At 46.3% G+C, this 72,089-nt stretch overlaps 1 long non-coding RNA gene across 2 annotated transcripts; it reads right to left on the bottom strand.

Annotated features, from left to right (window-relative positions):
* Positions 1 to 27,570: 27,570 nt before the first annotated feature.
* On the bottom strand, positions 27,571 to 52,330 carry LOC123040400 (uncharacterized). 2 transcript variants are annotated; one of them, XR_006418154.1, is made up of 4 exons: positions 51,672 to 52,330; positions 50,718 to 51,221; positions 50,134 to 50,474; positions 27,571 to 27,756 (listed from the first exon to the last, which is right to left on the bottom strand). It is a non-coding gene; the product is annotated as an uncharacterized lncRNA (long non-coding RNA). The 2 variants fall into 2 exon arrangements; XR_006418155.1 differs by lacking the exon at positions 27,571 to 27,756 and having other exon boundaries at positions 50,015 to 50,474.
* Positions 52,331 to 72,089: the final 19,759 nt, after the last annotated feature.

Below are 72,089 nucleotides of genomic sequence, written 5' to 3'. Positions count from 1 at the left end.
AGTGGTTTTACCAACCATCAACAATTGATGCTCCTGCTCGACTTCTACTTTCACGGTGTCAAACATCGCGAATACTTCAAGAATCATCATATCTATCCCTGATATGTTATAGTTCATCACGAAGCTCTAGTAGCTTGGTGGCAATGACTTTGGAGAAACATCACTATCTCATCTCGAAGATCAACTCCACTCGATTCAAGTGATTGTTGCACTCAGACAATCTGAGCACAAGCTCAACGATTGAGCTTTTCTCCCTTAGTTTGCATGCTAAGAAAATCGTCGGAGGTCTTATACCTCTTGACGTGAGCATGAGCCTGAAATCCCAATTTCAGCCCTTGAAACATCTCATATGTTCTGCGACATTTCGAAAACGTCTTTGGTGCCTCAACTCTAAACCGTTTAACTGAACTATCACGTAGTTATCAAAACGTGTATGTCCGATGTTCGCAACATCCACAGACGACGTTTGGGGTTCAGCACACTGAGCGGTGCATTAAGGACATAAGCTTTCTACTGTCCGCATAATCGCTACTGTCAACTTTCAACTATATTTTTTCTCTAGGAACATATCCAAACAGTGGAACTAAAGCGCGAGCTTACGACATAATTTGCAAAGATCTTGTGACTATGTTCAGGATAATTAAGTTCATCTTATGAACTCCCACTCAGATAGACATCCCTCTAGTCATCTAAGTGATTACATGATCTGAGTCAACTAGGCCGTGTCCGATCATCACGTGAGACGGACTAGTCATCATCGGTGAACATCTTCATGTTGATCGTATCCACCATACGACTCATGCTCGACCTTTCGGTCTCTTGTGTTACGAGGCCATGTCTGTACATGCTAGGCTCGTCAAGTTAACCTAAGTGTTTCGCGTGTGTAAATCTGGCTTACACCCGTTGTATGTGAACGTAAGAATCTATCACACCCGATCATCACGTGGTGCTTCGAAGCGACGGACTTTTGCAACGGTGAACAGTTAGGGGGAACACTTTCTTGAAATTTTAATGAGGGATCATCTTATTTACTACCGTCGTTCTAAGAAAATAAGATGCATAAACATGATAAATACCACATGCAATCAAATAGTGACATGATATGGCCAATAGCATTTTGCTCCTTTTGATCTCCATCTTCGGGGCTCCATGATCATCATCGTCACCGGCATGACAAAATGATCTCCATCATCATGATCTCCATCATCGTGTCTTCATGAAGTTGTCTCGCCAACTATTACTTCTACTACTATGGCTACCGGTTAGCAATAAAGTAAAGTAATTACATGGCGTTGTTTAATGACACACAGGTCATACAATAAATTAAGACAACTCCTATGGCTCCTGCCGGTTGTCATACTCATCGACATGCAAGTCGTGATTCCTATTACAAGAACATGATCAATCTCATACATCACATATCATTCATCGCATTCTTCTTGGCCATATCACATCACATAGCATACCCTGCAAAAACAAGTTAGACGTCCTCTAATTGTTGTTTGCATGTTTTACGTGGCTGCTATGGGTTTCTAGCAAGAACGTTTCTTACCGACGCAAAACCGCAACGTGATATGCCAATTGCTATTTACCCTTCATAAGGACCCTTTTCATCGTATCCATTCCGACTAAAGTGGGAGAGACTGGCACCCGCTAGCCACCTTATGCACCAAGTGCATGTCAGTCGGTGGAACCTGTCTCACGTAAGAGTACGTGTAAGGTCGGTCCGGGCCGCTTCATCCCACAATACCGTCGAAACAAGATTGGACTAGTAACGGTAAGCATATTGAACAAAATCAACGCCCACAACTACTTTGTGTTCTACTCGTGCAAAGAATCTACGCAATAGACCTAGCTCTGATACCACCGTTGGGTAATGTAGTAGAAATTCAAAATTTTCCTACGTGTCACCACTAGTAGAAAAAGGGTCAAATGTGAAGCACAATAGTGCCGGTTTGAATTTCAGCCGGCACTAATGTGTACATCAGTTCCGGTTCGTGGCGGCGATCAATAGCACTAGTTCGTGGCGAACCTTTAGTACCGGTTCATGCCACGAACCGGTACTAAAGAGGCGGTGTCAGCCTGCAGTCAGGCTATGGCCCCACCATCACCATTTAGTGCCGGTTCGTACCACGAACCGGTACTAATGAGGTTATGGCAAGCTGTTTTTAGTCCCACCTCGCTCCCCTAGCAAGCCTTTTACCACCTTAAATATGTTATTTCTCGAACTATCACAAGCACTTGGTCTTCATTGAACTCTATGTGTAGAATTTGTGGCCGCAATATGAGTCTTCATCGGTTTATAAATCGTTGATGACTCATATTGACAATCCAGATTGTACACACAAAGATCATTGATGATCGAAGTAATTTTGATGTTATAAGATCATATTGACAATTTAGACTGTAAAGAAATATAAGATCATGATCTAAATGCTCTTATGATCTTTGCGTTCAGTATGCACCAACTGCTAGGCGGGAGGAGCTGTTTAGTACCGGTTCATGGCGAACCTTTAGCACCGGTTCGTGCCACGAACTGGTACTAATGAGGTTGTGTCAGGTAAGGCTGGGCCCCACGAGCACCTTTAGTACCGGTTCATGGATGAGCCAGTACTACAGTTTCTTAGTAAGCTGTTTTTTAGTCCCTACTCGCGAAGTGAGAGGGACTAGGAGCGGTTTATAAGCCCTGAGTGCAGAGACGATGAAGAAGAGGCTCAATGCTCACGTTGCTTAGCTTCAAGCCTTCAGGAATACGGTAGACTGCACGGAGCTATGCGCAGTGCAGTTTACACTATTCCGAAAGGCTTGAAGCAAATTAACGAGCATTGCACCTCTTTTTTATTTTTAATTACTTATTACAACTCCGGACTTCTTCTGTTATGGCAAAAACTAATTGCACGTCGACATTTCTTTTTTTTAAGTTATAACTCCAGACTTTGACCATCAAGTTTTGCAGAAAAGAAAAAATAGCAGAAAAGAAGAAAAACTATAGCTGAAAAGAAAAAAATTATATAAAAAACTACTCAAAAATAAATAGAAGAAAATAAATATAGCAGAAAAGAAAAAACTACTCAGAAATAAATAGAAGAAAAAATAAAGCAGAAAAGAAAAAAATTATATTTGCTATTTTTCAATCGTTTACAAAATGACCGTGAAATTGAAAATCACTACAAAATGAACTCTGAAAATGTTGAATTTTGGCTAACTAGATGAAAAACTACTCACAAATAAATAGAAGAAAATAAATATGACAAAAAAGAAAAAACTATACAAAAAATTGGGGCGCTGCCCTATGGGCCTGATAGGCCACAGGTGTGTAATTACAGGCCTTAAAGGCCCAGCGGACTGACATGGCAGCGCGCAGAGTTTAGGCCCACCAGCCTGCTATATAGAGGAGTTCGAAGTGGTAGCCGCGGCTGGATTTATAAACCAGTGCGGCTGCCCTTCGCCTGGCGAGGTGGGACTAAACTTTGGGTTGGCAGCGCGAGGCCTTTAGTACCGGGTCGTGGAACAAACCGGCACTAAAGGGGGGCCTTTAGTACCGGTTTGTGCCACCACCCGGTACTAAAGGGGGTCGCCTCCCGCCGCTTGGCCTGGCCAAAACAGGCCTTTAGTACCGGTTGGTGGCTCCAACCGGTACTAAAGGGGGGGGGTCTATATATACAGCACGTCCGAAAAATTCGTTTTCCCTCTCTGTTTGTTCCTCTGTTTCCGTCTCCGTCGCCGTCGCCGCCGCCCTCGATCGTCTTCGTCGCCGCCCCCGTCCCCGTCGCTGCCCCCGTTCCCGTCGCCGCCGTCGTCTACGTCGCCGCCCCGGGCCCGTCCCCGTCCCCGTCGCCGCCCCCGTCCCCGTCGCCGCCCTCGTCTCCGTCGCCGCCCCCGTCCCCATCACCGCCGTCGTCACCGTCGCCTTGCCGTCGCCTCGCCGTCGCCGTCGCCCCGCTGTGAGCTCTCCCCCTCTAACCCCTCTCCCTCGCCCCCGGCGGCCACCATGGGCGCCGCCCCTCCCCGAGCACACAAACACACACACACAAGAGCATGATTAACACACACACACACACACATATGTATGAATTAGTTTAGATTATTTAGATTATTATTCTTTTAGTTATCAAAATTTTTTATATGGAAATTAGTCTTTAATTAGTGTTTAATTACTATGGAATTTTTTTATGTTTAATTAGTATATAATTTAGATTATTATTATTAGTATATAATTAGTGTTTAATGTTTAGTAAATATAATGCTTAGTTGAACTAGTTGAATTAATATATAGAACTAGTTTATTTTTAGTAAATGCTTAGTTGAACTAGTTGAATTAATATATAGAACTAGTTTATTTTTAGTAAATGCTTAGTTGAACTTGTTGAATTAATATATAGAACTAGTTTATTTTTAGTAAATGCTTAGTTGAACTAGTTGAATTAGTATATAGAACTAGTTTATTTTTAGTAAATGCTTAGTTGAACTTGTTGAATTAATATATATAACTAGTTTATTTTTAGTAAATGCTTAGTTGAACTAGTTGAATTAATATATAGAACTAGTTTATTTTTAGTAAATGCTTAGTTGAACTAATTGAATTAATATAACTAGTTTATTTTTAGTAAATGCTTAGTTGAATTAATAGAAGTAGTTGAATTAATTGAATTAGTAAGTGCTTAATATTTCGCCTAATATGAACATAGGAAATGTCATCTGACGACGGAAAAAATTTCGGTATGTGCCAATACTGTGAAGACGAGCGCGGCCAGTGCGACAGAAATTTCCTTGTTGATGGTAGGCGATTCAACATCAAGCTGGATGAGACTTTCGAATTCGATACAACAAGTCTGTTTTCGTAATTAAGCATGACTTATATATGCTTCATTTGCCTGACTTATAATTTTTAATTTTCACTATTCTACTAGCGCATCCCATTCCATGCAAGAATTTTTGTCTTGGATAAGATAGGTTTCAAAGATATGGAAACTATGGAGGTAAAGAGAGCTTACCTGAAAACTGAGCATGATGGCTATACTTTCAACGTCAAAGTATACAATGCACACACGTACACCTATTTTGAATGCCTGGTATGGTTATCACCTTTGATATTCGTCCGGAAGATGATATTGAAGGTAATAGAGACATATGGGTCAATGTGTAGACGCCTCCAGTTCTACCATTATGTGAGTTCTTCTCAAATATATTTTTGTCTTTGATATTGCTTATTTCAAAAATAACTGACAACTAATTTCTATTGACAGCTTATCTCCATTCAACCAAACATGTCCGACGCTTGGTAGACAGGACCTTCTACTGTCCCGGAGCTGAACTAAACTGCGAGGAGATAAGTCATTATGTTTCATGGCTTGAGGATCTTCATACTGTCAAGACAAAATTTTTTCCGGCACTTGGAAATGTTAGTACTCAAAACGTGCGACCAATAGTGATGGTATTGAACTACGCTCTCATCTATTTAGGAATGATGGTAAGATATTTACTATTTGTCCTCAGTGCATATTTTGCATACATATTTTTTTTGCTAAACTTTCATTGCTAAGTATATTAATTAAGTACTATACGATGTTCTTCAACAGGGACTCCCGATGACAATTGTGCCTCAGGGGATGGAGACTAAAGGTCAGATGTCAATTGTTAGCTTAAGGCCAAGATATCCTGCATTGCACATGAATGCATTCAGGATTTCTAGAAGCGATGAATGCTTAATAGTGAAAGATTGGAGAAAAATTGTTAATGATCGCAGAGAAGTACTAGGGGGCAGCAATGAGAAGCGTAGCCCACGATTAGGAGACAGGTTCATCGGCATGCTCCAGTATGATCAATCAGGAGAGCTATACATGTTCTATGCTATTTTAATAGAGAGAGTAGCTAGCAGGAGTGATTTAGCTAGTTCTTCATGCTGCTCTTAATTAGTACTTTCTTTCATGTCCGTGTTCTTCGTTCTGAACTTAAGTGATTTGCTTTTGTGGTGTTATATATGAACACTTATAATATCATGACAATCATGTTGAACTCGATGATTTGAATAACGTTTACAATGTGTAGTATCGTAAAATACCAGCAAACGAAAAAGAATTAAAATGGAAACACAAAATTAAATGAAAAAGAAATCATAAAACTAAAAACCACCAAACCTTATAGTACCGGTTGGTCTTACCAACCGGTACTAAAGGGCTCCAGGCCCCCGAAGCTGGCTCGTGCCACGTGGTTGCCATTTAGCACCGGTTCATGATGAACCGGTACTAAAGGGGGGGGGCTTTAGTGACCACACTTTAGTGCCGGTTATGGAACCGGCACTAAAGGGCCTTACGAACTGGTGCTATTGCCCGGTTCTGCACCAAGATCTATCTATGGAGAAACCAGCAACGAGCAGAAGGAGAGTGCATCTACATACCCTTGTAGATCGCTAAGCGGAAGCGTTCAAGAGAACGGGGTTGAAGGAGTCGTACTCGTCGTGATCCAAATCACCAGAGATCCTAGTGCCGAACAGACGGCACCTCCACGTTCAACACACGTACAGCCTGATGACGTCTCCCATGCTTTGATCCAGCAAGGAGAGAGGGAGAGGTTGAGGAAGACTCCATCCAGCAGTAGCACAACGGCGTGGTGGTGATGGAGGAGCGTGGCAATCCTGCAGGGCTTCGCCAAGCACCGCGGGAGACGAGGAGGGAGAGAGGTAGGGTTGCGCCTTGAGGGAGAGGTTCTCATGTCTCTGGCAGCCCCAAAACCCCCACTATTTATAGGAGGAGGGGAGGTGGCTGCCCCCCATCTAGGGTTCCCACCCTAGGGGTGCGGCAGCCCTAGATGGGACTTGGAGCGGGCGGCCAAGAGGGGGAGAGAGGGGGCGCGCCCTAGGGTGGGCCTTTAGGCCCATCTGCACCTAGGGTTTCCCCTTTCCCCTCCTAGCCGCGCCTTGGGCCTTGGTGGGAGGCGCACCAGCCCACTCTGGGGCTGGTCCCTTTCCACACTAGGCCCATGCAAGCCTCCGGGGCTGGTGGCCCCTCCCGGTGGACCCCGAAACCCTTCAGGTGGTCCCGATACATTACCGGTGACCCCCGAAACACTTCCGGTGGCCAAAACAGGACTTCCCATATATAAATCTTTACCTCCAGACCATTCTGGAACTCCTCATGACGTTCGGAATCTCATCCGGGACTCCGAACAACATTCGGTAACCACATACAAACTTCCTTTATAACCCTAGCGTCATCGAACCTTAAGTGTGTAGACCCTACGGGTTCGGGAACCATGCAGACATGACCGAGACGTTCTCCGGACAATAACCAACAGCGGGATCTGGATACCCATGTTGGCTCCCACATGTTCCACGATGATCTCATCGGATGAACCACGATGTCAAGGACTCAATCGATCCCGTATACAATTCCCTTTGTCTAGCGGTATTGTACTTGCCCAAGATTCGATCGTCGGTATACCGATACCTTGTTCAATCTCGTTACCGACAAGTCTCTTTACTCGTTCCGTAACACATCATCCCGTGATCAACCCCTTGGTCACATTGTGCACATTATGATGATGTCCTACCGAGTGGGCCCAGAGATACCTCTCCGTCACACAGAGTGACAAATCCCAGTCTCGATTCGTGCCAACCCAACAGACACTTTCGGAGATACCTGTAGTGCACCTTTATAGTCACCCAGTTACGTTGTGACGTTTGGTACACCCAAAGCATTCCTACGGTATCCGGGAGTTGCACAATCTCATGGTCCAAGGAAAAGATACTTGACATTAGAAAAGCTTTAGCATACGAACTACGATCTTTGTGCTAGGCTTAGGATTGGGTCTTGTCCATCACACCATTCTCCTAATGATGTGATCCCATTATCAGTGACATCCAATGTCCATGGTCAGGAAACCGTAACCATCTATTGATCAACGAGCTAGTCAACTAGAGGCTTACTAGGGACATGGTGTTGTCTATGTATCCACACATGTATCTGAGTTTCCTATCAATACAATTATAGCATGGATAATAAACGATTATCATGAACAAGGAAATATAATAATAACTAATTTATTATTGCCTCTAGGGCATATTTCCAACACTTGCTGGCGAGGCAGCGAAGGAGGAGGCTGCTGGCTGCTCGGGAGCACCGGCGCAGGCGGAGAAGGAGGCGGAGTGCCGCCACGCGTGCCCTGATCGTCACTTGCCGGAGGAGGAGGCGGTGGAGGAGGCGGAGTGCCCTGACTCACCGGAGGAGGAGGTGGAGGAGGCGGAGTGCCCTGACTCGCTGGAGGAGGAGGAGGAGGAGGAGGCGGAGGCGTCCAGTTCGGAAGGTTGATGAGCTCCTTCCGCCATAGGCATGGAGTCTTCAGAGCAAAACCCAGCCTAGTCTCCCGTTCACCGGTAGGGTGGTCAAGCGGGAGGTCCTCAAATCCCTCCATTATTTCATCCACCATCACCTTAGCATATCCTTCTAGAATCGGCTGACAGTGATAAGTTGTGCCGGGTCCACTAGGATAAACAGAGCCAACAGCCGCCTTGACCTTCAAATTCATCCATCGCGCCATTATGTGGCAATTTTGAGACTCTGTGATATCATCCACGGGATAGCTGGCAGGAGCCTTCAAGACATGCTCTGGCTGAAGCAGCTCGGTGGAATCCACGCTGCTTCTCCGCTGAGATGGCGGGGTAGCTTCGGGGGAAGCTTCGGCAGGTCGTTTGCTGTGATCTGCTGCTTCTCGTTCCTCTTCTCATTCCTCTAGCCCCATTACCCTTTCATGCAGCGCCTGCAGTTGGCCCTGCTCTAGTTTCTTCCTCCTCTCGTGGGTTTTGTAACCCTTTGCGTCCGGAAAACCAACCTTCTGTGGAATGGAGCCTGGCGTGCCTCGTGTCCGTCCAGGGTGCTCAGGATTCCCAAGGGCCATTGTGAGCTCGTCCTTCTCCCTGTTTGGAATGAACGTCCCTCGCTGCGCTACATCGATATAGTGTCGAAGGTTCTTGACTGGTATTTGCAGTTGCTCGTCCATCCAATGGCACTTCCATGTTACAGGGTCCAAGGTTCCGCCAGCCCCGAAGAACCAAGTCCGGCAACGGTCTGGCCAGTACATTGTCTCTGGTCCGATCCCTTTTTCAAGCAGATCATGCTCAGCCTTGGACCACTTAGGCCGGGCTTTGAGGTAGCCACCTGACACCGTGCGATGGTGAAGCTTCTTCTTCGCAGCATTTTTCTTGTTTGTCGCCGACATCTTCTTACTCTTTTTCGATGTCTTGTGGGCCACAAATGCGGGCCAGTGATCTTTGATATTCTCATATTTGCCGATGAATTCTGGTGTCTTTTTTTTGACAAACTGGTTCAGCTCTTTCCTCCACCTCCTCATTAGGGTTGCCATCTTCTTAAGAGCACAAGACTTGATTAATTGCTCTTTAACTGGCTTCTCCGGATCCTCCTCTAGCGGTAGGGTGAAATTTGCCTTCAGCTGAGTCCAAAGATCTTCTTTCTGCATATCACTGACATAAGACACCTCAGGGTCTTCCTCCTTAGGCTTATACCATTGTTGGATGCTGATCGGGATCTTGTCCCTAACAAGAACCCCACAATGAGCAGAAAATGCCTTCCTTGCCCGGATGGGTTCAATCGGTTCGCCGTCGGGCGCGATTTCTATGATCTCAAGCTTTTCATCCGAGCTCAACTTTTTCTTCGGGCCTCGTCTCCTTACCGAAGTTGTGCTCGATCCGGAGGGCTAGAAATTATAAGGAAGAAAGACGAGAGTAATTAATATGTGTACATATACCAAAACAATGGAAGCATCAATTAACTAGTGAGTACATGCTTAACTAATATATATATATACCTGGCCGGACTCGGTTCGGTCACCGGAGCAGTCAACACGGTCTCCTTCTTGTACCTCCATTGTGTCATCGGAGCCATCATGAACATAGTCCTCTTCTTGTACCGGCATTAATGGGCTGAAGCCATCATGAACATAGCCCTCTTCTTCACCCAGTCCTTCCAGCTGACCATCGGTGTCGAGGAGAAATGATGCAACTTCATCACTTCCATTTGCGATTATGTCCCCCAACATCGCTTCTGTTTCTTTATCTCGCGAGTGCTCCATAGTTTCTACAAATATTTACAACATGTCAATTATTATTCAAACATGATATATATATATATATATATATATATTAGTGGCAAACGTAGAACTAGCTAGCTAATCACAATAAGGAATCATGTTAGTGGCCTCGACGCTGCTTCTCTAGGGTTTGGGATCGCCTCGACACAACGCTTCAAGGGTTTGGGGTGGCCTCGACGACAACGCTCTTTTAACTTGGTAAATTTGGGCGGCCTCGAGAGTTTTGGTCGAGCGAGAGGGCCGAGGGGGGTGCTGCCGTTGTATAGGTTATCACGGTCAAGAGAGGGTATATATATCGACCGCCCCTCATGTCGAAGTTATCTCGAGGGGGCGGCGAGGGCGAAGGCGAGCAGCCTGACGGCGATAGACCCGATAAAACAAAAGAAAACAAAGAAAAAAAAGAGGAGAAGAAGAAAGGAATAGAGGAGAAGATCGAAGAAAAAAAAGAAGAAAAAAAAGAGGAGAAGAAGAAAGGAATAGAGGAGGAGAAGAAAAAATAGAATTTTTTCTATCTTTTCTTCTCCTTCTCTATTCCTTTCTTCTTCTCCTCTTCCTTTTCTTCTTTTTTGTTCTTCTTATTTATTTCTCCTCTATTCCTTTCTTTCTTCTTCTCCTCTTCCTTTTCTTCTTCTCCCTCAAGAAAGGAAAATAATTAAGGAAAAGGAAGAAAAGAGGAAGAAGGAAGAAGGAAGAAGAAGAAGAAAGGAATAGAGGACAAGAAGAAAAAATAGAATTTTTTTCTAGTTTTCTTCTTCTCCTCTATTCCTTTCTTCTTCTCCTCTTCTTTTTCTTCTTTTTTCTTCTTCTTATTTATTTCTCCTCCTCTTTTCCTCTCCTCTTCTTCTCCTTTCTTCCTCTTCTTATTTTCCTTTTTCCTCTCATTCTTTTTCTTCTTCTTCTTCTTCCTTCTTCCTTCTTCCTGTTTTCTTCCTGTTCCTTATTTTACTTTTTCCTCTACACTAACCTAATTAAAATGCACTAACCTAAAATCGATATCTACTAACAACCTAAATAAAAAATTAATACATATATGAAAAAACATATATAAACAGAAAAATGCTATGAACATTATATTCATACATACATAGCCACATCCATTCATCATATAGCTACCACATACATATATACATTAATTATATATATGAAAAAAATGCAATGAACAAAAAATACACATGTATGTATGAAAAAAAGCACTGAACAGAGCCTCGACGGCGGCGGCTCACAACGGGGGTGGCCGGCGAGGGCGACGGTGGCGGCGGCGAGGGCGTCGGCGACGACCACAGCGGGCCGGGGCAGGGGCGTGGCCGGCGACAACGGCGACGGTGACGGCAATGACGGGCACGGGCGACGACGAAGGCATCGGTGGGGGCGCGCGGACGATGTTTGGGCGGCGGGCGGCGTCGGGGCAGCGGACGGCGTCGATCTGGGCAGCCTGGCGGCGTCGATGAGCTCGGCGTCGTCGGGTGGGCCGGGGGCAATTGGCGATGTGTTCGTCAAATTTTCCTAAGTGTTGTATATATAGCAAGAGCATTGGTCCCGGTTCGTGAGTCCAACCGGGACTAATGCCACCTTTAGTCCCGGTTGGTACCGCCAACTGGGACGAAAGGCCTCTTTTCAGCAGCCCAAAGGGCGGGAAGCGGCGACCTTTGGTCCCGGTTGGGGCACCAACCGGGACTAAAGGGTGGGCATTGGTACCGGTTGGTGCCACGAACCGGTACCAAAGGACCCTGTGCTGCCAGCGTGGGGGCCAAAGTTTAGTCCCACCTCGCTAGTTGAGAGGGGCGCGCAGTGGTTTATAAGCCCCACTGCCGCACCCCTCTCGAGCTCCTCTCCACCGTAGGCTTGCGGGCCTATTTGCTACTTCTTTGCCTGATGGGCCTACTGCGGGCCTGAATCCTGGCCCATGGTTGGGTTTCTAGTCGTATTCAGGTCGTGGGCCCAGTAGGAGGCATTTTTTTTGTTTTTTTCTTGCTTTATTTATTTTATTTTGTTTCTACTTATAACAAAATACTTATTGTTGCTATTTTTAATAATTTTCCAGTTTTTTTGTTTTGTTTTCTGCATTATTTATTTTCTTTTGTTTTTTTGCTTTATTTTTTATTTCTTTTTTCTCTTAGTTTTAGAAAAAATATAAACTTTCTGTTAGTGCCATTAGTTTTCAAATTTGAAAACACTTTTTTTTCTTTCTTGCTTTATTTATTTTATTTTGTTTGTACTTACAACAAAATACTTATTGTTGCTATTTTTAATTGTTTTTTTTTGTTTTGTTTTCTGCATTATTTATTTTCTTTTGTTTTTTTGCTTTATTTTTTAATTCTTTTTTGCTTTTAGTTTTAGAAAAATTATAAACTTTCTGTTAGTGCCATTAGTTTTCAAATTTGAAAACACTTTTTTTGTTTTCTTTCTTGCTTTATTTACTTTATTTTGTGTGTACTTACAACAAAATACTTATTGTTGCTATTTTTAATTGTTTTTTTGTTTTGTTTTCTGCATTATTTATTTTCTTTTGTTTTTTGCTTTATTTTTTAATTCTTTTTGCTTTTAGTTTTAGAAAAACTATAAAATTTCTGTTAGTGCCATTAGTTTTCAAATTTGAAAACCCTTTTTTTGTTTTTTTGTTTTCTTTCTTGCTTTATTTATTTTATTTTGTTTCTACTTACAACAAAATACTTATTGTTGCTATTTTTAATTATTATGAGGGCCGAACCATAAGACATTAAAGCATTTCAAATGAACTATGAAAAAGTTGAAAGTTTGCATGGTATCATAAATTCACCCACATAGCATGTGCATGTACAAAACGGATAATGGTATCATACTCGTGTGTTACAAAGTTGGCATGGTATCATCATAATAGTTGCGGGAGAAAGTCTTCACTTTTTCTTCGCTTGTATCATTTGCTTATTGCGCCGTAACCATGGATAATCTTCATCGCTTATCAGGATGCTGGGGTCAGCCTTGACTTTGAAGGGAGGAATTTCATGAAACTTTTCATAATCTTCAGACATGTCTGTCTTGCCCTCCACTCCCACGATGTCCCTTTTTCCTGAAAGAACTATGTGGCGCTTTGGCTCATCATATGATGTATTCGCTTCCTTATCTTTTCTTTTTCTCGGTCTGGTAGACATGTCCTTCACATAGATAACCTGTGCCACATCATTGGCTAGGACGAACGGTTCGTCAGTGTACCCAAGATTTTTCAGATCCACTGTTGTCATTCTGTACTGTGGGTCTACCTGTACCCCGCCTCCTGACAGATTGACCCATTTGCACTTAAACAAAGGGACCTTAAAATCATGTCCGTAGTCAAGTTCCCATATGTCCACTATGTAACCATAATATGTGTCCTTTCCCCTCTCGGTTGTTGCATCAAAGCGGAGACCGCTGTTTTGGTTGGTGCTCTTTTGATCTTGGTCAATCGTGTAAAATGTATTCCCATTTATCTCGTATCCTTTCCAAATCGTAACAGTCGAAGATGGTCCCCTGGACAACAAGTACAGCTCATCACAAACAGTGTTGTCACCTCTGAGACGTGCTTCCAACCAACTGCTGAAAGTCCTGATGTGTTCACATGTAATCCAGTTGTCGCACTGCTCCGGTGTTTGGAGCACAGACTGTTCTTGTGTTCATCGACATACGGGGTCACCAAGGTAGAGTTCTGTAGAACTGTGTAGTGTGCTTGAGACCAAGAATATCCGTCCCTGCATATTATTGAGTCCCTTCCAAGCGTGCCTTTTCCAGTCAGTCTCCCCTCATACCGCGATTGAGGGAGACCTATCTTCTTAAGGCCAGGAATGAAGTCAACACAAAACCCGATGACATCCTCTGTTTGAGGGCCCATGGAGATGCTTCCTTTTGGCCTAGCGCGGTTACGGACATATTTCTTTAGGACTCCCATGAACCTCTCAAAGGGGTACATATTGTGTAGAAATACGGGGCCCAGAATGACAATCTCGTCAACTAGATGAACTAGGACGTGCGTCATGATATCGAAGAAGGATGGTGAGAACACCAGCTCGAAACTGACAAGACATTGCACCACATCACTCCTTAGCCTTGGTATGATTTCTGGATTGATCACCTTTTGAGAGATTGCATTGAGGAATGCACATAGCTTCACAATGGCTAATCGGACATTTTCCGGTAGAAGCCCCCTCAATGCAACCGGAAGCAGTTGCGTCATAATCACGTGGCAGTCATGAGACTTTAGGTTCTGAAACTTTTTATCTGACATATTTATTATTCCTTTTATATTCGACGAGAAGCCACTCGGGACCTTCATACTAAGCAGGCATTCAAAGAATATTTCCTTCTCTTCTTTGGTAAGAGCATAGCTGGCAGGACCTTCATACTGCTTTGGAGGCATGCCATCTTTTTCGTGCAAACGTTGCAGGTCCTCCCGTGCCTCAGTTGTATCTTTTGTCTTCCCATACACGCCCAAGAAGCCTAGCAGGTTCACGCAAAGGTTCTTCGTCATGTGCATCACGTCGATCGAAGAGCGGATCTCTAGGTCTTTCCAGTAGGGTAGGTCCCAAAATATAGATTTCTTCTTCCACATGGGTGCGTGTCCCCCAGCATCACTCGGAACAGCTAGTCCGCCGGGATCCTTTCCAAAGATTACGTGTAAATCATTGACCATAGCAAGTACGTGATCACCGGTACTCATGGCGGGCTTCCTCCGGTGATCTGCCTTGCCTTTGAAATGCTTGCCTTTCTTTCGACATTGATGGTTGGTCGGAAGAAATCGACGATGGCCCAGGTACACATTCTTCCTGCAGCTTCCCAGGTATATACTATCGGTGTCAAGTAAACAGTGCGTGCATGCGTGGTATCCCTTGTTTGTCTGTCCTGAAAGGTTACTGAGAGTGGGCCAATCGTTGATGGTCACGAACAGCAACACCTTTAGGTGAAATTCTTCCTGTTTGTGCTCATCCCACATATGTACACCATTTCCATTCCACAGCTGTAAAAGTTCTTCAACTAATGGCCTTAGGTACACATCAATGTCGTTGCCGGGTTGCTTAGGGCCTTGGATGAGAACTGGCATCATAATGAACTTTTGCCTCATGCACATCCAAGGAGGAAGGTTATACATACATAGAGTCATGGGCCAGGTGCTGTGATTGCTGCTCTGCTCCCCGAAAGGATTAATGCCATCCGCACTTAAAGCAAACAATACGTTCCTTGGGTCACTTGCAAACTCATCCCAGTACTTTCTCTCGATTTTTCTCCACTGCGACCCGTCAGCGGGTGCTCTCAACTTCCCGTCTTTCTTACGGTCCTCACTGTGCCATCGCATCAACTTGGCATGCTCTCCGTTTCTGAACAGATGTTTCAACCGTGGTATTATAGGAGCATACCACATCAGCTTCGCAGGAACCCTCTTCCTGGGGGGCTCGCCGTCAACATCACCAGGGTCATCTCGTCTGATCTTATACCGTAATGCACCGCATACCGGGCATGCGTTCAGATCCTTGTACGCACCACGGTAGAGGATGCAGTCATTAGGGCATGCATGTATCTTCTGCACCTCCAATCCTAGAGGGCATACAACCTTCTTTGCTGCGTATGTACTGTCGGGCAATTCGTTATCCTTTGGTAGCTTCTTCTTCAATATTTTCAGTAGCTTCTCAAATCCTTTGTCAAGCACAGCATTCTCTGCCTTCCACTGCAGCAATTCTAGTACGGTACCGAGCTTTGTGTTGCCATCTTTGCAATTGGGGTACAACCCTTTTTTGTGGTCCTCTAACATGCGATCGAACTTCAGCTTCTCCTTTTGACTTTCGCATTGCGTCCTTGCATCGACAATGACCCGGCGGAGATCATCATCATCGGGCACATCGTCTAGTTCCTCTTGATCTTCAGCAGCTTCGCCTGTTGCAGCATCATCATGCACATCGTCTGGTTCCTCTTGATCTTCAGTAGCATCACCATATTCAATGGGCACATAGTTGTCATCGTACTTTTCTTCTTCGCCATCTTCCATCATAACCCCTATTTCTCCGTGCCTCGTCCAAACATTATAGTGTGGCATGAAACCCTTGTAAAGCAGGTGGGTGTGAAGGATTTTCCGGTCAGAGTAAGACTTCGTATTCCCACATATAGGGCATGGACAACACATAAAACCATTCTGCTTGTTTGCCTCAGCCACTTCGAGAAATTCATGCACGCCCTTAATGTACTCGGAGGTGTGTCTTGAACCGTACATCCATTGCCGGTTCATCTGCGTGCATTATATATAATTAAGTGTGTCAAAAATCATTACAGAACATCATGAATAGATAATTAAGTGACCAAATTAATAGAAGTTCATCATCACATTAAAACCAAAGTACATACATAGTTCTCATCTAACAACATAAAGCTCTGCAGAGGATCTAAATTAATTAAACCATACATTGAAACTATGTTAAACATTTCAATGCGAAAACAAATGCGATCATAATCGCAACCAATGTAACAACTGATCCAACGGCATAATAATACCAAGCCTCGGTATGAATGGCATATTTTCTAATCTTTCTAATCTTCAAGCGCATTGCATCCATCTTGATCTTGTGATCATCCACGACATCCGCAACATGCAACTCCAATATCATCTTCCCCTCCTCAATTTTTCTAATTTTTTCCTTCAAGAAATTGTTTTCTTCTTCAATTAAATTTAACCTCTGGACAATAGGGTCGGTTGGAATTTCCGGTTCAACAACCTCCTGGATAAATAAAATCTATGTCACGTTGGTCGGCATAATTGTCATAAACAATAGATGAACCAATAGTTATGAAAAGATAATATATACCACATCCGAATCATAGACAGGACGAGGGCCGACGGGGGCGGATACCAAAACCATCGCACTATATAAGATGCAATAATAAAAGTAAGAAAATTATACAAGTATCTATATAAACATATAAGTAAGAATATTTTTCCTTTCAGAAAGAAAATAAGAACAAGAGGCTCACCATGGTGGTGCCGGCGACAAGATCGGCGCGGGCGATCGACGGCGGTGAAGACGGGGAAGGGACGTGACGGACCGCTAAACCTAGACAAATATTGAGGAAAATGGAGCTTGGAGGTCGAGCTTGGAGAGAAGAAAGCTTTAGTAGTGTGGCTCAGGCATTCCATCGAACACCTCGTGTGCATAGGAGGTGAGCTAGAGCACCACAAAGCTCTCTCCTTGCCGGCCACAAAAAACAGAGCAGTGAGAGTGCTCTGCGCGCGGGGTATATATATGAAGGAAATATGCCCTAGAGGCAATAATAAAGTTATTATTTATTTCCTTATATCATGATAAATGTTTATTATTCATGCTAGAATTGTATTAACCGGAAACATAATACATGTGTGAATACATAGACAAACATAGTGTCACTAGTATGCCTCTACTTGACTAGCTCGTTAATCAAAGATGGTTAAGTTTCCTAACCATAGACATGAGTTGTCATTTGATTAACGGGATCACATCATTAGAAGAATGATGTGATTGACTTGACTCATTCCGTTAGCCTAGCACTTGATCGTTTAGTATGTTCCTATTGCTTTCTTCATGACTTATACATGTTCCTGTAACTATGAGATTATGCAACTCCCGTTTACCGGAGGAACACTTTGGGTGCTACCAAACGTCACAACGTAACTGGGTGATTATAAAGGAGTACTATAGGTGTCCCCAAAGGTACATGTTGAGTTGGCGTATTTCGAGATTAGGTTTTGTCACTCCGATTGTCGGAGAGGTATCTCTGGGCCCTCTCGGTAATGCACATCACTATAAGCCTTGCAAGCAATGTAGCTAATGAGTTAGTTACGGAATGATGCATTACGTAACGAGTAAAGAGACTTGCCAGTAACGAGATTGAACTAGGTATTGGATACCGATGATCGAATCTCGGGCAAGTAACATACCGATGACAAAGGGAACAACGTATGTTGTTATGCTGTTTGACCGATAAAGATCTTCGCAGAATATGTAGGAGCCAATATGAGCATCCAGGTTCCGCTATTGGTTATTGACCAAGAATAGTTCTATGTCATGTCTACATAGTTCTCGAACCCGTAGGGTCCGCACGCTTAACGTTACGATGTCAGTTTTATTATGAGTTTATAAGTTTTGATGTACCGAAGGTTGTTCAGAGTCCCGGATGTGATCACAGTCCTGACGAGGAGTCTCGAAATGGTCGAGACATAAAGATTGATATATTGGAAGCCTATATTTGGATATCGGAATGGTTCCGGGTGAAATCGGGATTTTACCGGAACACCGGGGGGTTACCGGAACCCTCCCGAGGGTTAATGGGCCTTAGTGGGCCATGAGGGAGAAGAGGAGGGTCGGCCAGGGCAGGCCGCGCGCCCCCTCCCCCCTAGTCCGAATAGGACAAGGAAGGGGGGGCGCCCCCCTTTCCTCTTTCCCCTCCCCCCTTTCCTTCTCCACCAAGGCAAGAGGGGGGAGTCCTACTCCCGGTGGGAGTAGGACTCCTCCAGGCACACCCCTAGGGGGCCGGCCGCACCTTCCCCCTCCCTCCTTTATATACGGGGGCAGGGGGCACCCTAGAACACACAAGTTGATCTTCAAGATCGTTCCTTAGCCGTGTGTGGTGCCCCCCTCCACCATATTCCACCTCGGTCATATCGTCGCGGAATTTAGGCGAAGCCCTGCGCCGGTAGAACATCATCATCGTTACCACACCGTCGTGCTGACGGAACTCATCCCCGACACTTTGCTGGATCGGAGTCCTGGGATCGTCATCGAGCTGAACGTGTGCTGAACACGGAGGTGCCGTACGTTCGGTACTTGGATCGGTCGGATCGTGAAGACATACGACTACATCAACCGTGTTGTCATAACGCTTCCACTTATGGTCTACGAGGGTACGTGGACAATACTCTCCCCTCTCGTTGCTATGCATCACCATGATCTTGCGTGTGTGTAGGAATTTTTTTGAAATTACTACGTTCCCCAACAGTGACATCCGAGCCTAGGTTTTATGCGTAGATGTCATATGCACGAGTAGAACAGAAGTGAGTTGTGGGCGATATAAGTCATACTGCTTACCAGCATGTCATACTTTGGTTCAGCGGCATTGTGAGATGAAGCGGCCCGGACCGACATTACGCGTACGCTTATGCGAGACTGGTTTCACCGCTACGAGCACTCGTTGCTTAAAGGTGACCGGCGGGTGTCTGTCTCTCTCACTTTAGCTGAATCGAGTGTGGCTACGCCCAGTCCTTGCAAAGGTTAAAACAGCACCAACTTGACAAACTATCGTTGTGGTTTTAATGCGTAGGTAAGAACGGTTCTTGCTAAGCCCGTAGCAGCCATGTAAAACTTGCAACAACAAAGTAGAGGACGTCTAACTTGTTTTTGCAGGGCATGTTGTGATGTGATATTGTCAAGACGTGATGCTATATTTTATTGTATGAGATGACCATATTTTGTAACCGAAGTTATCGGCAACTGGTAGGAGCCATATGGTTGTCGCTTTATTGTATGAAATGCAAACGCCCTGTAATTGCTTTACTTTATCACTAAGCGGTAGCGGTAGTCGTAGAAGCAATAGATGGCGTAACGACAATGATGCTATGATGGAGATCAAGGTGTCACGCCGGTGGCCATGGTGATCACGACGGTGCTTCGGAGATGGAGATCACAAGGACAAGATGATGATGGCCATATCATATCACTTATATTGATTGCATGTGATGTTTATCCTTTATGCATCTTATCTTGATTTGATTGACGGTAGCATTTTAAGATGATCTCTCACTAGAATTATCAAGAAGTGTTCTCCCTGAGTATGCACCGTTGCAAAAGTTCTTCGTGCTGAGGCACCACGTGATGATCGGGTGTGATAGGCTCTACGTTCAAATACAACGGGTGCAAAACAGTTGCGCACGCGGAATACTCAGGTTAAACTTGACGAGCCTAGCATATAACAGATATGGCCTCGGAACACGGAGACCGAAAAGTCGAGCGTGAATCATATAGTAGATATGATCAACATATTAATGTTCACCGTTGAAACTACTCCATCTCACGTGACGATCAGACATGGTGTAGTTGATATGGATCATGTAATCATTTAGAAGATTAGAGGGATGTCTATCTAAGTGGGAGTTCTTAAGTAATATGATTAATTGAATTTAAATTTATCATGAACTTAGTACCTGGTAGTATTTTGCAAATTATGTTGTAGATCAATAGCTCGCGTTGTTGCTTTCATATATTTATTTTGATATGTTCCTAAAGAAAATTGTGTTGAAAGATGTTTGTAGCAATGATGCGGATTGGATCCGTGATCTGAGGTTTATCCTCATTGCTGCACAAAAGAATTATGTCCTTAAGGCACCGCTAGGTGACAGACCTATTACAGGAGCAGATGCAGACGTTATGAATGTTTGGCTAAGCTCAATATGATGACTACTTGATAGTTTAGTGCACCATGCTTAACGGCTTAGAATCGGGACTTCAAAGACGTTTTGAACATCATGGACCATATGAGATGTTCCAGGAATTGAAGTTAATATTTCAAGCAAATACCCGAGTTGAGAGATATGAAGTCTCCAACAAGTTCTATAGCTAAAAGATGGAGGAAAATCGCTCAACTAGTGAGAATGTGCTCAGATTGTCTGGGTACTACAATCGCTTGAATCAAGTGGGAGTTCATCTTCCAGATAAGATAGTGATTGACAGAATTCTCTAGTCACCATCACCAAGTTAGTAGAACTTCGTGATGAACTATAATGCAAGGGATGACGAAAATGATTCCCGAGCTCTTCGTGATGCTGAAATCAACGAAGGTAGAAATCAAGAAAAGAGCATCAAGTGTTGATGATTAACAAGATCACTAGTTTCAAGAAAAAGGGCAAAGGGAAAGAAAGGGGAACTTCAAGTAGAATGGCAAGTAAGTTGTCACTCCTGCGAAGAAGCCCAAAGCTGGAACAAAGCCTGAAACTAAGTGATTATACTGCAAAGGAAATGGTTACTAGAAGCGGAAATGCCCTGAATATTTGGTGGATAAGAAGGATGGCAAAGTGAACAAGGGTATATTTGATATACATGTTATTTATGTGTACTTTACTAGTGTTTATAGTAGCCCCTGACTATTTGATACTTGTTCGGTTGCTAAATATTAGTAAGTCGAAACAGGAGTTACGGAATAAACGGAGACTAGTTGAGGGTGAAGTGACGATGTGTGTTGGAAGTAGTTCCAAGATTGATATGATCATCATCACACTCTCCCTACACTTTCGAGATTTGTGTAGAACCTAAATAAATGTTATTTGGCATTTGCGTTGAGCATGAATATGATTTGATCATGTTTATTGCGATACAGTTATTCATTTGAAGTTAAAGAATAATTGTTATTCTGTTTACATGAATAAGACCTTCGATGGTTATACACCCAATGAAAATAGTTTGTTGGATATCGATCGTAGTGATACACATATTCATAATATTGATGCCAAAAGATGCAAAGTTAATAATGATAGTGCAACTTATTTGTGGCACTGCCGTTTGTGTCATATCGGTGTAAAGCGCATGAAGAAACTCCATAAAAATGGATTTTTCGAATCACTTGGTTATGAATCATTTGATGCTTGCGAACCATTCCTTTTGGGCAAGATGACTAAAACTCCGTTCTCCGGAACAATGGAACAAGCTACTGACTTATTGGAAATAATACATACCGATGTATGCGATCCAATGAGTGTTGACGCTCGTGGCAAGTATCGTTATTTTATGACCTTCACAAGATGATTTGAGCAGATATGGGTATATCTACTTGATGAAACATAAGTCTGAAATAGTTGAAAGGTTCAAAGAATTTCAGAGTGAAGTGGAAAAATCATCATAACAAGAAAATAAAGTTTCTGCGATCTGATCGCGGAGACGAATATTTGAGTTATGAGTTTGGTCTTCAATTAAAACAATGTGGAATAGTTTCAAAGCTCACGCCACCTGGAACACCACAACGTTATGGTGTGTCCGAACGTCGTAACCGCACTTTATTGGATATGGTGCCATCTATGATGTCTCTTACTGATTTACCATTATCGTTTTGGGGTTATGCATTAGAGACAGCTGCATTCACGTTAAAAGGGCACCATCTAAATCCATTGAGATGACACCGTATGAACTATGGTTTAGCAGTAAACCTAAGCTGTCGTTTCTTAAAGTTTGGAGTTGTGATGCTTATATGAAAAAGGTTTTTAACCTGATAAGCTCGAACCCAAATCGGAGAAGTGCGTCTTCATAGAATACCCAAAGGTAACTATTGGGTACACCTTCTATCACAGATCCAAAGGCAAGTTATTCGTTGCTAAGATGGATCCTTTTTAGAGAAGGAGTTTCTCTCGAAAGAAGTGAGTGGGAGGAAAGTAGAACTTGATGAGGTAATTGTACCTTCTCCCAAATTGGAAAGTTGTTCATCACAGAAGTCAGTTCCAGTGATTCCTACACCAATTAGTGAGGAAGTTAATGATGATGATCATGAAACTTCAGATCAAGTTACTACCGACCCTCGTAGGTCTTCCTGAGTAAGATCCGCACCAGAGTGGTACAGTAATCGTGTTCTAGAAGTCATGTTACTAGACCATGATGAACCTACGAACTATGAGGAAGCGATGATGAGCCCAGATTCCGCGAAATGGCTTGAGGCCATAAAATCTGAGATATGATCCATGTATGAGAACAAAGTATGGACTTTGATTGACTTGCTCGATGATCAGGAAGCCATGTTAAATAAATGGATCTTCAAGAGGAAGACGGACACTGATAGTATTGTTACTATCTACTAGGCTCAACTTGTTGCGAAAGGTTTTCGACAAGTTCAAGGTGTTGAATACGATGAGATTTTCTCACTCGTATCGATGCTTAAGTCTGTCTGAATCATGTTAGCAATTGCCACATTTTATGAAATCTGGCAAATAGATGTCAAAACTGCATTCCTTAATGGATTTTTTTAAAGAAGAGTTGTATATGATGCAACCAGAAGGTTTTGCTAATCCTAAAGGTGCTAAAAAAATATGCAAGCTCCAGCGATCCATCAATGGACTGGTGCAAGCATCTCGGAGTTGGAATATACACTTTGATGAGTTGATCAAAGCATATAGTTTTATACAGACTTTGGGAAAGGTATGTATTTACAACAAAGTGAGTGGGAGCACTACAACATTTCTGATAAGTATATGTGAATGCCATATTGTTGATCGGAACTAATGTAGAATTATTCTGCAAAGCATAAAGGAGTGTTTGAAAGGAGTTTTTCAAAGAAAGACCTCAGTGAAGCTGCTTACATATTAAGCATCAAGATCTGTTGAGATAGATCAAGACGCTTGATAAGATTTTCAATGAGTACATACCTTGACAAGATTTTGAAATAGTTCAAAATGGAACAGTCAAAGAAAGAGTTCTTGCCTGTGCTGCAAGGTGTGAAATTGAGTAAATACTCAAAGCCCGACCACGGCAGAAGATAGAAAGAGAATGAAAAGTCATTCCCTATGCCTCAGTCATAGGTTCCATAAAGTATGCTATGCTGTGAACCAGACCTATTGTATACCTTGCTCTGTGATTGGCAAAGGAATACAATTTTGATCTAATAGTAGATCACTGGACAGCGGTCAAGAATATCCTTAGTGAGGACTAAGGAGATGTTTCTCGATTATGGAGGTGATAAAAGAGTTCGTCGTAAAGAGTTACATCGATGCAAGCTTTTACACTGATCCAGATGACTCTAAAGTCTCAATCTGGATACATATTGAAAGTGGGAGCAATTAGCTAGAGTAGCTCCGTGCAGAGCATTGTAGACATAGAATATTTGCAAAATACATACGACTCTGAATGTGACAGACCCATTGACTAAACTTCTCTCACGAGCAAAACATGATCATACCTTGGTACTCTTTGGGTGTTAATCACATAGCGACGTGAACTAGATTATTGACTCTAGTAAACCCTTTGGGTGTTGATCACATGACGATGTGAACTATGAGTATTAATCACATACATATGTGAATATTGGTGTTGAATCACATGATGATGTGAACTAGATTATTGACTCTAGTGCAAGTGGGAGACTGAAGGAAATATGCCCTAGAGGCAATAATAAAGTTATTATTTATTTCCTTATATCATGATAAATGTTTATTAATCATGCTAGAATTGTATTAACCGGAAACATAATATATGTGTGAATACATAGACAAACATAGTGTCACTAGTATGCCTCTACTTGACTAGCTCGTTAATCAAAGATGGTTAAGTTTCCTAACCATAGACATGAGTTGTCATTTGATTAACGGGATCACATCATTAGAAGAATGATGTGATTGACTTGACCCATTTCGTTAGCCTAGCACTTGATCGTTTAGTATGTTGCTATTGCTTTCTTCATGACTTATACATGTTCCTGTAACTATGAGATTATGCAACTCCCGTTTACCGGAGGAACACTTTGGGTGCTACCAAATGTCACAACGTAACTGGGTGATTATAAAGGAGTACTAAAGGTGTCTCCAAAGGTATATGTTGGGTTGGCGTATTTCGAGATTAGGTTTTGTCACTCCGATTGTCGGAGAGGTATCTCTGGGCCCTCTCGGTAATGCACATCACTATAAGCCTTGCAAGCAATGTAGCTAATGAGTTAGTTACGGAATGATGCATTACGTAACGAGTAAAGAGACTTGCCAGTAACGAGATTGAACTAGGTATTGGATACCGATGATCGAATCTCGGGCAAGTAACATACCGATGACAAAGGGAACAACATATGTTGTTATGCTGTTTGACCGATAAAGATCTTCGCAGAATATGTAGGAGCCAATATGAGTATCCAGGTTCCGCTATTGGTTATTGACCGACAATAGTTCTATGTCATGTCTACATAGTTCTCGAACCCGTAGGGTCCGCACGCTTAACGTTACGATGTCAGTTTTATTATGAGTTTATAAGTTTTGATGTACCGAAGGTTGTTCGGAGTCCCGGATGTGATCACGAACATGACGAGGAGTCTCGAAATGGTCGAGACATAAAGATTGATATATTGGAAGCCTATATTTGGATATCGGAATGGTTCCGGGTGAAATCGGGATTTTACTGGAACACCGGGGGGTTACCGGAACCCTCCCGAGGGTTAATGGGCCTTAGTGGGCCATGAGGGAGAAGAGGAGGGCCAGCCAGGGCTGGCCACGCGCCCCCTCCCCCCTAGTCCGAATAGGTCAAGGAAGGGGGGGGCGGCGCCCCCCTTTCCCCTTCCCCCTCCCCCCTTTGCTTCTCCACCAAGGCAAGAGGGGGGAGTCCTACTCCCGGTGGGAGTAGGACTCCTCCAGGCGTACCCCTAGGGGGCCGGCCGCACCTTCCCCCTCCCTCCTTTATATACGGGGGCAGGGGGCACCCTAGAACACACAAGTTGATCTTCAAGATCGTTCCTTAGCCGTGTGCGGTGCCCCCCCTCCACCATATTCCACCTCGGTCATATCGTCGCGGAGTTTAGTCGAAGCCCTGCGCCGGTAGAACATCATCATCGTCACCACGCCGTCGTGCTGACGGAACTCATCCCCGACACTTTGCTGGATCGGAGTCCGGGGATCGTCATCGAGCTGAACGTGTGCTGAACTCGGAGGTGCCGTACGTTCGGTACTTGGTTCGGTCGGATCGTGAAGACGTACGACTACATCAACCGCGTTGTCATAACGCTTCCGCTTACGGTCTACGAGGGTACGTGGACAATACTCTCCCCTCTCGTTGCTATGCATCACCATGATCTTGCGTGTGCGTAGGAATTTTTTTGAAATTACTACGTTTCCCAACAATATAGGCAATTAATTGGTCCCGGTTCGTGGCTTGAACCGGGACTAAAGGGAAGCCTTTGGTTCCGGTTCAGGCCAGCAACCGGGACCAATGGTGGTGGGCCAGGAGCAAGGCACATTGGTCCCAGATCGTCCCACCAACCAGGACCAAAAGGTCCAGACGAACCGGGACCAATGGCCCACGTGGCCCGGCCGGCCCCCGGGGCTCACGAACCGGGTCCAATGCCCCCATTGGTCAGGGTTCTGGATTGAACCGGGACTAATGGGCTGACCCGGCCTGGACCATTGCCCCCTTTTCTACTAGTGAGATCTCGTAGCGGATCAATTACAAGCCTTTCAAGCTATTACCTTTTGTAATCAACTCTATAGCTTCTTCATTAGACGTTGGTTCTTTGATCAAGTTTTGAATGAATTCCTAGCTAGTCGAATCATTCTTGCGTTCCAGATATACAGTGTCTCGTTTGAAGCTTTAGACTCGTCACTGCAAATAAGCAAGGAAGAAGTTTATTGAATTGATTTCTGAACTCAACAAGCAGTAGAAGCAAACCCGGGCAAGGGATAGTAAGCAGTTCCATTTATCACTTCTCTAGCTAGTGAAGCCTTTCCAGCGATAAAAGGATAAAATTCACTTCAGACTATTCAATTTGTGGCTTGTTGTCTTTTCATTGTGACGACTAATGTTTTCCTTGATAAATACGAGATACAAGATGCTCTTTGGATATCTTTTCTCAAAAAGTAGAGTTTATCAGTGAAATGTAGTTATATGGTAGTTATATGGTCACATTGATCGTATGGCTTGTATTTCTCATTGATTGGCCCCACTCTTATCCTCGTCCACCCAATCTTTCATTCTTGCCTACCCCGACCCTCTCATCGTATCACTACTAGGAAAAAGACTACTAGCAGCGCGGGTAAAATCGCTACTAGCAGCGCGGGTACGCGCGCTACTAGTATCGCGCTACAGCTAATAGTTAGTAGTAGCGTGGGTTAAACCCGCGCTACTACTAACTTTGTTAGTAGTAGCATGTGCAACCCACGCTACTGCTATTTCGTACCCGCGCTACTACTAACGAAATAATACTAGCGCGTCTGTAATACCAACGCTATTAGTATCCTAAATACTAGTAGCGAGCTGTTTTTTCCCACGCTACTACTAACTTATTAGAAATTAAAAAAATAAAATCAATCAATTCCATTCTATCACACAATTGTCGTATCTACTATCACAGTTCTTCATTGTACATATCTTTTACATAAGTAAGAGTGTAAACACAGCGTTGTGCGTGTCAGCTACCTACGCAAGTGGTTCTTGCCATGCAAATTCAAAACTTTACCACTACTTCTAGACATCAGAGATTGGGACACGTTGTTATGGTCCGATCCAAAAATTGGCTCACTCGTCAATGTGTGGCGCCTTCCCGGCCTGATCTCATGGCATGTAGCTGTGACGAAACACAGCGGGCAGCCTTGACGAGCCACACTTGACCGATGGCAGCCACCGCCTTAAGTTGTGACACCGTCACATCCCTCGCCCTCAGCTCAAGCAGGCCCCAGTCGATGTCGACCTCGTGCCACGACAACAGCGGATGGAGGAAGCCATCGTACACGTGCCCCGCCCTGAAATCCGAACACCATTAAGATTCAGATTCAGAATTGGCCACATACCGAATCAAGTTTATCTGAAATGTTGATCATCTCTCGGGCTCGGGGTGTCTGACCGACTGCTTACCCGTGTGTTGGTGTGCCAGAGGTAGATGACGAGCAGCAGCTTCGCCTCTCCGTACATTAGCAGCCATGACACCGTCCAGTCCACGAACCTCTCGACGATCATCGGCATCGCCACCAGAACCCTGCAGCATTACCAACACAGGTTCAGAAACGTCAGATTCTTAAGAAGAATGACACGGAAAAATAATGCGGTGCATGTCGATGAAAAAGACAATCAGTGAAAAAGACAAGGAGCATACTAACCCCTTCAGGCAGTGAAAATATAATGTAGAGCAGTAAAAGTCGAACATGGCTTAGCATTTGCATTGATAGGGACAAATATACAATTGGGGATCCACTAGGTAAATAATTAATTCTCATAAATGAACAACATTGTCTGCATTTAACATACTGTAAATAGTGTCCGACATCCTTGAGGAAAACCCTAACATTATTCTGATTACCCAGCAAGAACTAGCAATCCCCATTCCCCAACACATCTAAATCTTAGAGCATGGTTAGATAAGATCCAAATACTCGGAGGTGGAACTCTGAATCCCCTTGGAACTGTAGAAACCCAAAACTACTGGGCTTAACCCCTTGATGCAATGAATAAATTCTAGCATATGTCCAAATCATACAAGGATGAGATCGTTAGGTACTAGCACACACAAAGAGCTAGTTGTTGGAAATATGCCCTAGAGGCAATAATAAATTAGTTATTATTATATTTCCTTATTCATGATAATCGTTTATTATCCATGCTACAATTGTATTGATAGGAAACTCAGATACATGTGTCGGTACATAGACAACACCATGTCCCTAGTAAGCCTCTAGTTGACTAGCTCGTTGATCAATAGATGGTTACAGTTTCCTGACCATGGACATTGGATGTCGTTGATAACGGGATCACATCATTAGAAGAATGATGTGATGGACAAGACCCAATCCTAAGCCTAGCACAAAGATCGTGTAGTTCGTATGCTAAAGCTTTTCTAATGTCAAGTATCATTTCCTTAGACCATGAGATTGTGCAACTCCCGGATACCGTAGGAATGATTTGGGTGTACCAAACGTCACAACGTAACTGGGTGGCTATAAAGGTGCACTACAGGTATCTCCGAAAGTGTCTGTTGGGTTGGCACGAATCGAGACTAGGATTTGTCACTCCGTGTAAACGGAGAGGTATCTCTAGGCCCACTCGGTAGGACATCATCCTAATGTGCACAATGTGACCAATGGGTTGATCACGGAATGATGTGTTACGGAACGAGTAAAGAGACTTGCTGGTAACAAGATTGAACAAGGTATCGGTATACCGACGATCAAATCTCGGGCAAGTAATATACCGCTAGACAAAGGGAATTGTATACGGGATTGATTGAGTCCTTGACATCGTGGTTCATCCGATGAGATCATCGTGGAACATGCGGGAGCCAACATGGGTATCCAGATCCCGCTGTTGGCTATTGACCGGAGAATGTATCGGTCATGTCTGCATGGTTCCCGAACCCGTAGGGTCTACACACTTAAGGTTCGATGACGCTAGGACTATAAAGGAAGTTTGTATGTGGTTACCGAATATTGTTCGGAGTCCCGGATGAGATCACGGACATCACGAGGAGTTCCGGAATGGTCCGGAGGTAAAGATTTATATATGCGAAGTCCTATTTTGGTCACCGGAAAAGTTTCGGGTTTTATCGGTAACGTACCGGGACCACCGGGAGGGTCCCGGGGGTCCACCAAGTGGGGCCGCCATCCCCGGAGGGCTGCATGGGCCAAGTGTGGGAGGGGACCAGCCCCAGGTGGGCTGGTGCGCCCCCCCCCCCCCACAAGGGGCCCAAGGCGCCTAGGGTTTGGGGGAGGGGGTGCACCCACCTAACTTGGGGGGCAAGTTTCCCCTCTTCCCCCCCCTTGGCCGCACCCTAGATGAGTTTGGGCTGGCTGCCGCCCCTAGGGGTGGAACCCTAGGTGGGGGCGCAGCCCCCCCTCTACCGCTATATATACTTGAGGGTTTTGGGGCTGCCAACACATGAGTTTTGACCTCTCCCTGATGCAGCCCTACCTCTCTCCCTTCTCCTCTCTCGCAGTGCTTGGCGAAGCCCTGCAGGATTGCCATGCTCCTCCACCACCACCACGCCATTGTGCTGCTGCTGGATGGAGTCTTCCTCAACCTCTCCCTCTCTCCTTGCTGGATCAAGGCATGGGAGACGTCTCCGGGCTGTACGTGTGTTGAACGCGGAGGTACCGTCCGTTCGGCATTAGGATCTCCGGTGATTTGGATCACGACGGTACGACTCCTTCAACCCCGTTCTCTTGAACGCTTCCTCTTAGCGATCTACAAGGGTATGTAGATGCACTCTCCTTCCCCTCGTTGCTGGTTTCTCCATAGATAGATCTTGGTGACACGTAGGAAAATTTTGAATTTCTGCTATGTTCCCCAATAGTGGCATCATGAGCTAGGTCTATTGCGTAGATTCTTTGCACGAGTAGAACAGAAAGTAGTTGTGGGCGTTGATTTTGTTCAATATGCTTACCATTACTAGTCCAATCTTGATTCGGCGGCATCGTGGGATGAAGCGGCCCGGACCGACCTTACACGTACTCTTACGTGAGACAGGTTCCACCGACTGACATGCACTTGTTGCATAAGGTGGCTAGCGGGTGCCAGTCTCTCCCACTTTAGTCGGAACGGATTCGATGAAAAGGGTCCTTATGAAGGGTAAATAGCAATTGGCATATTACGTTGTGGTTTTGCGTAGCTAAGAAACGTTCTTGCTAGAAACCCATAGGAGCCATGTAAAACATGCAAACAACAATTAGAGGACTTCTAACTTGTTTTTGCAGGGTATGCTATGTGATGTGATATGGCCAAGAAGAATGTGATGAATGATATGTGATGTATGAGATTGATCATGTTCTTGTAATAAGAATCACGACTTGCATGTCGATGAGTATGACAACCGGCAGGAGCCATAGGAGTTGTCTTAATTTATTCTATGACCTGCGTGCCATTAAACAACGCCATGTAATTACTTTACTTTATTGCTAACCGGTAGCCATAGTAGTAGAAGTAATAGTTGGCGAGACAACTTCATGAAGACACGATGATGGAGATCATGATGATGGAGATCATGGTGTCATGCCAGTGATGATGATGATCATGGACCCCAAAGATGGAGATCAAAAGGAGCAAAATGATATTGGCTATATCGTGTCACTATTATGATTGCATGTGATGTTTATCATGTTTATACATCTTATTTGCTTAGAACGACGGTAGTAAATAAGATGATTCCTCATTAAAATTTCAAGAAAGTGTTCCCCCTAACTGTGCACCATTGTGAAAGTTCGTCGTTTCGAAGCACCACGTGATGATTGGGTGTGATAGATTGTTACGTTCACATACAACGGGTGTAAGCCAGATTTACACACGCGAAACACTTAGGTTAACTTGATGAGCCTAGCATGTACAGACATGGCCTCGGAACACAAGAGACCGAAAGTTTGAGCACGAGTCATATGGAGGATACGATCAACATGAAGATGTTCACCGATGATGACTAGTCCGTCTCATGTGATGATGGGACACGGCCTAGTTGACTCGGATCATGTAATCACTTAGATGACTAGAGGGATGTCTATCTGAGTGGGAGTTCATTAGATCAACTTAATTATCCTGAACATAGTCAAAAGTCCTTTGCAAATTATGTCATAGCTCGCGCTTTAGTTCTACTGTTTTAGATATGTTCCTAGAGAAAATTTAGTTGAAAGTTGATAGTGGCAATTATGCGGACTGGGTCCGTGAACTGAGGATTGTCCTCGTTGCTTCGTAGAAGGCTTATGTCCTTAATGCACCGCTCGGTGTGCTGGACCTCGAACATAGTCTGTGGATGTTGCGAACATCTGACATACTCGTTTTGATAACTACGTGATAGTTCAGTTAAATGGTTTAGAGTAGAGGCACCAAAGACGATTTCGAAACATCGCAGAACATGTGAGATGTTTCGAGGGCTGAAATTGGGATTTCAGGGTCGTGCCCACGTCAAGAGGTATAAGACCTCCGACGAGTTTCTTAGCCTACAAACTAAGGGAGAAAAGCTCAATTGTTGAGCTTGTGCTTAGATTGTCTAAGTACCACAATCACTTGAATCCAGTGGGAGTTAATCTTCCAGATGAGATAGTGATGTTTCTCCAAAGTCATTGCCACCAAGCTGCTAGAGCTTCGTGATGAACTATAACATATCAGGGATAGATATGATGATCCTTGAAGTATTCGCGATGTTTGACACCGCAAAAGTAGAAGTCAAGTAGGAGCATCAATTGTTGATGGTTAGTAAAACCACTAGTTCCAAAAATTGCAAGGGCAAGAAGGGATACTTCATGAAACGGCAAATCAGCTGCTGCTCTAGTGAAGAAACCCAAGGTTGAACCCAAATCCAAGACTACGTTCTTCTGTAATAAGGGGAACAACCACTGGAGCAGAATCACCCTAGATACTTGGTAGATGAGAAGGCTGACAAGGTCTATAGAAGTATATTGGATATACATTATGTTAATGTGTACTTTACTAGTACTCCTAGTAGCACCAGGGTATTAGATACCGGTTCGGTTTCTAAGTGTTAGTAACTCGAAATAAAAGGCTACAGAATAAACGGAGACTAGCTAAAGGTGAGCTGACGATATGTGTTGGAAGTGTTTTCCAATCTTGATGTGCTCAAGCATCGCACGCTCCCTCTACCATCGAGTTTGGTGTTTGCGTTGAGCATAGACATGATTGGATTATGCCTATCGCAATACCGGTTATTGATTTAAGGAGAATAATGGTTACTCTGTTTATTTGAATAATACCTTCAATGGTCTTGCACATAAAATGAATGGTTTATTGAATCTCGATCGTAGTGATACACATGTTAATGCCAAAAGATATAAGATAGTAATGATAGTACCACCTACTTGTGGCACTGCCATGTAAGTCATATTGGTATAAAACGCATGAAGAAGCTCCATGTTGATGGATCTTTGGACTCACTCATTTTTGAAAAGTTTGAGACATGCGAACCATGTCTATTGGTGTATATGCATGAAGAAACTCCATGCAAATGGACCGTTTTGGACTCACTTGATTTTGAATCACTTGAGACATGCAAATCATACCACATGGGCAAGATGACTGAAAGCCTCGTTTTCAGTAAAATGAAAAAAGGAAGCAACTTGTTGGAAGTAATATATTTTGATGTGTGCAGTCCAATGAGTGCTGAGGCACGCAGTGGATATCGTTATGTTCTTACTTCACGGATGATTTGAGTAGATACTGAGTATATTTACTTGATGAAACACAAGTCTGAATTATTGAATGGTTCAAGTAATTTCAGAGTGAAGTTGAAGATCATCGTGACAAGAGGATAAAATGTCTATGATATGATCATAGAGATGAGTATCTGAGTTACGAGCTTTGGCACGCAATTAAGACATTGTGGAAATTGTTTCACAATTAATACCGCCTGGAACACCATAGTGTGATGGTGTGTCCGAACATCATAGTTGCACCCTATTGGATATGGTGCGTATCATGATGTCTCTTACCGAATTACCACTATCATTCATGGGTTAGGCATTAAAGACAATCGCACTCACTTTATAGGGCACCACGTAATTCCGTTGAGACGACACCGTTTGAACTATGGTTTGGAGAAACCTAAGTTGTCATTTCTTAAAAGTTTGGGGCTGCGACGCTTACGTGAAAAAGTTTCAGGTTGATAAGCTCGAACCCAAAGCGGATAAAATGCATCATCATAGGACACCCAAAACAGTTGGGTATACCTCCTAATTCAGATCCGAAAGCAGTAGGGATTGTTTCTTGAACCGGGTCCTTTCTCGAGGAAAAGTTTTTCTCGAAAAGTTGAGTGGGAGGATGGTGGAGACTTGATATGGTTATTGAACCATCACTACAACAAGTGTGTAGCAGGGCACAGGAAGTTGTTCCTGTGGCACCTGCACCAATTGAAGTAGAAGTTATGATAGTGATCATGAAACTTCGGATCAAGTCACTACCGTACCTCGTAGGGTGACAAGGATGCGTACTGCTTCAGATTGGTACAGTAATCCTGTCTTGAAGGTCATGTTGCTAGACAACAATGAACCTACGAGCTATGGAGAAGCGACGGTGGGCCCAAATTCCGACAAATGGTTAGAAGCCATGAAATCCGAGATAGGATCCATGTATCAGAACAAAGCATGGACTTTGGTGGACTTGCCCGATGATCGGCAAGCCATTGAGATAAATGGATCTTTAAGAAGAAGACGGACGTGGACGGTAATGTCACCATCTATGAGGCTCGACTTGTGGCGAAGAGTTTTTCACAAGTTCAAGGAGTTGACTACGATGAGATTTTTCTCATCCGTAGCGATGCTTAAGTCCATCGGAATCATGTTAGCATTAGCTGCATTTATGAAATCTGGTAGATGGATGTCAAAACGAGTTTCCTTACCAGTTTTCATAAGGAAAGGTTGTATGTGATACAATCAGAAAGGTTTTGTCGATCCTAAGGATGCTAAAAGGTATGCTAGCTCCAGCGATCCTTCCATGGACTGGAGTTAGCATCTCGGAGTTGGAATATGCACTTTGATAAGATGATCAAAGATTTTGGGTTTATACAAAGTTTATGAGAAACTTGTATTTCTAAAGAAGTGAGTGGGAGCACTATAGAATTTCTGATGAGTATATGTTGTTGACATATTGTTGATCAGAAATGATATAGAATTTCTGGAAAGCATATAGGGTTATTTGAAAGGTGTTTTTCAATAGAAAACCTGGAATAAGCTGCTTGAACATTGAGCATCAAGATCTATGAGGATAGATCAAAAATGCTAAATGGTACTTTCAAATGAGCACATACCTTGACATGATCTTGAAGGTGTTCAAGATGGATCATCAAAGAAGGAGTTCTTGGCTGAGTTGTAAGGTATGAAGTTAAGACTTAAAGCTCGACCACGGCAGAAAAGAGAGAAAGGACGAAGGTCGTCCCCTATGCTCTAAATGTAGGCTCTACAGTATGCTATGTTGAGTACCGCACCTGATGTGTGCCTTGCCACATGTCTGGCAGGAGAGTACAAAGGTGATCAAGGAGTGGATCACTAGATAGCGGTCAAAATTGTCCTTGGAGTAATAAGGACATGTTTCTCGATTATGGAGGTGATAAAGAGTTCGGCGTAAAGGGTTACGTCGATGCAAGCTTTAACACCTATCCGAATGACTCTGAGTAGCAAACCGGATACGTATAGTGGAGCAACCATTTGGAATAGCTCCAAGTGGAGCGTGGAAGCGGCATTTACAATATGACCTAGAGATTTGCGAAGTACATACGGATCTGAATGTTGCAGACCCATTGACTAAAACCTCTCTTACAAGCAAAACATGATCAAACCCCAGAACTCATTGAGTCTTAATCACATGATGATGTGAACTAGTTTAGTGACACTAGTAAACTCTTTGGATGTTGGTCACATGGTGATGTGACCTGTGAGTGTTAATCACATGGCGATGTGAACTAGATTATTGACTCTAGTGCAAGTGGGAGACTGTCGTGGATCTAAGTCTGACAGTAGAGTGGGGGTAGGTATGGAGAGGCAAGGTCCTAGCTATGGAGAGGTTGTAAGCACAAGAGATGTACGAGTTCAGGCCCTTCTCGGAGGAAGTAAAAGCCCTACGTCTCGGAGCCCGGAGGCGGTCGAGTGGATTATGTGTATATGGATTACAAGGTGCTGAACCCCTCTGCCTGTGGAGGGGGGTGGCTTATATAGAGTGCGCCAGGACCCCAGCCAGCCCACGTAATGGAGGGTTTAAGGTACATTAAGTCCGGGGCGTTACTGGTAACGCCCCACATAAAGTGTCTTTACTATCATAAAGTCTACTTAATTACAGACCGTTGCAGTGCAGAGTGCCTCTTGACCTTCTGGTGGTCGAGTGAGTCTTCGTGGTCGAGTCCTTCAAGTCAGTCGAGTGAGTCCCTCGTAGGTCGACTGGAAGGTGATCTCTTCTAAGGGTGTCCTTGGGCAGGGTACTTAGATCAGGTCTGTGACCCTACCCTAGGTACATGACTCCATCATTAGCCCCCGAATGGATTGAGGCTCGAGTGATGAAGGAGTTGACGTTGTTTCCGATTAGCCTTCGCATACTGGTCGTGCGTTGTTTAGAACTAAAAAAATCTCTTTGTTGAAAGTGAGCAACTTTTCTTCAGTCGACTCGATCCATTCTTTTCCTTCGTCGAGTGATCTTTTGGACTTTGCCGATTTCCGAGCGACGGATCGCAGGAAATCCCGCGTTTGGCAGATCGATCTGCCGTTCACGGATTCCGCGGGATGCGAAATTTGGGGAAGCGCGCGAAGCGGGGCGGACCGCGGTGTTCGGACGGGACAGGGCATAGACGCCTCAATCCCCGCGCCGCTTTTTCCGCCACGTATCGCGTCCGCGTAACTGTTCAGGATATGATTAGATCGACCGGGCCCACCTGTCATCCACTCGGAAGGGATCTTATAAATGCGCCCGGCGAGGGTTTTTTGAACAGTGCCTCAGCATTCTCCCTCTGTTCGCTTCGTCTCCTCCCAACGCGCTCGCTCTCGCCTCTGCACAACTTCTCCTCGCGCGTCCCGCCGGCGGCCATGGTCAAGGAGAAGACGGCAGCGTTGGAACGCGCGAAGAAAGCGTCGGCGACAGAGAAGGCGAAGGGGAGATCCACCAGTCGTGGTGGGTCTTCGTCTAGATCTCGCCTGCCGAAATGCTGGTCCAGGGAGATTGGATCTAGTCGACCATCACGGAGAAGGATCTCCTCGACATGGCCAACGAGGGCCTGATCCCTCATGGAGCTGCGAGGCTTCCGGGGAAAGAGTGGCAGCCCCAGCCGGAAGAGGGTGAGTGCGTGCTTCTGGCTACCCATGTCGACCGCGGATTTTCTTTGCCGCCGAGCATTTTCTTCCGTGGTTTCTTGAACTTCTTTGGAGCGCAACTCCACCACTTCACCCCGAATTCTATCGCCTATCTTGCCGCGTTTGTGTCCATGTGTGAGAGTTTCCTGGGTTGTCGACCGCATTGGGGTTTGTTCAAGCACATATTCACGTGTCGCTCTCAGACCGTGAAGAAGGCGAGCCCAGGTGACGAAAAAACCCGAGTTGTCCAAATGTGTGGGGGTCTAGGGATCCAGGTGAGGAACAAGAGCACCTTCCCAGCCATGACATTTCCCGAGTCAGTCAGAGGCTGGCAGTCGACCTGGTTCTACTGCCAGGATTAGTCGACGCCGGGGCAGTCGAGTGGACTCCCTCAGTTCACCATGGGCCGAGTGAACAAGCCCTCCTCTCTGAAGGTGATTCCGGAGGAGAAAGCTGACGTGAAGATGCTGATGGAGCGTGTAGTTCAGTTGGTTCGGGATGGAGTGACGGGTATGGATCTCCTGGAGGTTTTCCTTAGGCGTCGTATCCAGCCTCTTCAGTTCCGGAGCCATTGCATGTGGTTGTACTGTGGGACTAAGGATGTGACTCGGGTCAATCCAGAAATAGTCGACGATGCCACTCTGGAAAGGTGGATGGCCGCTGTTACTGGGAACAAGGATAACCCTCGCGGAGCCAGAAGGATTCCTCCACTCGACTGTCACAGTGATCCAAACAAGGTATGTCTGCTCCACTTCCCATTGTATTCTCGTCACATTTATTTCTGTTTTCTCTGCCGATCGGTCGACTGATCTTTGTCTTGATGTCTATCAGGCCCTCACTGAGCTGTACTCGATGCCCAACGGAGCACAGGCTCCGACTGAGGAGGGAGAAGCGAGCGGGGGCGAGAGCCAGGAGGAGGAGTGGGACTCGGATGCCACTGAGGATGATGATGATGATGATGATGACGATGATGACGATGATGATGATGATGGTGAGGACGAGGAAGAGGAGGAGGAGGAGGTTGCTCCACCGCGCTCGGAAAGGCGGTCAAAGCTTGTCCATGACCCTGCGACTGAACGTGGCAAGGGGGTTGCGACTGTCACACAGTCGACCAAGCGCCCTCGGACCACCTCTCCGGCGCTGACTGAAAAGGCGTCGAAGCAGCCCAGGGTGGCCCCGTCAAAGCCGACCAAGCTCCTGCCGAAGATGAAGGTGTCCATCCCCACCATATCAGGGTAATCATGCTGCTTAATTCTTCTTGTTTTGTATGAACTTTATCTCTGGTTGGCGCTGGAGTTAGTCGACTGATTCCTTGGAGTTGTAGTGCTGCTACTTCTGAGACCTCAGCCCGGGCTGACGACCATGAGATGGAGGACGCATCAACCTCAAAACCTGGTACTGTACTCTTAACACCGTTTCTAGTCGACTGACTCATGATCTCTGACTCTGATTCTTTTCTGTAGCTCCATCCAATGTTGTTATCACTCTCCCTGATGATGATGAAGATGAGGAACCGCTAAAGCACAGAAGGAGTAGGAAAGCGTCTACCGGCAGGGTGCTCCAGGATGTGACGGTGCCTGAGACCCTGGTCGCGGAGGAAGAGAACACCACTCGACACACTGTGTCCTTCGCAGATCCGCTGACGAGTGCTCTGCAGCCCTCCCTCTTCATGACGCACCACGTCCCAGAGGACCAAGCTGGCGCCGCGAAGGAGGCGATACGCCAGGCAGGGATCATGATGGAGCAGTTGAAGACCATCCAGGATGCGAGCCAGGCAGCTTACGACGCTAGTTCCGCCCTTCAAAGCAATGTTCAGGTCAGTCGACCACCACTTGTTCTGTTAGGATATGCTATCAAAAACTTTTCTTTCCAGAATTTATAGTAATCACCCATTGGGTGTGTCGATTTAAACTCCGTGTTAGCGGGGGCACGCTGAGTGCACCCACTGGGTGTAGTCCCCAAGGCTAAGGTCGACTGCTGGCAGTCGGCCTTAGGCTTTATAAGTTCAGTCTTTCCGTCATTCGACTACGGCAAATGGATTTCGCAAACCGGTGGGGGCACGTTGAGTGCACCCACTGGGTGTAGTCCCCGAGATTGTGGTCGACTGCTTGCAGTCGATTACAGTCTTAAAGAATACATCTTGTTTTTTTTTGAGGTCGACTGGTCGATTCTGTCTTCAACAGGATTAGTGGGGGCACGCTGAGTGCACCCACTGGGTGTAGTCCCCGAGACTACGGTCGAATGACATTTAGTCGATTGATTCTTCCCAGAGATCCTGTGACCTTGCGGCTCGCTACACTGAGCTGGAAAACAAGCACATTCAGCTCGAGCTGGATTTGAAGCTGGCTCAGGAGAATCTGACGAAGGCAAAGGAGGAGACCAAAGGTATGTTTGGTGAGACCTCGACGACTGCCTTTTCCCTTTATTTGTTTCAAAATCTGATCTTGCTGTAACTTGCAGGTAAGGTGAAGGAGGCCCAACAGAAAAAAGACCTTGAACTAGCTGAGAGGATCAAGCTTGCCGACGAGAAGTTAGCTTCAGTCACCAAGCTTGAACAAGAAAATACCAATCTGAAAGCTGCTCTTGAGAAGAAAAATGATCTGGAGGCCTTCCTGAATGGTCTTGCCAAGAAGCTGTTCCTTATGCTTGAAGGTAAACCTTTATGCTCAACAATCATTTTCAACTGTGATTTTTCCATTCGACCGTTGCCTTGACTCGGTGATCGCCCTTGCAGAATTTTGTCAAGACTTTGAAGAAGAGACTAGCCGGCTGGAACCAAACCTTGACCCCGTCAATTCTTCGGTGGATGATGAAGTTGCCATGAATGTTTTCCGACTGGAGTCCCGTGTCGCAGCTGTCGTGGACTATCTCGCAAGGCTGAAGGTCGCCACATCTCGCATCGACTCAACGCTCTGGCCCGGGGAGACACTCCAGCACGACCTCGAGTCGCTGATGGCTCGCTTGAACACAGTCCCTGGTCGAGTGCAGGAGTGGAAAAAGTCCTCGGCTCGGTGCGGTGCAGATGTTGCTCTGTGTCTGGCCCGAGTCCACTGCAAAGATGCGCAAGAAGACAAGCTGGCGGCCCTCCGGGTGGCCAACACCAAGAAACACGACTTCCGGTCCTTTATGGAAACTTTCATTGCTGCTGCCACTCGGATCGCAGATGGAATTGATCTTGATGAGTTTGTTGCACCTTCCAGCCCTCCACAGGAGGGGTAAAAAACTTCTTTTAAGCTCGACGCTTTAAATTTGCCTCGGTATGCCGAGTGGAGTTGTAACCGATAAACCTTAATAGGCTTAGCGCCTGAGCACTTTCGGTTCCTTTAGGTATCGTTCCGAACTTGAATTCGATGTTTGAGTATGATTGCTTTTGGCTTGAAATGTCTTTTGTAGGTTCAAAGCAAGACGCTCACTGCAGTCGACTTATTCCATAATCCACTTAGGCGAGCACTGGGCTGCAGCTAAGCCCCCGAGTGAGAGGTTTGCTCTTCACTCGGTAGGATTTTTATATCTTAGGCGAGCACTGGGCTGCAGCTAAGCCCCCGAGTGAGAGGTTTGCTCTCCACTCGGTAGGATTTTTATATCTTAGGCGAGCACTGGGCTGCAGCTAAGCCCCCGAGTGAGAGATTTGCTCTTCACTCGGTAGGATTTTTATGTCATAGGCGAGCACTGGGCTGCAGCTAAGCCCCCGAGTGAGAGGTTTGCTCTTCACTCGGTAGGATTTTTATAATTTAGGCGAGTATTTGGACTGCAGCTAAGCCTCCGAGTGGAAGTCTGGCTTACCACTCGGTAGGATTTTGATAACTTAGGCGAGTACTTGGACTGCAGCTAAGCCTCCGAGTGAGAGGTTTGCTCTTCACTCGGTAGGATTTTGATAACTTAGGCGAGTACTTGGACTGCAGCTAAGCCTCCGAGTGAGAGGTTTGCTCTTCACTCGGTAGGATTTTTATATCTTAGGCGAGCACTGGGCTGCAGCTAAGCCCCCGAGTGAGAGGTTTGCTCTTCACTCGGTAGGATTTTTATGTCTTAGGCAAGCACTTGGCTGCAGCTAAGCCCCCGAGTGAAAGGTTTGCTCTTCACTCGGTAGGATTTTTATAACTTAGGCGAGTATTTGGACTGCAGCTAAGCCTCCGAGTGGAAGTCTGGCTTACCACTCGGTAGGATTTTGATAACTTAGGCGAGTACTTGGACTGCAGCTAAGCCTCCGAGTGAGAGGTTTGCTCTTCACTCGGTAGGATTTTGATAACTTAGGCGAGTACTTGGACTGCAGCTAAGCCTCCGAGTGAGAGGTTTGCTCTTCACTCGGTAGGATTTTTATATCTTAGGCGAGCACTGGGCTGCAGCTAAGCCCCCGAGTGAAAGTCTGGCTTACCACTCGGTAGGATTTTTATAACTTAGGCGAGTACTTGGACTACAGCTAAGCCTCCGAGTGGAAGAGGTTTGCTCTCCACTCGGTAGGATTTTTATATTTTAGGCGAGCACTGGGCTGCAGCTAAGCCCCCGAGTGAGAGGTTTGCTCTTCACTCGGTAGGATTTTTACTTCTTAGGCGAGTACTTGGACTGCAGCTAAGCCTCCGAGTGGAAGTCTGGCTTACCACTCGGTAGGATTTTTATAACTTAGGCGAGCACTGGGCTGCAGCTAAGCCTCCGAGTGAGAGGTTTGCTCTTCACTCGGTAGGATTTTTATATCTTAGGCGAAACGGATTCGCAGCTAAGCCCCCGAGCGAGAGGTTTGCTCTTCACTCGGTAGGATTTTTATATCTTAGGCGAAACGGATTCGCAGCTAAGCCTCCGAGTGGGAGTCTGGCTCACCACTCAGTAAGGATTTTTACAAACTTAGGCAAAATGGATTCGTGGCTAAGTCACCCACTGAGGGGAAAATTTTATTGGACAAAAATAAAAAGTGACAAAAATTATGGAGGAACTATGACACTATTATTTTGAAATCCATGAACTACATGAGTACTTTATTGCAACTCATCCGAGTGATAAACTAAAGTGTAAAATGGGCGAAGTAGTTCCGCGTTCCAAGCTCGGGGCTCGTCGATATTATGTTCGACGTTGTAAAGACGGTACGCCCCGTTGTGGAGAACTTTGGTGACGATGAAGGGTCCTTCCCAAGAAGGAGCAAGCTTGTGTGGTTTCTTCTGATCCACTCGGAGGACTAAATCTCCTTCTTGGAAGGCTCGACCCTTCACATTTCTGGCATGGAAACGACGCAAATCTTGTTGGTAGATGGTCGATCGGATCAGAGCCATCTCCTTTTCTTCCTCTAAAAGGTCGACTGCGTCCTGCCGCGCTTGTCCAGCTTCTGCTTCGTTGTAGATCTCAACTCGAGGAGCATTGTGGAGAAGATCACTCGGCAAGACTGCTTCAGCTCCGTAGACCAAGAAGAATGGAGTTCTTCCGGTCGACCGATTAGGTGTGGTCCGCAGTCCCCAAAGCACCGAGGGAAGTTCGTCGACCCAAGATCCAGCTGCATGCTTGAGATCACGCATCAGTCGGGGTTTCAACCCCTTGAGAATCAGGCCATTGGCTCGCTCTGCTTGTCCATTCGTCTGCGGATGGGCGACCGAAGCATAGTCGACTCGTGTGCCTTGAGAATTGCAGAAATCCCTGAATTCTTCCGAGTCAAAGTTCGACCCATTATCCGTAATGATGTTGTGCGGGACTCCATATCTGAATATCAATTCCCTGATGAAGCTAACAGCAGCACCGGCGTCAAGGTTCTTGATTGGTTTAGCCTCAATCCACTTGGTGAACTTGTCGACTGCCACCAGTACATGCGTGAAGCCACTTCACCCTGTTCTCAAAGGACCGACCATGTCCAACCCCCATACTGCGAAAGGCCAGACGAGTGGAATGGTCTTCAGAGCTGATGCAGGCTTGTGCGACATATTCGAGTAGAACTGACATCCCTCGCACTTATCCACTATTTCCTTTGCCATCTCATTCGCCTTTGGCCAGTAAAATCCGGCTCGGTATGCTTTGGCCACGATGGTCCGAGAGGACGCATGATGACCACAGGTTCCCGAGTGGATATCATTAAGGATGATTCGACCTTCTTCTGGTGTTATGCACTTCTGACCAACTCCAGTCGCGCTTTCTCTATATAGCTGTCCTTTGATTACGGTAAAGGCTTTAGATCGACGGACGATCTGTCGAGCCTCTTCCTCATCCTCCGGGAGCTCTTTTCTCAGGATATACGCGATATACGGAACTGTCCAGTTGGGAATGACCACCAAGACCTCCATGACCAAGTCGACTACTGCTGGGACTTCAACCTCAGTCGGATCTGTGGCACTCTTGGGCTGTGGAGCTTCTTCGGTAAAAGGGTCTTCTTTGACTGATGGAGTGCGTATATGCTCCAAGAACACACCACTCGGAATGGCCCCTCTCTTGGAACCTATCTTTGCTAGATCATCAGCTGCTTGATTTTTCAGTCGGGGTATATGATGGAGCTCCAACTGCTCGAACTTCTTTTCCAGCTTCCTCACTGCACTGCAGTATCCAGTCATGGCTGGGCTTCTCACGTCCCACTCCTTCATCACTTGGTTGACCACTAAATCTGAATCGCCATAGACCATCAGGCGACGGACGCCGAGTGAAATGGCCATGCGCAATCCGTATAAGAGGGCCTCGTACTCTGCCTCATTGTTGGAGGAATCAAAGTGAATCTGGAGCACATATCTGAGCTTATCTCCTCTGGGGGAAACCAAGACAACCCCAGCACCGGAACCATTCAACATCTTAGAGCCATCAAAAAACATGGTCCAATGCTCCGAGTGAACTTCAGTCGGCTGTTGCTGTTCAATCCACTCGGCGAGGAAATCTGCTATTGCCTGGGACTTAATGGCTTTCTTTGCTTCAAACTTGATATCAAGGGGAAGAAGTTCAATCGCCCATTTCACCACTCGACCAGTTGCATCTCTGTTGTGCAGAATCTCTGATAGTGGAGCGTCGCTGACGACTGTGATGGAATGATCAGAGAAATAATGAGCAACCTTCTTTGTGGTCATGTATATTCCATACACAAGCTCCTGATAATGAGGATATCTCTGCTTGGATGGAGTCAAGACTTCAGACAAATAATACACTGGGCGCTGAACTTTGAAAGCTTTTCCTTCTTCTTCCCGCTCGACCATAAGCACTGTACTGACGACCTGTCCTGTGGCTGCGATATAAAGCAACAGAGGCTCTTTGCTGATTGGAGCAGCAAGCACCGGCTGGGTGGAGAGCAGAGCTTTTAGCTCGGCAAACGCTGCATCAGCTTCGGGAGTCCACTCGAACTTGTCTGCCTTCTTCATCAGTCGGTAAAGAGGCAATGCCTTTTCGCCGAGTCGTGAGATGAATCGACTTAATGCGACCAAGCATCCAGTAAGCTTCTGGACATCGTGCACTCGCACAGGGCGTTTCATTCGGAGAATAGTGCCGATCTTTTCTGGATTAGCGTCGATCCCTCGCTCGGAAACGAGAAAGCCGAGTAACTTGCCACCAGGAACTCCGAATGTGCACTTTGATGGATTGAGCTTGATATCATACCTTCTGAGGTTGGCAAATGTTTCGGCGAGGTCAGTGAGCAGGTCGGAACCTTTTAGTGACTTGACGACGATATCATCCATATACGCTTCCACATTCCGACTGATTTGAGTGAGTAGACACTTCTGAATCATTCGCATAAATGTCGCTCCGGCATTCTTGAGGCCGAATGGCATGGTGATATAGCAGAAGCACCCGAATGGAGTGATGAAAGCTGTTTTTACCTCGTCGGGTCCGTACAGACGGATCTGGTGGTACCCGGAGTAGGCGTCTAGAAAAGACAATCTCTCGCATCCCGCGGTCGAGTCAACAATTTGATCTATGCGAGGGAGAGGAAAATGATCTTTCGAGCAGGCCCGGTTGATGTGCTTGAAATCAATGCACATTCGGAGCGATTTGTCCTTCTTAGGAACCATGACGACATTAGCGAGCCACTCGGAGTGGTATATCTCTCGGATAAATCCTGTCGCCAATAGTCGAGCCACTTCCTCACCAATGGCTTTTCTCTTCTGGACGGCGGACCGCCGAAGATGCCCTTTGACTGGTTTTGCTGATGAGTCGACTCTTAGGCGATGCTCAGCCAGTCCCCTGGGAACACCTGGCATGTCAGCGGGCTTCCATGCAAAAATGTCCCAGTTCTCACGGAGGAACTGGATGAGCGCTTCTTCCTATTTCGGGTCGAGTGTTGTGGAGATGTGGGTCGGAGCTGCATCGGGGTCGGTCGGGTGAATGTGAACAGGCTTCGTCCCACCGGACGACTGAAATGCAGATTCTGTGGCGGGTTTCTTGGATCGTAGCAAATCACTCGGATCTGCGTTTTGCTTGTATTCTTCAAACTCGACCGCTGTCACCTGGGAATCAGCAATCTTTGAGCCCTTCTGAAAGCACTCTTCTGCCTTTTTCCGATCACCGGTGACAGTGATCACTCCTTTGGGGCCGGGCATCTTCAATTTGAGGTACACGTAACATGGTCGAGCCATGAACCGTGCATAAGCTGGTCTCCCCAAAATGGCATGATATGCACTCTGAAAATCCACGACCTCAAACGTCAACTTCTCTTTGCGAAAATGTTTCGAATCACCAAACACCACGTCCAGAGCTATTTGGCCGAGTGACTCGGCTTTCTTCCCTGGTATAACTCCCTGGAAGCTCATGTTACTGGCGCTCAGTCGGGACATCGGAATGCCCATTCCTTTCAGTGTGTCTGCATACAGCAAATTCAGCCCGCTACCACCGTCCATCAGCACTTTTGTCAGTCGAGTGCCTTCGACAACTAGATCGACCACCAAAGCTTGCCTCCCAGGGGTGGCAATATGAGTCGGGTGATCAGATTGGTCGAATGTGATGGGTGTTTGGGACCATTTCAGATAATTTGCTTTTGCTGGGGTAACCATGTTCACCTCGCGGTTAATGACTTTCAATCGACTCTTGCTTTCCACATCTGCAAAGATCATCAGAGTGGAGTTGACATGTGGATATCCTTCTTCACTGTCCTCCTTGTCTTCGGCCTTGTCCGACTCCTTTTCCTTGTCTTTAGACTGTTTTCCTTAAAACTGCTGGATCAGGAGTCGACATTGGCGAGTGGTATGCTTCGGGTAAATGATATTCCCCTCTTCGTCTTTCTTCGTGTGGATGTGACACGGCATATCCATCACGTCGTTCCCTTCTTTATCCTTTACCTTCTTAGGGTTCCAGGATCCTTTTGGTTTCCCCTTAAACTTTCCATGAGCCACGGCCAGAGCCTCTCCAGGAGCTGCCGGTTCAGCCTTCCGCTTCTGTTTCCGACTGGTGTTTCCCTTCTCCGACTGGCTCGGCTTGTGCTTGCCGCTTCGGAGTCGGTCTTCTTCTTCACCGTTGGCGTACTTGGTAGCAATTTCCATCATCCGACTCAAGGTCATGTCACCGGTTCGACCAAATTTCAAACTCAATTCTCTGTTCTTGACACCATCCTTGAAGGCGCAGACTGCCTGATGATCAGACACATTCTCCACAGTACGGTGCAAAGTGATCCATCTCTGAATATACTCCCTGAGAGACTCATTGGTCTTCTGCACGCAGACTTGCAGCTCCATCAATCCAGCCGGTCGCTTACAAGTTCCTTCAAACGTTCTGACGAACACTCGGGACAGATCTTCCCAAGTGTAAATGCTGCTAGGAGGTAACTGATTCAACCACGCTCTGGCAGAACCTTCCAACATGAGGGGCAAATGCTTCATGGCCACCTCGTCATTCCCACCACCAATCAGAACTGCCACTCGGTAGTCCTCAAGCCAAGTTTCAGGCTTAGACTCACCGGTGAACTTGCTGACTCCTGTTGCCAACCTGAAATTGGGAGGAATCACTGTGGCTCTGATAGCTCTGCTGAAACATTCCGGACCGGAAACGTGCACTCGACTGCCCGTAGGCGCATCTCTGTCGAGTCCACCTCGATGGGCTCTGTTCCGGTCGACCAAGCCTTGCACGATAATGGATCGCGCGTCGAAGCCTGGTTCTTTGGGGTCGACTGGAACTCTTCGCCCCGCACTGAGCTGACGTCTGTCATCTTGCTGCCGAGGAGCGCAAGACCCACCCCTCGGAGGGGAATTGGGCACTCGACGCCTATCATCTCGGTCGTGTCGGTCTTCATATTGGTCTCGCCGATTCTCGCGCCCTTCACGCCACGGAGGCGATCTGGGACTGTGAGCCGACTGAACCGTATTCACAGCGACGGATCGACTGTGAATTCTGTTGCGCGACTGCGACACAGCCGAATTCTGATCTCCTGCTGCCCGGAGCAGATCCCTGATCTGCATCAGGCCTCTGCCAGCTTCCGACTGAGAGGGCTGGATGGACTCTGCAATACGGGTCGCAGCTGCTAAATTCTGGATTGGGGTTCGATATACCTGAGTCGGCGGGAAGAGTTGACGTCGACTGGTGTCGGGAACTCGTTGCCGCGCGCGCTCGTCGAGTGCTCCCTGAAGATTCTCCAGGCGAGCGCGTTCGGCCAAATTGGCCAAACGTGCCTCCTCCAAGGCTCGAGCCTCGGGGGTTTCTCCTGCGATGGGAGTATGCAGGGCATCCATGTTCCTGCGGCGAAGTTCTTCTCTTTGCAGAGAGTCGAGTGGCTCGGGCTGGTACTCTTCGTGGTCTCGTGTAGGGTCGCCTCCGTCGCCTGCCCCACCATCACGGGCGAAGCCAGGGGGGGCTGCGAGGCCCGTCGACCATCAGGATTTCCGCCGCTGGATCACTGCTATCGCATTCGGATGCAGTCTCTACGGAGCCAGATCGAACAGGCCGTAGAGAGATTCGTCGGGCTCGATTGCCGCAACTTGGGTGGTGGCCGTCTGTCGTGCCACCGCGTGTCTCACCCACCGCTGAAGCCTCGACCGACCCGAGCGCTTGCGCTGGCGGGAGACCGGGAGGGCGGTCGATAGGGGAGTCGACCGATATGGGGTCGACGGTTGCCGCAGCAGAACGCCGCGGACACATGCGCGAAAATGTGTCGCACCGCGGACGGGGAGCGCATCGACGTCGAGTGGAGCCTCCCGGAGCCAGGCGGAGTCGTCGGCGACGAAGGTGAGAGCACCGAGACGAATCTCTCGACCCTCGACCAAAACTCCAGCAGCTACCATGATGAAAGTACTCGGAAGAACCGCAACTTCTCCACAAAATCGCTAAAACACCTACCCCATGATGGGCGCCAACTGTCGTGGATCTAAGTCTGACAGTAGAGTGGGGGTAGGTATGGAGAGGCAAGGTCCTAGCTATGGAGAGGTTGTAAGCACAAGAGATGTACGAGTTCAGGCCCTTCTCGGAGGAAGTAAAAGCCCTACGTCTCGGAGCCCGGAGGCGGTCGAGTGGATTATGTGTATATGGATTACAAGGTGTCGAACCCCGCTGCCTGTGGAGGGGGGTGGCTTATATAGAGTGCGCCAGGACCCCAGCCAGCCCACGTAATGGAGGGTTTAAGGTACATTAAGTCCGGGGCGTTACTGGTAACGCCCCACATAAAGTGTCTTTACTATCATAAAGTCTACTTAATTACAGACCATTGCAGTGCAGAGTGCCTCTTGACCTTCTGGTGGTCGAGTGAGTCTTCGTGGTCGAGTCCTTCAAGTCAGTCGAGTGAGTCCTCGTAGGTCGACTGGAAGGTGATCTCTTCTAAGGGTGTCCTTGGGCAGGGTACTTAGATCAGGTCTGTGACCCTACCCTAGGTACATGACTCCATTAGAGACTGTTGGAAATATGCCCTAGAGGCAATAATAAATTAGTTATTATTATATTTCCTTGTTCATGATAATCGTTTATTATCCATGCTACAATTGTATTGATAGGAAACTCAAATACATGTGTGGGTATATAGACAACACCATGTCCCTAGTAAGCCTCTAGTTGACTAGCTCGTTGATTAATAGATGGTTACAGTTTCCTGACCATGGACATTGGATGTCGTTGATAACGGGATCACATCATTAGCAGAATGATGTGATGAACAAGACACAATCCTAAGCCTAGCACAAAGATCGTGTAGTTCGTATGCTAAAGCTTTTCTAATGTCAAGTATCATTTCCTTAGACCATGAGATTGTGCAACTCCCGGATACCGTAGGAATGCTTTGGGTGTACCAAACGTCACAACGTAACTGGGTGGCTATAAAGATGCACTACAGGTATCTCCGAATGTGTCTGTTGGGTTGGCACGAATCAAGACTGGGATTTGTCACTCCGTGTAAACGGAGAGGTATCTCTGGGCCCACTCGAGGACATCATCATAATGTGCACAATGTGACCAAGGGGTTGATCACGGGATGATGTGTTACAGAACGAGTAAAGAGACTTGCCGGTAATGAGATTGAACAAGGTATCGGTATACCGACGATCGAATCTCAGGCAAGTACTATACCGCTAGACAAAGGGAATTGTATACGGGATCGATTGAGTCCTTGACATCGTGGTTCATCCGATGAGATCATCGTGGAACATGTGGGAGCCAACATGGGTATCCAGATCCCGCTGTTGGTTATTGACCGGAGAACGTCTCGGTCATGTCTGCATGGTTCCCGAACCCGTAGGGTCTACACACTTAAGGTTCGATGACGCTAGGACTATAAAGGAAGTTTGTATATGGTTACCGAATGTTGTTCGGAGTCTCGGATGAGATCCCGGACATCACGAGGAGTTCCGGAATGGTCCGGAGATAAAGGTTTATATATGTGAAGTCCTGTTTTGGTCACCGGAAAAGTTTTGGGTTTTATCGGTAACGTACCGGGACCACCGGGAGGGTCCCGGGGGTCCACCAAGTGGGGCCACCATCCCCGGAGGGCTGCATGGGCCAAGTGTGGGAGGGGACCAGCCCCAGGTGGGCTGGTGCGCCCCCCCCCCCCCACAAGGGGCCCAAGGCGCCTAGGGTTTGGGGGAGGGGGCGCACCCACCTAACTTGGGGGGCAAGTTTCCCCTCTTCCCCCCCTTGGCCGCACCCTAGATGGGTTTGGGCTGGCCGCCTCCCCTAGGGGTGGAACCCTAGGTGGGGGCGCAGCCCCCCCTCTCCCCCTATATATACTTGAGGGTTTTGGGGCTGCCAACACATGAGTTTTGACCTCTCCCTGGTGCAGCCCTACCTCTCTCCCTTCTCCTCTCTCGCGGTGCTTGGTGAAGCCCTGCAGGATTGCCACGCTCCTCCACCACCACCACGCCATTGTGCTGCTGCTGGATGGAGTCTTCCTCAACCTCTCCCTCTCTCCTTGCTGGATCAAGGCATGGGAGAGTCTCCGGGCTGTACGTGTGTTGAACGCGGAGGTGTCGTCCGTTCGGCACTAGGATCTCCGGTGATTTGGATCACGACGAGTGCGACTCCTTCAACCCGGTTCTCTTGAACGCTTCCGCTTAGCGATCTACAAGGATATGTAGATGCACTCTCCTTCTCCTCGTTGCTGGTTTCTCCATAGATAGATCTTGGTGACACGTAGGAAAATTTTAAATTTCTGCTATGTTCCCCAACACTAGTTTACCAATACGGGCTACATCACTGCTCGAAATGAAGAGGCTTTGCTGCTAATTCAATGTGAAGGTACTTACGACGACCATCCAAGAGGCTACTTGGAACGACATCTCCCAGTCCCAGCCATTGATTCTGCCTGAGCTTTGCACATTTGTCTGTACTCTGTACTCTGTACTCGGTACCACCATCACTGAATTTTTAGAATGAGATCAGCTGATTAAACAGTGCAACACTGAAATTTACAAGGAAATGCTACTGTGATGTTCCGCCGTATGGAGAAACCATTTGGCCTCTCTTGAAGTTGGGTCCCATCTTGTAATTGTCGACAATGGGATGAATAATTACTGCAGGATGGTGGGGCTCCAGGGTACCCAACTGAATCGGAATGCACTACAGAGCACTATCTTATTTCGACAACCTGAGATGTGAAACTCTGTCAGCAGGTAGAAAATTAAGGAAGTCTTCTTTGCTACAAACAGGGGTACGTGTAAAATATATGTGTTCACAAGCTGAATACAATGTGACTGAGATCATGCTTGCGTTTTATATAAGCATGCGCAGCTTTAGAATGCATGCACGTCGGAACATACTAAAAGGAACAAGATAGCTAGAAATCTGATCGACTAAATTTGGGAGAAACAGAGCAATATTTGAGCTGTACCTGCAGAGTGTTACATGGTGGAACTGGCAGGAGGCTTGCTCCGATTCAGTCAGCACGAGTTGTAAGTGTAAAGCACATCATCTTGGCTATTACACATAAAAAGAAAAGAAAGGGGAACTCTGTAAGCGTACGGTGGTACAAATTAATTAGCACATCTCACTCCATAGCTGCTACGTACTACTGGTTGAAAGAAACAGAAGCAATTAGCTGACCTGACGTGTGTCGTCGCAATGACCACCGCCTTATACATGGTACTAAACATGACTTAAAAAGTATCCTCTACAACATTTGGAGACAGTTCTGCTCTATTATTAGCCCATAAACCTTGTTTGACCCCCATAACTAAAAATAAAATAAACTGTGCTCTGCTTCGAGTAGACGGATTAAATTACCTGACTGGTCGCTTCAGTATAAATCTTCTCTTCGAATTGCACAGCGATGATTTGAAGTTCGTTCAGTCCCTCTAGCACTGATACTGGCAGATGCTTCTTCAGACATTCCGTTCTATACATATAATGCAAAATGTGAATAAAATATGTGGCATCTGAGATGTATGGTGCAACGAGTAGGCAGAGCAGCCAATTGAGGTAGATCTCCAATTCTGAATTACTATTAGCAAGGCGTAATTTTCGACTTTGCCAAGACCAAGGCGTAATTCTGAACATTTGGGGAATATATATATCCACTTGGGGAAGCATACTGCACATGAAGAACTCTAGTTTCAGAACAAAAGTGCATCCCAGCACAGTGCTAAGAGCATGGTTTCCCCTAAGAGATCAAACACTATGACATCTGTGTGCTAAATTGTTCAGACATAATTTAATCCTAGTTAAGTTACATGAAGTGATTAGGCTGGACTGAAAGTAAGTGTAATAGTAGTCAATTTTGACCTGAGTATAGTGCAGACTACAGAGGACCAGAAATTGGGAGCTTGTGTGTAGATCGAGAACGAACCTGTTCCTGCCGCTAAGGACATGGTAGATCGAAGCTAGTCGGTTGACGGTGTCGAGGTAGGGGCAGCTCGACCTGCCTGGGCCGCCTCTCCGGAGCCCTCCTCTCCTCCTCCTCCTCCTCCTCATCCCCATCGTCTTCCTCCTCCTCCTCCTCCCGGGGCCGGCCGTTCACGTGCCCCCTCGGGGCCCCGCGCTCCTCCTCCTCCTCTTCCGCGTAGTTGGCAAGCCCCAGCAGTGAGGCACCCCTTCCCCTCCTCGCGCTCGCGCTTCCGCGCGGGGGACTGGTGCTCCTCCTCGTCCACGACCATCACCGGCTGCCGGGAGGAAGGAGGAGAGAGAAGGGCGTGCGAAGGAGGAAGGGGAAGGAAGGGAGGAGGAGCTACCTTTGGCGGCAGCGGCGGTGAGGTAGACCAGAGGCGGGGGCAGAGAGGTCGCGAGAGAGAGAGGTGGGGCAAGAACGCGGGAGGCGCCCGAAACCCTAGCCAAATAACACGGAGGGGAGGGAGGGGCGGAGCTTGGGGGAGTGTTGCGCGTGGACGGAGCTCGCCGGAACCGGACGGCGCGGCGTGGGTGGGGGCGGCGCCGAGGAGATTGTGGGGAGAGGAGCCGGGGTGTGGTGGACCGAGGAACAGGTGAGAGAGAGAGTGGTTGGTGGGAGTGGATCGGGCCGGGGTGGATGGTGCAGTAGTGGACAAGCTTAGTAATAGCGTGGGGGTCTTACCTGCGCTATAGCTATTTACTTAGTAGTAGCGCAGGTTTTATACCCCTCGCTACTACTATGGCCTGTCTCGGGGGCAATGCTGGAGATCACTTAGTAGCAGCGCGGGTTTATACCCCTCGCTACTACTATCAACTTAGTAGTAGCGTGGGTTTTATACCCCTCGCTACTACTAATTAGCAGTAGCGCCCCTTTTTAGACCGTGCTACTGATAAGCTTCTGTGTATAAGGTTTTTCCAAGTAGTGTATGAGGACGAGAGCCTCCCCATAGATGAGATCTGACTCTCGGGGGCTGTTCTGATTTGATGGAATCTGAGACCCATCCACCTTAAAATAGGCCACGGGATCTCCGTAAGGGCCTGTTCGGTTGACAGGGAAAATTGAAGGGTTTGGCAGGGATTACACCCTCTACAAGTCAAAACCTTCTCCAATCTACCCCAATCCCCCTGTGAGGAGGTGTAACCGAACAAAGCTAAAGGGATAAAATATCAAAACTCTGTACGGTTCAAAAACTTTTGTGCCAAGTGAATTAGCTTATGAAGCACGCCTCAATTGGATTTATAGAAGTATTTCTTTCGTATTTTTGATTCAGCCCAAAATACTGTTTCTGCATACTAAAAACGGGAATTGGCCTTAACACTGAATTAATAGGTTAGTCTAATAAAAACTTGATAAAAATTGTATCAAAAGCATATATGAATGACAATAAAATGGCATGGAACATAAAAAAAATTATAGATACAGTTGTGCATGGTGGGACCATCCATCCAGATAAAAATATTGGTACTTATATGAGAAAATGTTTGAGGACCAGGCTTTGTACGTACATGCCAGGACCACACATCAAGATAAAAATTCCTAGTACTCATATTAAAAATTAGTTTACATGTATCCCTTGTTGATGCAGGAAAAAGAAAAGAGAAATTCTCTTCCAAATTTTAGGCCGAATCGGCGACCACGCACACCGCTCCTTACCAAGCTGCCCACATCCACTAGCTGCCTGCGGAATCCCTTGTGCTCAGCCTCCCCTCACCTCTACCCTCTCGTTGCCTCCTGAGGTTGCCGCGGCTGCCAATGACGGGGGAGGCAGGGAGGTCTTCTCACAACTAGAGGGACTGGTCGTGTCGTCCCATCCAGCTGGAGAGGCCGGGAGGTCCAACGGCACCCTTTCGGTGGTGTGGCGGACCAGGCAGTGTAGCTTGCGATGCGACATGACACGGCCTTGAACTCGGCTGTCGGCACTCAAGGGGCACCACAATGATGGACCTATACAGGCCTCAAGCTCGGGGCACTGGTCGGTGAAGGCCGCACGAATTTGGTGTGGTGGAGTAGATGAATGATTTGCTAGCGGTGTTGGATCTATGCAGAAACGCGTCAATTTCCCCAGACATGGATCAGTTGGACCTGGTGCACGCGGCAGACATGTTGGCTCCGTCATGATCTGGCCGATGTGGGTTGTGTTGGTAGACGCCGGTACGGTGGCCTCGAGGACGGATCTTCCACAAGGTAGCGACGATCGATCGGATTAAGTCATCACCTAAGAGTGTCTCCCTCTCCCATTGTCGGGGAAAACCTGCTTCTAGCATTTCTCCAGTGGCTTGGGCTGGTCGTGGACTCTCTCGGCGCCGGCGGGGTCTAGCTATCGAGGAGTCGTTAGCCGATAGAGAGGCTACTGGCATATATACTCTAGTGAAAACGCATGATCTTGCCTTTTTGGCTAGATCAGTTATTGTCGACGTGCATGTGTCGTGACATTGTTTGTGAACTTGAAGCTCCGGTCCGGGGATGAAAGTTACATGTTCCATCCCACGAGGACTTTGGCTGAAGTTGTCCACATCAGTGCGTGTGGCTATTCCTTATCGGAGGCTTTCTCTTGGGATAGCACATTTCTTGTCATTCGATCACTTGTCATAGAGTTTGTCCCAACCACAACAACGTTTCTCAACATGGGTGCCCCGACGCTGGTTTATCCAGCAATAAAAGAAAGAATTTGCCAACGCTGATTTATCGCAATTAAACTCTGCGCCCCGAGCGCTTGATTTTCTTAATCTATTCATATAGGGATGCAAAGCTGGAACCTAAAGGGTATCCAAAAGGAACTCGAGTTTTTGGCACGATTGCCAAGGAATTAAGAGAATTGAATTTTACCAAAATAGTTCCATTAGCTCCTTAAGTATTACTATAAAATACTAGCATGCGAAATTTAGATCGAAGAACTAATTTAGTACTTTCCTACCCTTCTTAGTTCAGCCAAATGAACTAATTTTTCAAAAGTCAGGTGATTTCTGAAATTTTAGTTCATTTAGTTGAACTAAGTAGGGTCAGAAGGTGTGTACCCCTGATGGTTTCAAATTTGCATCCCTACACAGATCAAAAATGCTACACACACGGAATAAATCAACAGGCCTTTACGGATTAGCTGATCTGTCCTTTTCTAATTGGGCTAATTAACCTTCCCTCCTAATTAACCGGCCGCCCCCTGATTCTAACTGGTGGGGGTGGGATCTGGCTTGCCTGCTCCCTTCCCATGCTCCCATCCGTACTCCCACTTCATCCTACGGCTGTTATTTTCTCTTTTTCTTTTCTAATCTAATCATCTCCCCCCCCCCCCCCCCCCCCCCCCCGGTGATTTTCAGGGGGTGGGGCCGGGCCTTATTTTCTTTCAATCAAATCAAGCCACGTACGCGGGAGCACGGATGGGAGCACGGGAAGGTAGCAGGCAAGTCTCGTCCGTGGGGGTGGGTGCCAAGCCCCGTAAAACCCCGTATTAGTCCGTTGATGTAGCAAAGCCGTACACAGATAGCTACGAAGGTGCGCAACTAGCACTCAAAAGCGTTTCATCAAGTGGCAACACAAATTCATCGACTGCAAGTTCGAATAACTAAGAGGATTAACAAAGATGTAAGTCAAAAACAATTATGTTCTCCCACAGACGAAAATCCATTTCAATAAACAGTCTCATGCGTATGCTCAGTTTATCCAGTGCATACGTAGAACAACTGACCCCCGGCCGGACCCCGGACACCTTCACTTCACTCCGGATCCCACTTGAGTACTTGGCTGCTGACCTTGCATTTCCCATTGACGCTGACGAGGAAGCAATCTTTTTCCTGGAACCGCCTTCCGTTGGACATTGCCATTTTGCTTAACATGCTTTCGGAGCTTCTTGTTTTTCTTTTTTCTTAACCTGCTTTTGCTTGGCTTTGGCAGGCGGGTGGAGATCGGCGATGGTGACTGCGACGCTGGTGGCCAGACCAGAAGCACTGGGTCTGGGCACAACAAATACGTAGCTCTCCGTCGGCAACCCGCTTGAGAGGGAGGAGCTTCTGATCTGAAAATCACAGGACTGCTTCCAGCCCATGGCGCGGCCGCGGAAATCGATGTGGCACCTGAACTTGGGCTCCGTGGCGCGAGGCTCGACGCACACGACGGACGTGGCGTGGCCGAATGGCGCCGCCGGCGCGAACTTGACGAGGAAAAGGCACCCGTCCGCGCCGTGGAGAACTCGCACGCCGTCCTGGACCGGCAGGTTCAGCTGCGTGCCGTACTTCTTCAGCTCGGTGGACGGCCACTTGTGCTCGCCGTTGTCGGCGGTGAGGTGGCGCAGGAGCTCGGCGGTCGACCCGGCGAAGCCGCAGCCGGCCTCGGGGCAGAAGCACCGCGCGTACGGGCATGCCCGCTCGTGCTCGTTGTCGCCGTAGTAGGCCGTCTCGGCGGTGCAGCCGTACTTGGAGTTGGAGCAAGGGCCCGGGCGGATCGCAGGATGCGCTCTATCGCGTAGCAGCGGTTATAGCCTGTGGCCACGGCGCACCCCTCGCACCTGTCCTTGCGCAAGAGCTTGCCATGGCAGGACGAACACACGATGTGCCCGGCGGCAGCACACTGCAGACACAACATTGGAAGAATTCGAACAAGGTCACCGACCGCTTTGCATTTGCAAACATAAACACATGCGCAACTTTGTATGGATGAAAAAGAGAATGCAGGCAGAACATCTAGAGTACCTGAAATACAGGGGGCTTGAGGGGTGCGGAGCAGACAGGGCAGTTGAGAGCCGCCGGGTCTACGGTGACGATGAAATCAGCGGCGGCGGCGGCAGGCTTCATGCTTTCCTCGTGCTGCGACGCCTCCCCCTTCTCCATGCTCGATCATGGAGCAGTACCGTACGAATTGGCTACACGGCCGGGTCCGGTATATAACCACACGGAGGTGGTGGAAGATGGAGAGGCTTTTCGCTTCGGCTTCCACACTAGCCCGGCCCAGTAGCCGCTAATAATGAGGGCATGCTGCAACATTTCCCGAGGAGGGAGCTTGCCGTTCCCACTTCTCTGCTACAGTTTATTTTGTTTTCTATTGAGGGTAGCATGCATGCAGATTCAACTCCCTGCTGGTTATGTTGGAGCTTTTGTTCGAGTAAAAGTCCTACTGGATGTGAACAAGAAACTAGAAAGATTTGCATCCATAACAAAAGGGGGAAAGAAAGACTGGTATCAAATTAAGTATGAAAAACTTCCTGTTTTTTGTGGACATTGTGGCTTGCAAGAAACCCCTAATAATGCAAGAAACCACTAAAATGCTAAGAAACTACTACCACTTGCATACGTGACAGACTTAAGATAAGACTACCTTATCAACCATTGTACATGCTCTTACCAACAAAAATCCTTGAGTGACCTCCTACCTCCGGCCCGTCCACCTAGTCATCCTCGGCCATGGGACGCAGCTACCGCCGCCGGCAGAAGGCGAGGTCAAAACCGCCGGCGGTGCGGAGCCCATGTTGCGGCAGCCCGGATGCCAGCTCCGTCCGGCGCTCGCGGCCGCTAGCTAGCCAAGATAGCTCCGTCCAGCTGCTTGTCTGCAAGGTTTGCTAGCTAGATTGGCACGGCAGTGCGGCGGCTTGCTCGCACGCGCCGCGCTCAGGCTAGCCATCTGGCTCGAGCAAAGGCCAGCGCGGCGGCTTGCTCGCTCCTGAGTCACGCTCGGACCAGCCTGCCAACCCGTGCGGAGGCCAGCGCGGCGTCCGGCCCGTCCGACAGAGCGGCGGCCAACTCGCTCATCGTCGGCGCCACCGATGAACACGCATCAGTACTGTTTGAAGTAATGTTTAGGAAAAATAATGATTTGAGGGGGAATAACAGGATAGAAGGTCAGATGTGGGTCCCTCGTGTCAATGGTCAAACAAAATGTGTTGGTTTAAGCTGTCTCGTCAGCACGGACGTGTGGGCCAACCCTGTCATAAATGGGTTTAAACGAACCTAATCGGTAGGAGTAGTAGGTAGTAGTTTTTGGCGTGGATTAAGAAATTTTTGGTATATTTTTGCTATTTTTTGTACAATAGATTCTTCCTAGGGCTGGTTGAAAGTGGTAGTTTTTTGTGAAATACTCTACATATTGTAAGTAGGAGTGAAAGTTAAGCTTTGGAAGCCAATAAGCAAGGCTAGTTACATAGTGCATATGTATACATGATTGAAAGTAAATATCAACCATGAGTGACTAATATCTTGATGGAAAACTCGAAACTATGGAATACTAGGGAAAAATGCATGGTTGGAAATACTAGAAATGTTCATGTCCGTTGCAACGAATCATAATTAGAATAATACTTATTCACAAACTTGGTACAAAACACTCTAATTTTGATATACATATGTCACTAGAGATATATTATGTTTCAATTAGAATATATTCCTTGGGTTGTTTTGGTGAGGTCAAGGAGGGATGTGGTTGGTTTTAAGATACTAATTATGGGTTTTTCTGCAAATTGGTAGACAAGTGGGATGTTGGTGAGAAAAGGCAACAACTTACCTCACAATCGTTAGATGTAGATCTAATGGTCAGAAACGACGGATGGCAGACACACCAGCATCACCAACTTAGTCTTGTGTAGGAGTACTGGCAAGATCCGTGCATTGCACGGAACATCAAGAAGCATTTTTTTATAAAACACTTGTTGTGATTGACCCTTGTGGGAGTAATCCCATGTGTAAAAACTAATGATATCTCGAGAAATATGAGATAAGGTGAAGAGGAGTGGGGTGTGGTGGTGGTTGGTGGTCGGACTGAGCGGAGCCATGGGGATTGACGACGCCGGCAGCGGCACCAGGCTAGTTTGTTCCAGAGGCTTCCTTTCTTAATTGCTCAACAATGAGGTTTGTTGGAGATAGGGATGAACGAGGGAAGGCCTTGTCTGCAAATGTGGAGAGGGGTGCGGGTATCTTTTAGTTTAATTTCCATCCATCAGATATAGATCGGACGGTCTATATTGCAAGATGGCACACGTACCATCATCACCAACTCAGTTTTTTATAAGAGAAGAAATATAAGTATGGAGATACAAATGTATTATCGATACTTGCTTCCGTAAACTAGCATCTACATTCTATTCACCGTCTCGGCATGTGGGGCCTTAGCACAATGACTTCTTGACTGTCTAAAACAAAGATTTTCTCGTCGCCGACAAGGAGGGGGTGACGGCGGCGCGCTTTTTGGCTTTCTCTAGTCCTAGTAGTCATACTAGGTGGTCTAAGCATGTGTAGATTTATTCTTTTTCACGTCTTCGTGTTTGCCGTACTGCCACGACTGTTGATGAATAGACGGTAAGTTATTCACGGGGAAACCCTTGATGAGCGTGTTTGCGAGAGAGAGAGAGACGGTGTGCGTGTGTGATATGTTAGAGACTGAGGCAATGATAACAGATTCTTTGTGTCTATGTGTGTGGAGGATAGAGAGAGACATGTACATGGGGCTTTGTGTTGTGTAACGTGGAGACACATATACATAATTAGAGAGTGAGTGTGTGAGATACACATGCGGACATGGGGAGAGGTGAGGATCCAGATAAATGGGTGTTTGTGCATGTTTGTGTGTGTGTTTGTGCACGCGTTTGTGTGTGAGAGGGAGAGAGTGTACGTGGATTAGAGAGACCACTGATGATGTAAACCTAGTATAAGGGAAGGGGGAATGGTGTGACATGTGTAGTAGCAGGATAGCACGGGTGCGGGCTGGGGGAGCAAACTATTTGGAAGAGACATCGAGTGTGTGTGTGGGAGAGGGGTGAAAGAGCGAGAGAAAGAGAGAGCTAGTGACGGAGAGAGAGAGAGAGAGAGAGGAAGAGAGGGGGCGAGAGGGGTCGTTTGTGTCCATAAATGCCGTATAGATAGGGAGACAATGTTGATGTTGTCCAAAATTGGCCTATGAACGGAGATGCAAGGGAAGCGAGTCGTCGTGTGTGTGATAGGGACTTCATGAGAGATCTAGAATAGATGGTGTAGAGAATAATGTGCGAAATCAAGAACAATTATACATTAGGGAGCTATGCAAAGAGTCACGACATATATGTATGCAGGGAAGGAGCTGGGGCGGGTCCGCATGTGGGAGAGATAGAAAGAGGAGAGTGGTGCACAAGGAGACAAAAGTGTGCTTGTTTGCAGTGGGGGTGGTGTGTGAGGTGAGTGCGCGAGAACCACATAACTAGGGAGATAGATGTTTGGGGGCGATGTTTTGTGTGTATGGGAAATATACACTCTACATAGTGCGTGTGCTTGGGTAAGAGAGATAGTGGGAGACCTAGAGAGTGAGGGAAGAGATGTGTGAATGCCCGAGAGACAAAGTGATAGAGACCTATGTTTGGGTCCGGACTTTACAAGAGAGAGGGGTATTAATGTGCTCGTGTGTTGGTGTTTGGGGGAGAGAACGACTTCTCTCTCTCTGTGTGTGTGTGGTGGTGGTGGTGGTGGGGGGGGTTGACTTCAGATAAAGAGTGAGGTGTCTATATTTGAGGGACTTTAGCGTAACTGAGATATTGTGCACTCATGGTTGATCCATTTGTTTCACAGTTTGTACAATGAGATAACGATACTTTTGAACATGCGTGATATACCTTGATGTACCAGAATTACAAACCTAAGATTGGAATTTTGGAATTCGACTCCATCATTAGCTTTTGTAATTCATTTAAACGGAGGTACACTTTTTAAGTCGGGATTTCGTGATTTCAAATTCATATATCAAACCTAGAGATATATGCATACGGGCATGTTTAAACTTTATAATCATCCAATTTATTCATACACATACACATTTTTGCTTTTGTCATCATATTTAGGATAAACACATTTGGAATTTCATTTGAATTGGACCGTATGATGGTATTTGCTTGTAGTAGCTCAATGATCCATATTTGAATTGAATGGACAATCTAAGTTTCGAGTTGGAGACACTGATTTTCAAAACTTGCACATTTTTTTTGGCGTGCAAAACAAACAAATTGTCGGCCATGATATCATAGTCGGCCGTACGAGAGCAGAATACTTCTAATTTTAGGCGTCAAAAGCTTTCAAACTTCCCGCTCACATCGAAATATCACGCGCCCGAAAGTTTAGCCCTGTGATATTCCTGTTTTACCCCTGCCACATGAACGGAAAAGGGCTGCTTTGGTAACTCCATTGTTTTCCCCTCTTTGCCCCCAACATTCTTCCCTAGAGCCCCTCCCCTTCCCCTCCCCAACCCCCCAACCACGGCAAGCCGCCGAATCTAGTCCTCCGCCGCAGCGGTGGACCTCACACCCCGCTGGATCTACCTTCCGCACCTTGGAACCCCAACTGCCAACTCACCACTTCACCGGAGCCGCTTCAGCGACTGTCTTGTCCACCGCTCCAGATCTCCTTGACCGCCATCATGGTCCACCGCACCGGATCTGCTTAACCGACGCCATCCACCACAGCGTAGGCCCTTCACTGACTCCCTCGTCCGCCCCTTCACTGGCCCTTCATACAAGCCCTCGTCCGACGCAACAGATCCGCCTCACCGAAAGTACTATACAATGCGCCCGCCGAAGTCTTCGTCCACTGCACCGGACCCGCTCCACGGACGCCATATTCAACTCCATCGGCCCTGCTTTACTGACGCCGCAGCCTCATCAGGTTATTTCGATTTGTACTCCTTCGGTTTTTCTCTTTATCGTGCAACTGTTCACTTACCACAGATGAGCTTTCTTGTATGTCGACAGGTGCCACAACCGTAGCACCGGAGCCGCTTCAGCGATGGCGACAGCCGGCCCAAACTCAACCGCAACACGAGCACCATCGACGATTCTTAGCTATCAAGTATGACAACGATACCCATATGCCGCCGAGAATCAGGTACTATTATCCAACGACCGGCGCCTACGTTCACTTTCCTAGCATAAGCACCGCACCTTAGAATTTCTTCAGGGCATCATTCAGTTTTTCATGAGACGCGTTATTCTGTTTGCACCTGTAGAGCCATACTTCTAGCAGTGAACATGTTACATGTGTTAAATTACATACAAGTGCACATATAGTTAATATGCTTTAATTTTGTTCTGATCCCACCTGTTGGTTCCATCAGACTCCTTAATATTCTCTATGCTTAATTACACATCAGCAAACTAGCATGTGGTTTCGCTGATTTTTGTTCATTTTACCCTACATTTTCTGATGCTAGCTATTACATCATTGCTCCGAGCCTCTATTCATTACTTGTTTGTGTGTTCTTGATCTTCCCAAGTTGCATGACTAATTTGATGCTTCTATTAATTATGGAGCTGCCAACCCCATCAAGCAAAATATTTGTTCTTTTGGGGCTGGCACCTCGAACAAGCATAAAAATAGAGGGAAGCAGATATATTGTCGTGTATGCACACATCCTTCTTTCATTAGTTTAGATGAACCATTGATGATCAATTTGGACGAGTGCATGCGACTAAAATTAATTTTACCTAAATAGATGGTGCAGAATGAACTACAACAACTAGATTTGCAACCACGGGATGCTGACGATATCTTCAAAGAACATTGCAAGAGCAGCTAGACTTCACAGCAACATATGGTAAGCCAGTGTGTTTTAGTACATGTTAAATGTAATACGAGTGCGCTGCTTTCTTGGCTTGTGCCCTCAACGTGTAATCCTACCGAATTACAAATAGTTCAGCTTTCTGCTTTGCTCTATTGCTTGATTCGAATGCTTGTTTGTTGTTACGTTATACCTGAGTTGGCCAATATGTCAGCAGTGCCTGTTGTACCATCGTAAAAAAATGCATGCTTATTTCATTGGAGTCCTTAACTTTTCCTCTCAACTTCATCACAAGACTGTCTTCGTAGTTTATATGAGGCCACACTGTTAAGTGCTTTCTCAGATTATTTCAACTGCTTAGATGCCTTGGCAACTTAAATATAGCGGTTGTACACTCCCTTTCAACTTTCATCTTACCATTTTAATTTCTTTTCAGCTGATGCTGCTTCGAACCATTTAAATATAGTTTTCCATGCTCGGCAATAATTCGTCCGTCGTTTACCATGTAAGCTTACTGCCTGGATCATACGATAACTATCTCTTACTTATGTCCAGCGGAAACCTTTCAGGATGTCGTTCACACTAGGATACAATGTACAACCCCAGAATATATTTGTGGAAGCAGTGCGCCATCCATGTTACCAGATGGTAGCAGTTCAGAGGCAACACTGCCGGAGAGCAGTCTGAGCACAAATATTATAGTGTTGAGGCTCTACTAGAGGCAGAAAGAGATGGTGTGGCTGCCATGAATGAGGTAATCTTTATTTTGAGGCTGGAAATTACGGAATTAGCGGCATGCATTATGCAAGCAACCCAAGAATTGGAGGAAGTAAGAATGTTGCATTTGAAGACGGAGGAGGTCCTGCTGTTTCTGCTATCTGAAGCCCAAGGTAATCCCGGTTCTTCTTTAGATACCAGTTGAAATTGTCATTAGATTATTCTGCTTGCATGTTGTGTCATGTCTCTCAATGGATTATGTTGCAATACCCCCTATGTTTTCCGGAATTCCATGTTGTCCATGTGTTGTAATGATCCAAATTTTTTAGGCGAGGTAATCATCAGTACTTGTATGATTGACATAAGGTGAAATGTTTTTCGTGTGAGCATATTGTATTGGATGAAATAACTGTTTGAATCAGAGTGTATCCAACCTACTAAATTCGAAGATCACGGCATTTCTAATTCATAATCATATATAAAGGTGGAATAAATCTTTGTTGTGGTTTTGAAAAAATAAATAACAAAATATATAATTATCTGTGGATATTCGTAATCGAATATAAATTGGATTTGAGTTTAGTTTGCCAGGTCCTAGGGCAAACATGAATGCTAATTCTCCCAAGTTTTGAACGAAGCGGCTAAACACCCACTATAATTTGTGGGCTTCCCGAAGCAAGTGTTTGCAAGATGGAAATTACTGTCTACCCCTGACACTTGACATCCTTATCGACTGGATTTACACTGCTATCGATAGGGGTAGACTAGTAACTTCAATCAGACGTGACACGACGGCCTCTGGGCCCATTCAGACACGGTGGGCACCAAACATGGGCGCAAAACACATTTGATTCAAGCTCGTCCGAAAGACATGTGTCTCTTCCTCCATTTCCCCATTCATACACAGTGGGCGGCAAAACAAACTCTCCTCGTCCGAAATCGATGTAGGCCAATATTTTAAGTAGGGGCAGATGTGTAACTTCCATCAGACGTGACACAACCGCCCTACCTGTCAGCCCCGTTCATACACCGTGGGCGCCAACCGTGGGCAGCAAAACACCCTCTCCTCGCCCGAAATACTTACCGGCAAATATTTGGGAGATGCGAGATTACAGTCCTATCCCCAACCGACGCGATGTCCGAAATTTTAAACGGGGGATAAGTTCGTAACTTTCTCCCATTTTAGAGAAGCGCGTCCCAAAGTTTGAGACCCCCTCCCCTCCATTTCCCCATTCATACATCGTCGGCGGCACGACAACCTCCGCACTGTGGCCAGCCTCCTCCGTCCGCCACCCCTACCCCGTCGTCCACTACAAGAGATGGACGTCTCTCATCCACAGCGCTGGACCAGGACCCTTTCATCGCCTCCTCTCGCTTCATCGGTGCCGTCGTCCACCTTGCCGTTGCCGCTCCTACGACCGCCTCGTCCACAGCAACATGATATATCCCCCGACCCGGCCGTCTGCCAACTAAATTCTTCTTGCCCGCCGCCGACAACCATCGCACCCGCAGCACCCTCAACATATCAGCATAGGCCTACACGGCATCGCAAGAGAGGTGGTACTCTTCCATATGTGCTTAAGTTATTGATCTCACCCAAAAAAATAGATCGTAATTTGTTTACTATACTTTTCTTGTCCGTACCAAATCATAGTGGCTAGTTGAAAGCAAACATTGGTTGCAACGTAGCTTTGTCCGGTTTGCACCTTCAGATCCGCCATGGCACGAGCACTATACTCGTAAAGCTTATGGTTTCTCCCCTTTATCTTCACTACCATCATCGTAGGTGCTTCATGTCGTGCTAGCACTGCTCCTCAAGACCTCAACCCAAAGCTTTGTTGGGGAAGGTAGCAGAAATTGAAAATTTTCCTACGTGTCACCAAGATCTATCTATGGAGAAACCAGCAACGAGGGGAAGGAGAGTGCATCTACATACCCTTGTAGATCGCTAAGCGGAAGCGTTCAAGAGAACGGGGTTGAAGGAGTCGTACTCGTCGTGATCCAAATCACCGGATATCCTAGTGCTGAACGGACGGCACCTCCGCGTTCAACACACGTACAGCCCGGTGACGTCTCCCATGCCTTGATCCAGCAAGGAGAGAGGGAGAGGTTGAGGAAGACTCCATCCAGCAGCAGCACAACGGCGTGGTGGTGATGGAGGAGCGTGGCAATCTTGCAGGGCTTCACCAAGCACCGCGGGAGAGGAGGAGTACTTGGGAGAGGGGAGGGCTGCGCCAGAACTTGGGGTGCGGCTGCCCTCCCACCCCCCCACATATATATAGGGGCAAGGGAGAGGGGGGCCGGCCCCCTCAGATCCAATCTGAGGAGGGGCGGCGGCCAAGGGGGGGAGGAGTGCCTCCCAAGTCAAGTGGAGGCCCTCCCCCTTAGGGTTTTCCCCTTCCCATGCGCATGGGCCTTGGGGGGCTGGTTCCCCTGGCCCATTAAGGCTAGGGCAACCCCTTACAGCCCATGCTGCTGTATTGGACATGGTGGAACAATTTCCGGACCTCCGAACCCCTCCGGAATCCTTCGGAACCTTCTGGAAGCTTCCCGGTACAATACCGAAAAAACCCAAGCTTTTCCCGGAACCCGAATAACACCTTTCCATATATAAATCTTTACCTCCGGACCATTCCGAAACTCCTCGTGACGTCCGGGATCTCATCCGGGACTCCGAACAACATTCGGTAACCACATACAAACTTCCTTTACAACCCTAGCGTCATCGAACCTTAAGTGTGTAGACCCTACGGGTTCGGGAACCATGCAGACATGACCGAGACGTTCTCCGGTCAATAACCAACAGCGGGATCTGGATACCCATGTTGGCTCCCACATGTTCCACGATGATCTCATCAGATGAACCACGATGTCAAGGACTCAATCGATCCCGTAGACAATTCCCTTTGTCTAGCGGTATTGTACTTGCCCGAGATTCGATCGTCGGTATGCCGATACCTTGTTCAATCTCGTTACCGGCAAGTCTCTTTACTCGTTCCGTAACACATCATCCCGTGATCAACTCCTTGGTCACATTGTGCACATTATGATGATGTCCTACCGAGTGGGCCCAGAGATACCTCTCCGTCACACGGAGTGACAAATCTCAGTCTTGATTCGTGCCAACCCAACATACACTTTCGGAGATACCTGTAGTGCACCTTTATAGCCACCCAGTTACGTTGTGACGTTTGGTACACCCAAAGCATTCCTACGGTATCCGGGAGTTGCACAATCTCATGGTCTAAGGAAATGATACTTGACATTAGAAAAGCTTTAGCATATGAACTACGATCTTTGTGCTAGGCTTAGGATTGGGTCTTGTCCATCACATCATTCTCCTAATGATGTGATCCCGTCATCAATGACATCCAATGTCCATGGTCAGGAAACCGTAACCATCTATTGATCAACGAGCTAGTCAACTAGAGGCTTACTAGGGACATGGTGTTGTCTATGTATCCACACGTGTATCTGAGTTTCCTATCAATACAATTATAGCATGGATAATAAACGATTATCATGAACAAGGAAATATAATAATAACTAATTTATTATTGCCTCTAGGGCATATTTCCAACAGTCTCCCACTTGCACTAGAGCCAATAATCTAGTTCACATCGCCATGTGATTAACACTCACACGTCACATTGTCATTAAACTAGGTCACATCATCATGTGATTAAGACTCAATGAGTTCTGGGGTTTGATCATGTTTTGCTTGTGAGAGAGGTTTTAGTCAACGGGTCTGCAACATTCAGATCCGTATGTACTTTGCAAATCTCTAGGTCATATTGTAAATGCTGCTTCCACGCTCCACTTGGAGCTATTCCAAATGGTTGCTCCATTATACGTATCCGGTTTGCTACTCAGAGTCATTCGGATAGGTGTTAAAGCTTGCATCGACGTAACCCTTTATGCCGAACTCTTTATCATCTCCATAATCGAGAAACATGTCCTTATTTACTCCAAGGACAATTTTGACCGCTGTCCAATGATCCATTCCCAGATCATTCTTGTACCCCATGACTGACTCATGGCAAGGCACACTTCCGGTGCGGTACACAGCATAGCATACTATAGAGCCTACATCTGAAGCATAGGGGACGACCTTCATCCTTTCTCTCTCTTCTGCCGGATCGAGCTTTAACTCTTAACTTCATACCTTACAACTCAGGCAAGAACTCCTTCTTTGACTAATCCAACTTGAACACCTTCAAGATCATGTCAAGGTATGTGCTCATATGAAAGTATTATTAAGCATTTTTGATCTATCCTCATAGATCTTGATGCTCAATGTTCAAGCAGCTTAATCCAGGTTTTCCAATTGAAAAACACTTTTCAAATAACCCTATATGCTTTCCAGAGATTCTACATCATTTTTGATCAACAATATGCCAACAACATATACTCATCAGAAATTCTATAGTGCTCCCACTCACTTCTTTGGAAATACAAGTTTCTCATAAACTTTGTATAAATCCAAAATCTTTGATCATCTCATCAAAGCGTACATTCCAACTCCGAGATGCTTACTCCAGTCCTTAGAAGGATTGCTAGAGCTAGCATACCTTTTAGCATCCTTAGGATCGACAAAACCTTTCTGATTGTATCGCATACAACCTTTCCTTACGAAAACTGGTAAGGAAAGTCGTTTTGACATCCATCTGCCAGATTTCATAAATGCAGGTTGTGCTAACATGATTCCGACGGACTTTAAGCATCGCTACGGATGAGAAAATCTCATCATAGTCAACTCCTTGAACTTGTGAAAAACTCTTCGCCACAAGTCGAGCTTCATAGATGGTGACATTACCATCCACGTCTGTCTTCTTCTTAAAGATCCATTTATCTCAATGGCTTGCCGATCATTGGGCAAGTCCACCAAAGTCCATGCTTTGTTCTGATACATGGATCCTATCTCAGATTTCATGGCTTCTAACCATTTGTCGGAATTTGGGCCCACCATCGCTTCTCCATAGCTCGTAGGTTCATTGTTGTCTAGCAACATGACCTTCAAGACAGGATTACTGTACCACTCTGAAGCAGTACGCATCCTTGTCACCCTACGAGGTACGGTAGTGACTTGATCCGAAGTTTCATGATCACTATCATAAGCTTCTACTTCAATTGGTGTAGGTGCCACAGGAACAACTTCCTGTGCCCTGCTACACACTAGTTGTAGTGACGGTTCAATAACCATATCATGTCTCCACCATCCTCCCACTCAACTTTTCGAGACAAACTTTTCCTCGAGAAAGGACTCGATTCAAGAAACAATCCCTATTGCTTTCGGATCTGAATTAGGAGGTATACCCAACTGTTTTGGGTGTCCTATGAAGATGCATTTTATCCGCTTTGGGTTCGAGCTTATCAACCTGAAACTTTTTCACATAAGCGTCACAGCCCCAAACTTTTAAGAAACGACAACTTAGGTTTCTCCAAACCATAGTTCAAACGGTGTCGTCTCAACGGAATTACGTGGTGCCCTATTTTAAAGTGAACGCGGTTGTCTCTAATGCCTAACCCATGAACGATAGTGGTAATTTGATAAGAGACACCATGGTACGCACCATATCCAATAGGGTGCAACTATGATGTTCGGACACACCATCACACTATTGTGTTCCAGGCGCTATTTATTGTGAAACAATTTCCACAATGTCTTAATTGCGTGCCAAAGCTCGTAACTCAGATACTCATCTCTATGATCATATCATAGACATTTTGTTCTCTTGTCACGATGATCTTTAACTTCACTCTGAAATTACTTGAACCATTCAATAATTCAGACTTGTGTTTCATCAAGCAAATATACTCAACATCTACTCGAATCATCTGTGAAGTAAGAACATAACGATATTCACTGCATGCCTTAGCACTCATTGGACTGCACACATCAAAATGTGTTACTTCGAACAGGTTGCTATCTGGTTCCATCTTACTGAAAACGAGGCTTTCAGTCATCTTGCCCATGTGGTATGATTTGCATGTCTCAAGTGATTCAAATCAAGTGAGTCCAAACGGTCCATCTGCATGGAGTTTCTTCATGCGTATATACCAATAGACATGGTTCACATGTCTCAATCTTTTCAAAAACGAGTGAGTCCAAAGATCCATCAACATGGAGCTTCTTCATGCGTTTTACCCCAATATGACTTACATGGCAGTGCCACAAGTAAGTGGTACTATCATTACTATCTTATATCTTTTGGCATGAAAATGTGTATCACTACGATCGAGATTCAATAAACCATTCCTTTTAGGTGCAATACCATTGAAGGTATTATTCAAATAAACAGAGTAACCATTATTCTCCTTAAATGAATAACCGTATTGCGATAGACATAATCCAATCATGTCTATGCTCAACGCAAACACCAAATAACAATTATTTTAACACCAATCCTGATGGTAGAGGGAGCGTGCGATGCTTGATCACATCAACCTTGGAAACACTTCCAACAAATATCGTCAGCTCACCTTTAGCTAGTCTCCGTTTATTCCGTAGCTTTTATTTCGAGTTACTAACACTTAGTAACTGAAGCGGTATCTAATACCCTGGTGCTACTAGGAGTACTAGTAAAGTACACATTAACATAATGTATATCCAATATACTTCTATCGACCTTGCCAACCTTCTTATCTACCAAGTATATAGGGTAATCCTGCTCTAGTGGCTGTTCCCCTTATTACAGAAGCACTTAGTCTCGGGTTTAGGTTCAACCTTGGGTTTCTTCACTAGAGCAGCAGCTGATTTGCCGTTTCATGAAGTATCCCTTCTTGCCCTTGCCCTTCTTGAAACTAGTGGTTTCACCAACCATCAACAATTGATGCTCCTTCTTGATTTCTACTTTCGCGGTGTCAAACATCGCGAATACCTCAAGGATCATCATATCTATCCCTGATATGTTATAGTTCATCACGAAGCTCTAGCAGCTTGGTGGCAATGACTTTGGAGAAACATCACTATCTCATCTGGCAGATCAACTCCCATCGATTCAAGTGATTGTTGCACTCAGACAATCTGAGCACAAGCTCAACGATTGAGCTTTTCTCCCTTAGTTTGCAGGCTAAGAAAATCGTCGGAGGTCTTATACCTCTTGATGTGGGCACGAGCCTGAAATCCCAATTTCAGCCCTCGAAACATCTCATATGTTCCGCGACGTTTCGAAAAACGTCTTTGGTGCCTCAACTCTAAACCGTTTAACTGAACTATCACGTAGTTATCAAAACGTGTATGTCTGATGTTCGCAACATCCACAAACGACGTTTGGGGTTCAGCACACTGAGCAGTGCATTAAGGACATAAGCTTTTTATTGTCCGCATAATCGCTACTGTCAACTTTCAACTATATTTTCTCTAGGAACATATCTAAATAGTGGAACTAAAGCGCGAGCTTACGACATAATTTGCAAAGATCTTTTGACTATGTTCAGGATAATTAAGTTCATCTTATGAACTCCCACTCAGATAGACATCCCTCTAGTCATCTAAGTGATTACATGATCCGAGTCAACTAGGCCGTGTCCAATCATCACGTGAGACGGACTAGTCATCATCAGTGAACATCTTCATGTTGATCGTATCTACTATACGACTCATGCTCGACCTTTCGGTCTCTTGTGTTCCGAGGCCATGTATGTACATGCTAGGCTCGTCAAGTCAACCTAAGTGTTTCGCGTGTGTAAATCTGGCTTACACCCGTTGTATGTGAACGTAAGAATCTATCACACCCGATCATCACGTGGTGCTTCGAAACGACGAACTTTCGCAACGGTGCACAGTTAGGGGGAACACCTTCTTGAAATTTTAATGAGGGATCATCTTATTTACTACCGTTGTTCTAAGCAAATAAGATGCATAAACATGATAAACATCACATGCAATCAAATAGTGACATGATATGGCCAATATCATTTTGCTCCTTTTGATCTCCATCTTCGGGGCTCCATGATCATTATCGTCACCGGCATGACACCATGATCGCCATCATCATGATCTCCATCATCATGATCTCCATCATCATGATCTCCATCATCGTGTCTTCATGAAGTTGTCTCGCCAACTATTACTTCTACTACTATGGCTACCGGTTAGCAATAAAGTAAAGTAATTACATGGCGTTGTTCAATGACACGCAGGTCATACAATAAATAAAGACAACTCCTATGGCTCCTGCCGGTTGTCATACTCATCGACATGCAAGTCGTGATTCCTATTACAAGAACATGATCAATCTCATACATCACATATCATTCATCACATTCTTCTTGGCCATATCACATCACATTGCATACCCTGCAAAAACAAGTTAGACGTCCTCTAATTGTTGTTTGCATGTTTTACGTGGCTGCTATGGGTTTCTAGCAAGAACGTTTCTTACCTACGCAAAACCACAACGTGATATGCCAATTGCTATTTAACCTTCATAAGGACCCTTTTCATCGAATCCATTCCGACTAAAGTGGGAGAGACTGGCACCCGCTAGCCACCGTATGCACCAAGTGCATGTCAGTCGGTGGAACCTGTCTCACGTAAGAGTACGTGTAAGCTCGGTCCGGGCCGCTTCATCCCTAAATACCATCGAAACAAGATTGGACTAGTAACGGTAAGCATATTGAACAAAATCAATGCCCACAACTACTTTGTGTTCTACTCGTGCAAAGAATCTACGCAATAGACCTAGCTCATGATGCCACTGTTGGGGAAGGTAGTAGAAATTCAAAATTTTCCTACGTGTCACCAAGATCTATCTATGGAGAAACCAGTAACGAGGGGAAGGAGAGTGCATCTACATACCCTTGTAGATCCCTAAGCGGAAGCGCTCAAGAGAACGAGGTTGAAGGAGTCGTACTCGTCGTGATCCAAATCACCGGAGATCCTAGTGCCGAACAGACGGCACCTCCGCGTTCAACACACGTACATCCCGGTGACGTCTCCCATGCCTTGATCCAGCAAGGAGAGAGGGAAAGGTTGAGGAAGACTCCATCCAGCAGCAGCACAACGGCGTGGTGGTGATGGAGGAGCATGGCAATCCTGCAGGGCTTCACCAAGCACCGCGGGAGAGGAGGAGTACTTGGGAGGGGGGAGGGCTGCGCCAGAACTTGTGGTGCGGCTGCCCTCCCACCCCCCACATATGTATAGGGGCAAGGGAGAGGGGGGCCGGC

The sequence above is a fragment of the Triticum aestivum genome, chromosome 2B (genome assembly GCF_018294505.1).
Source record: "Triticum aestivum cultivar Chinese Spring chromosome 2B, IWGSC CS RefSeq v2.1, whole genome shotgun sequence".
Classification (NCBI taxonomy): domain Eukaryota; kingdom Viridiplantae; phylum Streptophyta; class Magnoliopsida; order Poales; family Poaceae; genus Triticum; species Triticum aestivum.
The sequence above is the reverse complement of the archived record's forward strand: the minus strand, read 5'-3'. Positions and strand labels throughout refer to the sequence as shown.